General features: G+C 41.4%; 5 protein-coding genes across 10 annotated transcripts; 4 read left to right on the plus strand and 1 right to left on the minus strand.

Annotated features, from left to right (window-relative positions):
• Window positions 1–14,346: 14,346 nt before the first annotated feature.
• On the plus strand, window positions 14,347–19,008 carry rchy1 (ring finger and CHY zinc finger domain containing 1). Its single transcript, XM_055919091.1, has 9 exons — window positions 14,347–14,450; window positions 15,294–15,413; window positions 15,536–15,651; window positions 15,842–15,920; window positions 16,238–16,282; window positions 16,608–16,666; window positions 16,859–16,888; window positions 17,039–17,159; window positions 17,435–19,008. The coding sequence occupies exons 1-9, from the start codon at window positions 14,400–14,402 to the stop codon at window positions 17,636–17,638; spliced, it is 825 nt and encodes a 274-aa protein (XP_055775066.1). The 5' UTR covers window positions 14,347–14,399; the 3' UTR covers window positions 17,639–19,008.
• Window positions 19,009–26,314: 7,306 nt separating this feature from the next.
• On the minus strand, window positions 26,315–35,107 carry lrp13 (low-density lipoprotein receptor related-protein 13). 2 transcript variants are annotated; one of them, XM_055919092.1, is made up of 21 exons: window positions 34,771–35,107; window positions 34,434–34,592; window positions 34,004–34,219; window positions 33,642–33,863; window positions 33,123–33,335; window positions 32,274–32,503; window positions 31,862–31,991; window positions 31,521–31,711; window positions 31,201–31,387; window positions 30,804–31,016; window positions 30,491–30,677; window positions 30,016–30,217; window positions 29,526–29,690; window positions 29,150–29,350; window positions 28,280–28,820; window positions 28,054–28,173; window positions 27,734–27,841; window positions 27,409–27,642; window positions 26,735–27,089; window positions 26,488–26,587; window positions 26,315–26,387 (listed from the first exon to the last, which is right to left on the minus strand). In XM_055919092.1, exons 1-21 carry the CDS (start codon window positions 34,814–34,816, stop codon window positions 26,364–26,366), a joined length of 4,044 nt encoding a protein of 1,347 aa, XP_055775067.1. In that variant the 5' UTR covers window positions 34,817–35,107; the 3' UTR covers window positions 26,315–26,363. The 2 variants fall into 2 exon arrangements, with proteins under 2 accessions (XP_055775067.1, XP_055775068.1); XM_055919093.1 differs by lacking the exons at window positions 26,315–26,387; window positions 26,488–26,587 and having other exon boundaries at window positions 27,005–27,089; window positions 27,347–27,642.
• A 1,560-nt stretch (window positions 35,108–36,667) lies between these two features.
• On the plus strand, window positions 36,668–49,416 carry LOC129853251 (mothers against decapentaplegic homolog 2). Of its 4 annotated transcripts, none has more exons than XM_055919095.1 (11): window positions 36,668–37,057; window positions 38,000–38,400; window positions 40,409–40,498; window positions 40,786–40,979; window positions 41,203–41,337; window positions 41,436–41,510; window positions 41,670–41,723; window positions 42,050–42,262; window positions 42,424–42,561; window positions 46,666–46,810; window positions 47,161–49,416. In XM_055919095.1, exons 2-11 carry the CDS (start codon window positions 38,174–38,176, stop codon window positions 47,282–47,284), a joined length of 1,395 nt encoding a protein of 464 aa, XP_055775070.1. In that variant the 5' UTR covers window positions 36,668–37,057; window positions 38,000–38,173; the 3' UTR covers window positions 47,285–49,416. The 4 variants fall into 4 exon arrangements, with proteins under 4 accessions (XP_055775070.1, XP_055775072.1, XP_055775071.1 ...); XM_055919097.1 differs by having other exon boundaries at window positions 41,436–41,498; XM_055919096.1 differs by having other exon boundaries at window positions 38,114–38,400.
• A 439-nt stretch (window positions 49,417–49,855) lies between these two features.
• LOC129853253 (immediate early response 3-interacting protein 1) lies at window positions 49,856–51,177 on the plus strand. The gene is made up of 3 exons (XM_055919101.1): window positions 49,856–50,010; window positions 50,308–50,409; window positions 50,579–51,177. The coding sequence occupies exons 1-3, from the start codon at window positions 49,920–49,922 to the stop codon at window positions 50,632–50,634; spliced, it is 249 nt and encodes an 82-aa protein (XP_055775076.1). The 5' UTR covers window positions 49,856–49,919; the 3' UTR covers window positions 50,635–51,177.
• A 26-nt stretch (window positions 51,178–51,203) lies between these two features.
• On the plus strand, window positions 51,204–54,264 carry si:ch211-12e13.1 (uncharacterized). Of its 2 annotated transcripts, none has more exons than XM_055919100.1 (5): window positions 51,204–51,315; window positions 51,974–52,137; window positions 52,311–52,553; window positions 52,708–52,917; window positions 53,080–54,264. In XM_055919100.1, exons 1-5 carry the CDS (start codon window positions 51,293–51,295, stop codon window positions 53,280–53,282), a joined length of 843 nt encoding a protein of 280 aa, XP_055775075.1. In that variant the 5' UTR covers window positions 51,204–51,292; the 3' UTR covers window positions 53,283–54,264. The 2 variants fall into 2 exon arrangements, with proteins under 2 accessions (XP_055775075.1, XP_055775074.1); XM_055919099.1 differs by having other exon boundaries at window positions 51,269–51,810.
• Window positions 54,265–60,948: the final 6,684 nt, after the last annotated feature.

Raw genomic sequence — 60,948 nt, forward strand, 5'->3', positions numbered from 1 at the left:
CTTTATTATTTTAGTTAGGTCAGGGTGTGACATGGGGAATGTTTGTGTTTTGTTGGTTTTGGGTGTTTTATGGTAAAGGGGTTGTTGGGTATAGTATATGGGTTTGTGTGGAGTACATGTGTCTAGTGTTGTCTATGTATGTTTAGTTATCTAGGAGAGTCTATGGTTACCTGAATGAGTTCCCAATTAGAGACAGCTGATTTCGGTTGTCTCTGATTGGGAGCCTTATTTAGGGTAGCCATAGGCTCTCATTGGTTGTGAGTAATTGTCTATGTAGAACGTTTGTAGCCTGTGTGTGTATGTGCACAACGTTATTTAGCTTCACGGTCGTTTGTTGTTTTGTATAGTTTGTATTAAGTGTTTCGTGTTTATTTTTCGTCATCTTTTAAAATAAAAGAAGATGGCTTATTTTCCAACTGCTGCGTTTTGGTCCGTCAATCCGCCACACGATCGTGACACCTCGGTGCATTCAGCATGTCATCACTTCTTACGAAAACAAGTAGTGATGAATTCAATCTATCCTTCACTTTGAGCCATGTGTCACGGCTGTCGTCCTCCTCATCTGAGGAGGAGAAGTTTGCAGGATTGGAAGACCAATACGCAGCGTGGTAAGTGTTTGTCATTTTAATGGAAAAAACTGAACACTACAAAACAACAACGAAACAACCGTGAAGCTAAATACCAATCGTGCTGACACAAACACTACACATAGACAATCACCCACAACCCACAATGACAAAACAGGCTACCTAAATATGGTTCCCAATCAGAGACAACGACTAACACCTGTCTCTGATTGAGAACCATATCAGGCCAAACACAGAAACAGACAAACTAGACATACAACATAGAATGCCCACTCAGATCACACCCTGACCAAACAAAACATATAAACAAATAAAGCAAACTATGGTCAGGGCGTGACACCATGAGTGATTTACATGCATATTATTAATGTTAGCTCTCCGTGTACATTTAAGAGCCAGCCGTGCTGCCCTGTTCTGAGCCAATTGTAATTTTCTGAGTTCCCTCTTTGTGGCACCTGACCGCACAACTGAACAGTAGTCCAGGTGCAACAAAACTAGGGCCTGTAGGACCTGCCTTGTTGATAGTATTATTAAAAATAGTTAACGAGGCAGGTCCTACGCTAAGACTCAGGCCGCGTTAGAAGGGAGTGTCACAAAAACCACAATTTGGCCCACATAAGAATATAGTTCAAAGAATATAGCACCCCATTTAATGAGAGTGCAACAGAAGTGGTTTGGTGATCCATTCATGTGATGAGCAACCTTGCCTGAGACCTGAAGACATGTTAGTTTGAGTGATGGGGGTTCTAACATAGGTCTCCTGTGCACCAGACAATGCAACTTTTCAGGTCTCAGACAAGTTACTCATCACATGAGCATGGTCACCCTTTTGGTCTCCTTGAAGAGATCAATCCAAGTCACAGGACCAATGCCTAGGCTTTAGCTCAACAGGCTAACATAGTCTTAACCCAGTCAGACACATATAATGACTAACCTTGCCAGAGACTTGAAACTAACACGTCTATGTGCACATGCGTATGTCTGTGTGTGTCACGTTCTGACCTTAGTTCCTTTTTTATGTCTTTATTTTAGTTTGGTCAGGGCGTGAGTTGGGGTGGGCATTCTATGTTGTTTTTCTATGTTTTGTTCTAGTCGTTATATTTCTATGTGTTTGGCCTAGTATGGTTCTGAATCAGAGGCAGGTGTCGATCGTTGTCTCTGATTGAGAATCATACTTAGGTAGCCTGTTTTCCCACTATGGGTTGTGGGTAGTTATTTTCTGTTTAGTGTTTTTGTTTGCACCTTACAGAACTGTTCGTTTGTTGTTTTTGTTCGGTATTCATTCTTTATTGAATTATTATGAATATGTACCACGCTGCACTTTGGTCCGCTTCTCCTTCCACCAACGACAACTGTTACAGTGTGGAAAGGACATATATAATGTAGGTACTCTAGGGAAGGAAGAAGTGCAGTGCAACTTCACAGTGACCAAGCTCATCAGCAAACTAATCACTGCATCGAATTCCATTGACAGAGTAGCTGAAGGTGTCCCTCCCAAAATCTCCTGATGTGACTTTCAGGCTGCAGGATGGCAAACGCTATCAAAAAGTGTGCTGCAGTCATACTTTTATCCAGACGAACAGAAACTGACAGTTCTGTTTTGAATCAAAACACTTTCCTCTTTTCCCGAGCTGGAATTTCTTTAACGCAAACATCACCACCATGTTGTGGATAATACATGAATAATATGGAGACTCGAATTCCGGACTTCTGCCCCCAAAACACACGTGACCGCCCTCCTGAAGCATTCCAACCCATCGTCCTTTTAAAAAAGGCCTTCTTTAATTTCGCAAGGGGAGACCTTCAGGCTGAGGAGTGAGTTTCACAGATCCCCATCTGCTACACTAATACAAGTCTTCAGGATCCAGGAAGGTTATTCATCAAAAGAGTGTGGTTTGGTGATCCATGCTTATGTGATGAGAACCTTGCCTGAGACCTGAAGACGTGTTAGTTTGACATGTTTTTAGTTTGTGTTAGTTTGACATGTTTTAGTTTGTGTTAGACGTGTTAGTTTGACATGTTTTAGTTTGTGTTAGACGTGTTAGTTTGACATGTTTTAGTTTGTGTTAGTTTGACATGTTTTAGTTTGTGTTAGACGTGTTAGTTTGACATGTTTTAGTTTGTGTTACTTTGACATGTTTTAGTTTGTGTTAGACGTGTTAGTTTGACATGTTTTAGTTTGTGTTAGACGTGTTAGTTTGACATGTTTTAGTTTGTGTTAGTTTGACAGGTTTTAGTTTGTGTTAGACGTGTTAGTTTGACATGTTTTAGTTTGTGTTACTTTGACATGTTTTAGTTTGTGTTAGACGTGTTAGTTTGACATGTTTTAGTTTGTGTTAGACGTGTTAGTTTGACATGTTTTAGTTTGTGTTAGTTTGACATGTTTTAGTTTGTGTTACTTTGACATGTTTTAGTTTGTGTTAGACGTGTTAGTTTGACATGTTTTAGTTTGTGTTAGTTTGACATGTTTTAGTTTGTGTTAGACGTGTTAGTTTGACATGTTTTAGTTTGTGTTAGTTTGACATGTTTTAGTTTGTGTTAGACGTGTTAGTTTGACATGTTTTAGTTTGTGTTAGTTTGACAGGTTTTAGTTTGTGTTAGACGTGTTAGTTTGACATGTTTTAGTTTGTGTTAGACGTGTTAGTTTGACATGTTTTAGTTTGTGTTAGTTTGACATGTTTTAGTTTGTGTTAGACGTGTTAGTTTGACATGTTTTAGTTTGTGTTAGTTTGACATGTTTTAGTTTGTGTTAGACGTGTTAGTTTGACATGTTTTAGTTTGTGTTAGTTTGACATGTTTTAGTTTGTGTTAGACGTGTTAGTTTGACATGTTTTAGTTTGTGTTAGTTTGACATGTTTTAGTTTGTGTTAGACGTGTTAGTTTGACATGTTTTAGTTTGTGTTAGACGTGTTAGTTTCAAGTCTCTGGCAAGAGTAGCTAACATGACTGACTATAAAGTTAACATGACTGGGTTAATCAGGGGGAAGCTGTACTCGTTAAGCAAGCAACGTGTCATCCCTTACATGAACTTCCTGAACTTATCTATATAGGTTTTAGCTAAGTGGGCTAACACATAGAGCAGGGTGATATGGACAAAAATCCATGTTGCAATAAATTGCCTGAATTGATGCGATAACGATAAATAGAACAATAAGTTTATAACATTAATGTGCACCACTGTTTTTTTAAATGATCCTTTAAACTACCACTACTAGTTTGATGGTTGCAGCCATCAATTGTCCCATTAACAGTCAGCCATATTAGCAAAATTATTTAATTTCAAACTTTTCTCTTGTATAGGCTACTTATTGTCATGAACGATATTAGCAAAATGCCTGCTATAAGTATGGTCGGTATAGATCGTTTTCGGTCTATCGTCCCAGCTCTACTACCACAGTCTTGTGACATGCGGGAGACCAGGTTCGAACCCAGCCAGTCACAAGAGCAAGATTAAACAGGGAGTGGAACGGCTATCCTTAGAAGGGCTATGACAGGGCAATTCAACTATATTTTTTATGTGGGCCAAATTGGCATGCTTCCCAGCCGAAACAGTTTGGTAGAGTTTGTGCATATATCATGACGACATTTTGTGATGTTTTTGTTCGTTTTGGACATCGGTAAGTTTTTTGGGGGTGTTCGGGCACATACATTTTTTTCTGGAGGCAAGCCAAAGTTCGGAACCGAAGTCTACGCTCCTTCGTTGGTGATTGGTTAACAGTAGGAATTTGTCAATAAAGTATTTTTTGTCATTCAATGAAAGACAACTCGTTATCATGCAATTTCGTTTATTAAAAAATATTGCACCAAACATCTTAGTTAGATGTAAAATTACGCTACAGATCTCTTCAGTAAAAACATAAAAATTAATGACAGCTTTCTTGAGTTATCTTAGATTTATTCTGACTATTTTGAGGAAATGTATACTGCCTACTGCGTCTCAAAATGGACAAAGTGCTATTGCCGCTGTTTTCTCATTTTTCAAGCGATGGTCTTTTAAGGGAGTATGCAAGCACGCTCGTTTGGTTTGGCTAGCCAAGTTCGGCTAGGTGCCCGCTGGACTGAAGCATACTGATGCCTTAACGCAGCCTCTGATCATCATAGAGGGAAACAGAAGACATGTCCATGTTCCAGAGAGTCTTAGCTTTCAGGAATGGGGTAATAGCTTTTAGCAAAAACGGTTCAAATGCTAGAGCCAAATTCATAGAAAGACAATAATGTCACATTGGCTTTAGAAACCATCAAAAGCTTCTGACCACAGTGAGGGTTTGATTCTATCTGTTCTCATTTACCTTTCCTTGCTGGCAAAGTACCAGGATATTGTTTCTGGTTTTGAATCTGAATTTAGAGAAATTCATCTTAAAACTGAATCTGAGAGTTTGAATATATGAAACTTTGATTAACTTGAAATTATAGTTTGTAAACTTGACAAACAGAAAATGAATGCAATATCTCCAATATTGAAACTGAATATATAAATATTCAATTGGAATATTAAATTAAATAGAAATAAAAAAATTCAACTGAATGCAATATTCAGTCAATTCAATTTCAAATCATGAAATACAAGTTCAATTTATGAATTCAATGATTGAATTTGTACATAAAAAAATCAAAAATATTACATTCAAATTCAAAATCCTAATACAGATTCAAAATTACGTCATTCAAATACAATTTATGTCGGCACTGAAATCCCTCCATACACATGGCTCAGTTTAATAAGGGAAACTCTCTCTCTCACACACACACGCACATATACACACACACACACACTGAGAAAAAATGATATGACGAAGGGAAATACACTAGCTCTTTCCTAAAACCCTGCTGTATAAGTGACCTGAAGTTAACACAGGAATAAAAACCAAAGTCATAATTTGACCATAAGCTGTATTAATGTATTACTAACAACACAGTGGTGATGTTTGCGTTAAAGAAATTCCAGCTCTGGAAAATATCAAAGTGTTTTAAATCAAAACAGCACTCTGTCCATTTCTGTTCGTCTGGATAAAAGTATGACTGCAGCACACTTTTTGATAGCGTTTGCCATCCTGCAGCCTGAAAGTCACATCAGGAGATTTTGGGAGGGACACCTTCAGCTACTCTGTCAATGGAATTCGATGCAGTGATTAGTTTGCTGATGAGCTTGGTCACTGTGAAGTCGCACTGCACCTCTTCCTTCCCTAGAGTACCTACATTATATATGTCCTTTCCACACGGACGAACGGACGTGCACACACACACACAAACATACACACAACCTCACACACAAGAATACAATCACAGATGACACATCAATACTGATAGGAATTGCACATGATTGCGTAGTTTCCAAATCACTAGTTGTCCCTCTCACAGCATGGGCAGCATGCATCTATACATCACTTTGGGAACGAGGAAGAGGAAAGAAAAAAGGCAAAACAGCAACGTACTTTTTCCTTTGGAGAGGAAGAGGGAGGGAGTGATAGAGCAAGTCACTCTGCAGCTGGCTGCATCACGATGTATTTTCCTCACTGTGAAGTTGGCAATCTAAAAAAACAACAAAAAAAAGAAAAGTGTCCACTCTTTGTGCTTCTGTTCTCCTGAGCAGTTGGTCGTTAACCAGAGCAGTCCCACACTGCTTATGCTCCCTGGAACAAGGATGGAACTCAACTCAGAGAGTTCTCAGGCTCTCAGCCAATGAGCTGAGAGAGATACCGCCTCTCAGCCAATCCCACGGCTCCTCCACTACACTACGCTCCAGTCCCTAACCCCTCCTCCCATTTGAAGTTCCCAGCAGGGAAGGAACAGAGAATGAGAGAAGAGGAGGATGTCACAGAAAGAGAGTAGTGTTGGACAGGGGAGGGAAGAGAGTGTAATAGAGGTGTAAAATGAGAAGAGAATTAAAAGTATTTATGAAAATGAGAGGATAGGAGGAGAGGAGAGGAGAGGAGAGGAGAGGAGAGGAGAGGAGAGGAGAGGAGAGAGAGAGAGAGAGAGAGAGAGAGAGAGAGAGAGGGGTAGAAGAGGGGAGTAAAGGAGAGGAGAGGGGAAGGAGAAGGAGAGAGGGGGAGAGGGGAGGGGAGGGGAGGGGAGGAGAGGAGAGGGGAGGGGGAGGAGAGTAGAGGAGAGGACGGAAAGGGGAGGAGAGGGGGAGGTGAGAGAGAAGAGGAGAGGGGAGGGGAGGAAAGGAGAGGAGAGAAGAGGGGGAGGAGAGGAGAAGTGGGAGGTGGGAGGAGAGGAAATGAGAGGAGAGGAAAGGATTGCACTGTATGACACACGTTCTCTTTCACAATTTTTTTGATTAATCTGCTTTGCTGTACCACATACTCATTCACTAGCTACAGCGGTAATACTACCAGTAATACTATATAACATTACAGAGATGGCTGCAGGGTGTAGAAAAGTAAAGCCTGTTGGGGCACTCAAATATTGCTTGTATGTACTGTAGTTACATGTTACTTGTTTATAGCTACAGTGCTAGTTACAGAGATTCACTTTTTTGATTCTATAGGGTCAGTAAATCAGATGATCAATCATCCTTATATTTGACCTTATTAAGCTTCACACGTTTGACCACAAGGGTTTATGGGTACCACATGCTTCATGGATCAGAAGACATGTAGGAAGAGTGAACAGTGTACATATTATCTTAGGTTGTCTGTTTACTTTAGTAACACTGAGTTGAACGCTGCTGCATCCCTCTGATGAACACACATACACACACACACACACACACACACACACACACACACACACACACACACACACACACACACACACACACACACACACACACACACACACACACACACACACACACACACACACACACACACACACACAGCCATATCATCGGCAAGACAACTGACTCTCCCATTCAATTGCTGTATCTTCAGTTGCTGTCATGAATTCAGACCGTCCACACAGCACATACGTGAACTAAATGACAAGCTCATGCTGATTCTTCATTCTCATTATTATACAATAAGATGAAGGCAGGAATGGCATCCTCAACTTGTTCTGCAGAGCAGAGGAGACAGCACAGAGTTGCTTCATTTGGGTAATGCAAAGTCATTGCCTGTCATCGTCACTTAGTGTCTCAGTGTCCTTGCACGTGCGCGAGAGGGACTGGGGCAGTAATGTTCAGTCAAGAGGAACAGTGACCCCACATGTGATGGGAGTCCAACCCAGCAGCAGCCACAGAGGAACAGGAGGAAGGAGTGACAAGTTGATTGCTTTCTTAAACTTTTTCAGCTCGAGACTCGAATGAGAAATGCACCGTCCTCCTGTGACCCAAATTGTATTCAAACTACCCAAATGAAGAAGAAAGAGTGTGATTTTCGATGTATTATCATAACTCTCAAACAACCTCTCACAGGCCCCCTTTGGGTCCTGAAGAAACATTGCTTTAGACTTTACTAAGTGACAACAATTCATGAATTAAAATGTGAAATCAAAACAAGATGTGTAAATGTCAGCGCAGCAATATTTCACTCTAGTGGTGTCATCATACCGTAATACACATGACATTGCCACCAGGAAGACAACTCAATGGTATGGGGTGTGGTGGGTTGGACTGTGCAGTATTGCTGGTAAACATGGTGCATGACTGTATCACTGATTGTCTTTGTCATGCCCTCTCCTGTATGGATGCAATCGCAATCATATTCAGCATGGTAAAATGCTCAACAACAAAAAACAATGATTAGAACAGGGGATATGCCAAGCTGGGAATGTAGTGGTCTCAAACACAAGCAAACAAACATCCAGAGGTGAGAAGAGATTATAAGATATCACACGTTAAACACTTTAAACATTGTCAGTTTTGAGACATAATGTTCCAAGTGGTTGCAATCCCCTAGGGTTTCATAGTACACAAACACAACCACAAACAAAATGCTATCTGAAATCACATACACATTATGTGTCACGTTCCTGACCTGTTTTCTGTTATTTTTGTATGTGTTTAGTTGGTCAAGGCGTGAGTTGGGGTGGGCATTCTATGTTTTGTGTTTCTATGTTTAGGTGGTTTGTAATTAGCCTTATATGGTTCTCAATCAGAGACAGGTGTTTGACTTTTCCTCTGATTGAGAACCATATAAAGGTAGGCTGTTCACACTGTTTGTTTGTGGGTGGTTGTCTTCTGTGTCTGTGTATGTTGCACCACACGGGACTGTTTCGGTTTGTTCGTTGTTTGATGTAGTCTGTTCCTGTTCGTGAGTTCTTCGTGTATTTATGTAAGTTCCATGTTCAGGTCTGTCTACGTAATTTTGTAGTTTGTTGAAGTGTTTTCGGTTTTCGTCTTTACTTTAATAAACTTAATTATGTCTACATTCCACGCTGCGCTTTGGTCCAATCCCTACTCCTCCTCTTCGGATGAAGAAGATGAAAAACGGTTCTCCTATGGCAGTTATTCCCAAACTGGGGTACGCGCAATGCCATCGGAGGTACGCCAAATACAAATGTGATTCACATTTAAAAACATTCCATTAATAATTTCCAAAGGGCCCATACATTTGGGTGAGTTTTTTTTCTCGCCTGAGTAGCCTCGTTTTACTGCCAGAAATAAAATTAAACCATCTAGTGTTCAGCGAAATAACATCACAATGTCAAATACAGGTAGCCTAGTCAAATAATTAACATTCAATCACATTAACCATTACTCTCTTGTGGGAATTCAGCTAACAGTCCGTATGTAGCCAAACGTAGCTGCTGCTCATGTTTGTATCTGTACTGATGGCGCAAAAGCCATGACAGGGAGACATAGTGGAGTGGTAACGCGCGTGCAAGGAGATGCTCCCAACGCCACTTGGGTACACTGCAGCATCCACCAAGAGGCTCTTGCTGCCAAAGGAATTCCTGACAGCTTGAAAGACGTTTTGGACACTACAGTGAAAATGGTTAACTTTGTCAAAGCAAGGCTCGCCCACTGACATCTTATTAAGGAAAACAAGAGTAAAGAGAACGAATTCGGCAGACAGAGTGGGAGGGTCGTCACATAAAAAATATACATATATACAGTACTAGTCAAAAGTTTGGACACACCTACTCATTCAAGGGTTTTCTTTAATATTACTATTTTCTACATTGTAGAAAAATAGTGAAGAGATCAAAACTATGAAATAACAGATATGGAATCATGTAGTAACCAAAAAACTGTTAAACAAATCAATTCTTCAAAGTAGATTGAAGATTCTTCAAAGTAGCCACCCTTGATGACAGCTTTGCACACTCTTGGCATTCTCGTAACCAGCTTCACCTGGAATGCTTTTCCAACAGTCTTGAAGGAATTCCCACATGTGCTGAGCACTTGTTGGTTGCTTTTACTTCACTCTGCGGGCCAACTCATCCAAAACATCTCAATTGGGTTGAGGTCGGGTGATTGTGGAGGCCAGGTCATCTGATGCAGCACTCCATCACTCTCCTTCTTGGTCAAATATCCCTTACACAGCCTGGAGGTGTGTTGGGTCATTGTCCTGTTGAAAAAACAAATGATAGTCCCACTAAACCCAAACCAGATGGGATGGCTTATCGCTGCAGAATGCTGTGGTAGCCTTGCTGGTTAAGTGTGCCTTGAATTTTAAATAAATCACAGACAGTGTCACCAGCAAAGCACCACCACACCATCACACCTCCTCCTCCATGCTTCACGGTGGGAACCACACACGCGCAGATCATCCGTTCACCTACTCTGCATCTCACAAAAACACGGCGGTTGGAACAAAAAATCTCCAATTTGGACTCATCAGACCAAAGGACATTTTCCTCGGTCTAATGTCCATTGCTCGTGTTTCTTGGCCCATTCAAGTCTCTTCTTATTATTGGTGTCCTTTAGTAGTAGTTTCTTTGCAGCAATTCGACCATGAAGGCCTTATTCACAGTTGATGTTGAGATGGGTCTGTCACCTGAACTGTGTGAAGCATTTATTTGGGCTGCAATCTTGCCATAATATTGACTTGGTCTTTTACCAAATAGGGCTATCGTCTGTATACCAACCCTAACTTGTCACAACACAACTTTGGCTCAAACGCATTAAGAAGGAAAGAAATTCCACAAATTAACTTTTAACAAGGCACACATGTTAATTGAAATGCATTCCAGGTGACTACCTCATGAAGCTGGTTGAGAGAATGCCAAGAGTGTGCAAAGCTGTCATCAAGGCAAATGGTGGCTACTTTGAAGAAGTAGCCACCCTCTGTATATATATATATATTATACATAAGAACATATTATACTTAAAGCTGGAATTCGCATTATGGTAAACAGCGCCACTGTTCACCCCCAGCACATTTGTTATTGTTTTTGCTTTGTTAATGAAACAGATGAGATGAACATCCAGCATCGTGACACATTTTTTTGCAATAGATACTGTTCTATCACACATGCAATGATGTGCAATGATTTACAAGGGGATAAAAGATTGTTCATTGTTTAAATTAATGCTTTGTTGTTGTATTATCGCAAACGGGCGTGGCAGTTTCAGCATGACTGAGTTCATCTTTAACCAGTGGTGATGGAAGCAGGGGGCGTGATGTGAGAATGTGCTTTCCCAAGGCTCTGCCTCCCTGATTGGTGATGGTGCCAGTTCCACCATGCATCGTGATGCGGCACAACCAAATTACAGTTTGTCACAGTACCTTGTCGCTATGTAATTATCATCTTGTTTTCTCCCCCTTCGCCTGAAACAAGGCTCCACTTGTGTTCTATTCCTTTTGTCTTCAGTTTCTCTTTAACTTCTCTGGACTTTTCAAAGAAACATATCTGTTTGATCCTTTGTATGAAAGACAGCAAAGCATTGATATCACATTCTCAAAATAATAACACTGTCAACTCGGAACAACCCTAACCACTTAATAAATAGTGTCTTTAACTGAGGAGACACTAGTTACAGCATTATGAATGTGTAATAGACTACTGCACAACTGTACAATTGTGTGTATTGTCTATAAAAACATTGTGGGCCTTACAATAAACAGTGAATGACATATGATGTTCCAGGGCAGGCACGTGTGTGTATGTGTGTGTGTGTGTGTGTGTGTGTGTTTTCTCGTGTGTTTTCATGTGTGTGTTCTCGAGCTGAGTTATACAGATTCATAGTGACCTGCCACTTCACATGTTTAGCCTTATCATGGCCTAGTTAGAGCAGCACCTCAGATAGCCCAGGGTTAGAGCCAGGGTGAGGGCTCCAGAGACAGGCTTCGGGGGAGAGGCTGTTGGAGCACATCATGTAACAGGGAAGGGGGACCATCCATGCCCTCTGAGGCTGTTATGGTTGCGTGGTTCCTAGAACAGAAAGCCTCTACCCTGTCTGCCTCTGCTGTATAGAAACCCCAATACCTTGACCCTACTTGAACTACACTTCCCTTCGTCATGATACACAGCACAATCATGAAGGGAATGCAGCAGTCCTAGCAGCCTGGGAGACAGATGCAGAGCCCACATTCTGTAGTCTGAGGGGAGATTACTTGAACTGAGATCCCTTAAATTCTCTATATTCCCTCCCTTAAACTAAGGTCTTTAAATCTTAAATATACAAAAATCCAGAGTAATAATACATCCACAGACCAATCCATTTGTTTTTGATTAACATGCGGATATTCTTTTGTCCTTCTTCTGTAGTACAGATGATATGCTCAACATCCCAGGGATAGGCCATTATTAGGGCTCCCATTGCAGGCAGTGAGTGTCTGGGTTGGTGGGACATAATTTGGCTTTTGGTGGTGGCTGTGACACTGTATCCTACTCAGAGAGAACATATTGACATCTAATCACTAAGTCAGCATGCTACGCTCTCTCTCTCTCTCTCTCTGTGTGTGTGTGTGTGTGTGTGTGTGTGTGTGTGTGTGTGTGTGTGTGTGTGTGTGTGTGTGTGTGTGTGTGTGTGTGTGTGTGTGTGTGTGTGTGTGTGTGTGTGTGTGTGTGTGTAGGTTTATCAGATATTTTATTTCATTTAAAATATTATGTAAAAGAGACAATTTGTGAATCATGAATTAGTGTTGCGCATCTACACAGAGCTTACATATTTTACATGGCCCATTTCCATTTCAGCAGCTATCTCTGCTATCCCCCAACGCACAGAGAAATTCATTCTCATCTTGATTTGGGTCGTGTTTCTAGCCTGCAGCGGACACACTCTGAACTGTGACAACACATTCAAGTAGCAATGTGCCACAAACAATTAGTAAACAACTGTAATACAGAATGACAGATGAGACATTCTGTACTAACCTCTGGTTAACTCTTAAGAGTACAGTTGACTTGATGCAGAGGGCATGTTTGGGACAAGACATGGAAATATCTATGTTATTTCTTGGTTGTTGGGTAAGAAAAGACAATGTGGAAATTATATTATGATTGATGGTTCCATAGAGGAATGTTTTCTGAGAAAGTGGCCATGGATATGCAGCACTGGGCTGTCAATGGCCCAGTATATGCCTTAGAATTACATTTATATTCTATAATATATTACGTGGTGTTGAAAAGACAGCTCCGACATTCACCCAGTTCTAGAAATCCCACCGATAAAGAGATTTTACCACAATAAGTTATCATCACACTTTGTAAGTAGCCTAGCTGACTAAGAAAGGGACCATGGAGAGTAGTTTATCTCATAGGCCTTCACCAGGAAAACCAGCGGGAATCAACTAAACTACTGCACATTGAAACGTAAATCATTTCTATGATTTGATGTGCATATGATATGTATACTCTTCCAGTCTCTTTTCCCAAAAGAAAATAGCACCGGATTGCAATGTAAATGTCCATATAATCCGTTTGACTGCATATTTCAAGACATGGCATATGAGGATGCAGTGAGATACCCGATGGGTTGGACGATACTTTTCTCGTCAATCCTGTTGAAAAAACATATACTTAAAAAATGGAAATCAACCAATCCTCCATGCTTAACGCAATGGATAGGTCAAATGCTCTATTATCTAAATGTTGAAAGGGTGTGGGTGACGGAGAGAAACAAAATGATGAGAGAGTGATGCGGGTGCTGGAGATGGGGGTGTGAGCAGGTGGGTCTGGGCAGAGGTGATGTTGTGGATATTTGTGTCCATCTGTATGTTGTCGTTTGTATGCGTATGTTTTGTATTGTTTAAAAAAGCATGATGATTTTGAGTATGCGTTATTAGTAATCAACATCACACACTCTTTGAATCCGTAGCACACTGAATGTTGCAGATAGAAATGTCATGTCATTAGAGTTTAGGGACTGTAAAGAGCTAATACAGAATTTAGCTACAACACAACTATATTATTTTGGATCTCCCCTGTTCAGAGGGAAAACCTGGGCCTAATCTTAGCGTTAGCATGTACTATACGGTTGATGTCCCTTGTAGGCCTATGATAATAAGTTAACAGTGCCCCCTTGTGGCAGGACACCGCTACTTTCTGAAGCAAATTGATTTTCTGATACCACAAAACAGCTGGCCAATCAGACGTTAGAAGGGTTAAATTGTTATTTTGTTGGAGGAAAACCTGACTAATTGTGTTGCCTGTACTGAACAGTTGGGTTGCCTGCACCAAGTTATTTTCATGAGGGTTGCAACCAGAACGGTTGCAGGGTCATAGCTAGAAGGGATTTTGTAAAATGAACATCAAAAGTTGATTTTTGTATTTTCTTTTTAGCTATCCCTAACCTTAACCTGCATAAATTCTCCTAACTTGCTACGAAAAGTCAAATCTGACGTTAATTTGATCCGGTTTGCAGCCAGCGTTGCAGATAGTTGCACCATGAGTGCCCTCCAGCGCGTTAGGTGGCAGTAATGCGCTCACGAGCTGCTCATACGAGAAAATAAAGAAGAAACAGTCGTAAATGGGAAAATGGCTGCTCCTGTTGGATGTGATCACTACGTACGCAGCTGTTTTTTGAAAGTGAGAAGTTGTTTTTATTTCGACGAGATATTAAGACTGTTATTGATTGTCTTATTCGTGTTTCCTGCTTTATAATACCTAACGTGGTTTGCACAGTCATACCAGACCTATATAGCTAGCTACTAGCAAGCTAGCGCGTTAGGTTGCTGGCTAAATTGCTAACGTTAGCTGTCTGAAGAGGACATTGAAATATGTTAGGTCATGAATCAGGAATTGTATAGTTGTAAATATTGTTTTTGCATTTTACATTAATGTAACATTAGTTTGCTAGCCATGCTAACTATCTGAATAACGTTAGCTAGCGATCGGCTTGTCATGGTCTTAAATCAATGGTTTGTCAGCTAACGTTACTGTAAATTCATGTATGCACAAGACCAGAATGTTTAACAGCATAGAAGTATAATTCCTTGTAATTGTAGGGTTAACATCTATCATCATGAAGAGGAGGCAACCCTGAGGTTGCTGTCACAGGGTTGCGACTACCAAGTACCATGATCACCAACAACTGTCAGTCAAATGAATGTAATAATAAATAACATTTGTAAAGCGCTTATGATTATACAAGAATAATGTCAAAGTGCATAAAATAAAAGTTAATAAATAAATAAAATTTAAAAAAATATATATATCATAAAAGCAACAATCAAAGTATTGGAGGAAGGGTAGACCAGCTGATAAAGAAGAATCTTAAGGCCTGCTTTAAAAGAGCCAACAGTCTGAACAGCTCTGAGATTGTCAGGAAGGAGTTCCAAAGGTGTGGTGCGTGGAAGGAAAAGGCACGGTCCCCCATGGAATGTGTTGGTTTGTTTTTCAAGCCCTGCCCAAACTTGTTTATGTCCCCAGGCTCCATGTTGTGGTAAAGCGTATGTTTGTCGCCTGTGTCATGATGCTGAAGAGGACCATCAAATGGACCGCTTCCTGGTCAAAGAGGTGCAGTGCTCAGTCTGCAACACAGTACAGCAGGTAATTCTGTTAGAGGGGAACTGTTGTCAGTCTCTGAGTCCCATCTATACTGTTCATTCAACATATCAATATGGTCCCATTGTTTGTCCCATTTAATTTCTTACATCTGGTTCTTCTTTCAGACACAAAAAACCTGCCAGGAGTGTAATGTTACATTTGGGGACTATTACTGTGATATCTGTCACCTGTTTGATAAAGACAAGAAGCAGTATCACTGTCAGCCCTGTGGAATATGCAGGTGAGTAACTGTCCTGTTGTTTGACATATACATTTCCATATATAATTCACCCAAGTTCATCATCTGATATATCTGACCAGCTTCTGACCTCCAGCATATTTTAGATTTCCATTTTATTTGCGAATATTGGTGTCTTAAAACACTTGAATAGCATATCAAATATGTACGGTCATGTTATGTACTCCTGCAGGATTGGACCAAGGGAGAAATACTTCCACTGTCAGAAGTGCAATCTCTGTTTAGCCAGTGATCTACGAGGAAATCACAAGGTGATTGTCAACCTCCGCTATGACCCTTATTATATCTGTCACTGGTCTGTAAATTGTCAATTCCATGGTAATGGTATTACGCTGAGTCTCAGATTTTTCACTTTCAAATATATACCAAACACAATATTGATTTCAAAGTTTAGCAAACTGTACAACTCTAAAATCAATGGTTTTTGTTTGGCATATATATTTATGTGAAAATTCTGAGTCTCAGCATAATTACGTTACCATGGAATTGCCCCAATACAATACTGCTAATGCCATGGCTCTTGTCTTTCACTTGATTTGTCTGTTCAAGACTGTTTTCCTTGTTTCAGTGTGTTGAAAATGTTTCAAGACAGAACTGCCCAGTGTGTATGGAGGTAAGTTAACAAGAGGTCTTGTGATTGCTGTGCATTTCACTTTTATTATGTTGTTTAGTATACACTGATTGTACAAAACATTAAGAACACCTGCTCTTCCATGACAGACTGACCAGGTGAATCCAGGTGAAAGCTATGATCCCTTATTGATGTCACTTGTCAAATCCGCTAAATATTAGGAAGGTTTTCCTAATGTTTGGTATACTCAGTGTACAATATTGTTTTTTATAGGAATTCACAACCTGTATTTGACAATTTCATAAGTACTTTTCCTCATACAGTTTATAATCAATACATACATAATGTTTTGTCCTCTCTAACTAAGGATATGCACACATCAAGAATAGGAGCTCACGTTCTTCCGTGTGGCCATCTTCTACACAAGTATGACATTTTCTTCATAACACTCTCAAAACCATTGTCATTAGCCTATATGACACACCTCCCCAAAAAATTGCATTTATGCCACTGTTAATCTGATGGCTGATACAGCAGGTGCAATAGTGGAGTCTTACTCTTGTCTTCTGGTCTATGGAACGATTTTTAGAATGTTCACTGGTTTTCTTTGTTTTTCAGAACTTGCTTTGATGACATGGTCCGAACTGGGTAATGTCCCTATTCCTTTTCAAATATTGTGCTACTAATCATATATGAATCCTAATTACTTTCAATAACTTATAAATCATATCATCTGCATGACTTTCATATAAGCAGGGATTTGTGTGACCAGGAATATTGCCTCTATTTCCTCTACAGTGCATATCGCTGCCCACTCTGTATGCACTCGGCCTGGAATATGGAGGACTACTGGGAGCAGATGGACAAAGATATGGCTCAGTCACCCATGCCCACTGAATACCAGGATGCCACTGTGAAGGTATGACACACATGTATTCACTTTGAATCTGAAATGGAACTTTACAACAAATAAAGAAACATGCTGACCTCTTGTGGTCCCTTGTGTTCTGGGATACTGTGACCACCCTGAGCTGGTGTAGATTTACATTGGTTTATTTAATGTGAGTCACTTCAAGCTTGTATATTCGGATATGAGGGATATTTAAACTTCCCTTTTGAAGTTTCAGTAGTGAGCACTACTTCTGCCTCTTCTGGTTTGCTCAGCCTTTCCTTTCTCCTTTTCCCTAACTGTAGATCATATGTAATGACTGCCAAACCCACTGTACAGTGCCTTTTCATGTTCTGGGAATGAAGTGCAGTGGCTGTGGGTCCTACAACACAGCGCAGGATGGGGGACTGATACAGCAGCTCCAGGAGCCACAGCCCCAGGAGCCACAGCCCCAGGAGCCACAGCAAGAGCCAGAGCATAAGCCCCAGTCCCCAGTGCCAGAACCATAGAATTAGAATATCTATAATTATAATTCTATGGAGAAAACATTAGGAGTCCACCCCATAGTTATCTCTCTACTCCACCTTACTTCCCCAGTCTACACAGACTTAACTATACTATCCACATCTTTCCCAACGTTGCTCTGCCAAGAGTACAGTTAGTCATGCCTAGGTTCCAGAACCTGGTTCCAGGTACTTGGGGTCCTAAACTTTTATCCACAGTCTAGTGTGTTGTACAGCAGTTTTGGGATTGAATTTCAGTTATTACATACCCATTAAAAAGCCATTGCTATTGAACTATTTGTTCCTCAGATAAAAAGCCAGCAGAAGAGAATTGTGAATGAAAAATTAATTCTCTTATAGATTCTCCGGTACCTTTTAGCCAGTAGTTCTGAAATTAGAACTCGCTAGCCAAAAGTGGTCCCCGAAAATTGCGCACTGCGTGACGTGCAGATATGTGCACCACATCATTGCTCTCTGCTGTGTTTGGTGAGCCGTTGGGCCCGCCCTGCAACCTCATTGGATAACGCTGGGCAGACCTCTTGTTGGCTGTCACTCAAATGTGAGGGGCTGAAGCTTATTGACTAGAACTGAAATTGCTAGGCTTGGCCCATTTGGGGAGAAACGGAGTGGAACAGCTTCAAGAAAACAGTTGCTTTCAAACTAGGGATTTTGTGGCTAATTAAGGTAAGACAGTAATTCTGCTCATAGATTATGCATGTATGAACTATACATTGACACATCCAGTCCAAAGCGGGAGGTTTAAAAAATAATTTTTTAGTCGCTAAAGTACCGGAGCATGTCTTTAATGTGGAAATCAGATGCCTATAATATCTAATATAGTCAGCCACACAATTTATTTCCCCATTTTGTCCCAAGTTGGAATGGATTCATATTTGTCAATAATGCTTTCACAAAATGTGTATATATATATATATATATATATTTGTATATGTTTTGTGAGGAGTTTGCCAATGTTTGAGCGGCTTTGCATATTTTACAATAGTAATGGGATATAATGTTTATTTGTAAAACTCAGGTAATTAAAAAAATATTTTATATACTGTGTAACATCAAATTGTGTTCATTCCATGTATGAGCTGAATATACATTTTACTTAGTCCTGTGGATTATCATGAATAACACATGTATGTAAATTATTGAATAAATACTGCAGTTAGACAATGGCTGTTAGCAACTATATCTCACTCCATGCTTAACTCATATTGTTGGTACTGTTGCTCAAACAAAGGAGAGAAGTGGAGTATGAAAATATTGCATCTGTATTGCCATTGGTGTCATTCATTGATGCGGGTGTTGGGATTCAGTGACATTTTAACGTAACTAATAATAAATACCCATGATTGTGACGAAAATAATTTCAGATTTGCGTCAGTTATTCCAAAATAAATAGTGAATAGTGGTGGTAACGTGTTCTTTATAAAAAACAAATGCAATTAACATTCTGTGAAATGTATAGAAAGCCCAACAAATTATACAAATTTACAGACTGGAAACATGGGGGAAAAATAATTATTGCCTGCTTTTGTATAAGCTTTAAATGTTCTCTCTGGTAGGAACTAGCTGAGGGCTGGTTATGTATACAGTAAAGCAAACTGGCACTGCAGATGTGATGCCGTCAGTGGTTCCCAATAGAACTGGCTGCTGAGTTAGTACTGTGGTCCCGTGTGGCTCAGTTGGTAGAGCATGGCGCTTGCAACGCCAGGATTGTGGGTTCAATTCCCACGGGGGGACCAGGGTTCAATTCCCACGGGGGGACCAGGATGAATATGTATGAACTTTCCAATTTGTAAGTCGCTCTGGATAAGAGTGTCTGCTAAATGACTTAAATGTTAAATGTTAAATGTACTGAAGAGACTTGGGGAGGAGATGGCCCAATGATGTGTGGGGCTGGGGGAGGAGTTGTGCCCACATGGAATTCTTGGAACGTGACTATGTCAGTGACTGATGGCAGAGCTGTTGTGCCACCATCAGAAGTCAGACTAGGAGAATCAGTCACTGCAATGATGACTGGGTGTTGTGAAGAATACTCATTTTCTGGGCCTTTTATTGAATCCGCTGATTCATGAATGATCCATGAAAGATGGCGCCGGAAAGGATGCCTGCCGTTTTACTGGCTCTTAATCAACCGTGCTATTTTGTTTCGTTTTTTTGCATTGTTTGTACATAATGTTTTGTTTGTACATAATGTTGCTGCTACCGTCTATGACCGAAAAGAGATTCTGACGTCAGAACAGTGATTACTCACCTTGAATTGGACAAAAAAATATATATTTTAATGAGTTTGACGGTAAGGATATACTCAACACCCGAACAGGCCCTCATCCCAGTCATTCGCTGGAGAAAGAAAATGAGATTTCACGGAAAGAGATCAGGGTGCCGTGTGAGGATCAGGCGACGAGTGGCAAATCTCCCTTTGCCATCCGAACTGTTAGCCAACGTTCAATCGCTGGAAAATAAGTGGGACGAACTGAAAGCACGTACACTACCGTTAAAAGTTTGGGGTCACTTAAATGTCCTTGTTTTTTAAAGAAAAGCACATTTTTGTCAATTTAAAATAACATAAAATTGATCAGAAATGTTGTAAATGAGTATTGTGGCTGGAAACGGCAGATCATTTTTTTAAATGGATATCTACATTGATGTAAAGAGGCCCATTATCAGCAACCATCACTCCTGTGTTCCAATGGCATGTTGTGTTAGCTAATCCAAGTTTATCATTTGAAAAGGCTAATTAATCATTAGAAAACCCTTTTTCAATTATGTTAGCACAGTTAAAAACTGTTGTGCTGATTTAAAGAAGCAATAAAACTGGCCTTTAGACTAGTTGAGTATCTGGAGCATCAGCATTTGTGGGTTTGATTACAGGCTCAAAAGGGCCACAAACAAAGACCTTTCTTCTGAAACTCATCAGTCTATTCTTGTTCTGAGAAATTAAGGCTATTCCATGCGAGAAATTGCCAAGAAACTGGGGTTTGCCGTCGGGGGTACGCCAAATAGACGCCTCACAAGTCCTCAACTGTCAGCTCATTAAATAGTACCCGCAAAACACCAGTCTCAACGTCAACAGTGAAGAGGCGACTCCGGGATGCTGTCCAGTGTCTGTTCTTTTGCCCATCTTAATCTTTTCTTTTTATTGGCCAGTCTGAGTTATAGCTTTTTCTTTGAGATGCTGGCCTTCTAGTCAGATTTGCACAGTCGCCTCTTCATTGTTGACATTGAGACTGGTGATTTGCGGGTACTATTTAATGAAGCTGCCAGTTGAGGACTTGTGAGGCGTCTATTTGGCATACCCCCGACGGCAAACCCCAGTTTGGGTATACCTGCTGTAGACCAAACTATCTACCTACAGAGTTATCTGTATTTTTCGTAGCTGTCTACATACCACCACAGACCGATGCTGGCACTAAAACCGCACTCCATGAGCTGTATACCACCATAAGGAAACAAGAAAACGCTCATCCAGAGGCGGCGCTCTTAGTGGCCGGGAACTTTAATGCCGGGAAACTTAAATCAGTTTTACCTCATTTTTATCAACATGGTAAATGTGCAACCAGAGGGAGAAAAAATCTAGATCACCTGTACTCCACACACAGAGACATGTACTAAGCTCTCCCTTGCCCTCCATTTGGTGAATTTGATCATAATTATATCCTCCTTATTCCTCCTTATAAGCAAAAATTTAAGCAGGAAGCACCAATTACTTGGTCTTTAAAAAAGTGGTCTGATGAAGCAGATACTAAACTACAGGACTGTTTTGCTAGCACAGAATGGAGTACACCACCACAGTCACTGCCTTCATCAATAAGTGCACTGACGAACATACCCCAACCAGAAGCCATGGATTACAGGCAACATTCGCACTGAGCTAAAGGGTAGAGCTGCCGCTTTCAAAGAGCGGAACTCTAACCCGGAAGCTTATAATAAATCCCACTATGCCCTCCGACGAACCATCAAACCTGCAAAGCCTCAATACAGGACTAAGATTGAATCGTACTACACCGGCTCTGACGCTCGTCGAATGTGGCAGGTCTTGCAAACAATTGCAGACTACAAAGGGAAGCACAGCCGAGAGCTGCCCTTTGACACGAGCCTACCAGACGAGCTAAATAACTTCTATGCTCGCTTCGAGGAGGCAAGTGTCACTGAAATATGCATGGGAGCATCAGCTGTTCCGGACGACTGTGATCACACTCTCCGCAGCCGATGTGAGTAAGACTTTTAAACAGGTCAACATTCACAAGGCCACAGGGCCAGACGGATTACCAGGACGTGTGCTCCGGGCATACGCTGACCAACTGGCAAGTGTCGACACTGACATTTTCAACCTCTCCCTGTTTGAGTCTGTAATATCAACATGTTTCAAGCAGACCACCATCGTCCCTGTGCCCAAGAACACTAAGGTAACCTGCCTAAATGACTTCCGACCGGTAGCACTCATGTCTGTAGCCATGAAATACTTTGAAAGGCTGGTCATGACTCACATCAACACCATTATCCCAGAAACCCTAGACCCACTCCAATTTGCATAACGCCCCAACAGATCCACAGATGATGCCATCTCTATTGCACTCCACACTGCCCTTTCATACCTGGACAAAAGGAACACCTATGTGAGAATGCTATTAATTGAACGCTGAGCTGTAGTCAACACCATATTGCCCTCAAAGCCCATCACTAAGCTAAGGACCCTGGGACTAAACACCTCCCTCTGCAACTGGATCCTGGACTTCCTGACGGGCCGCCCCCAGGTGGTAAGGGTAGGTAACAACGCATCCACTACGCTGATCCTCAACACGGGGGCGCGTGCTCAGTCCCCTCCTGTACTCCCTGTTCACTCATGACTGCACGGCCAGGCCAGGCACGACTCCAACACCATCATTAAGTTTGCCGAGGACACAACAGTGTCAGTGCCTGATCACCGACAACGATGAGACAGACTATAGGGAGGACCATGTGTTTCAAGGACAACAACCTCACCCTCAATGAGATCAAGACAAAGGAGATGATTGTGGACTACAGGAAAAGGAGGGCCGAGCATGCCCCCATTCTCATCGACGGGGCTGTAGTGGAGCAGGTTAAGAGCTTCAAGGTCCTTGGCGTCCACATCACCAACAAACTAACATGGTCCAAGCACACCAAGACAGTTGTGAAGAGGGCACGACAAAACCTATTCCCCCTCAGGAGACTGAAAAGATTTGGCATGGGTCCTGAGATCCTCAAAAGGTTTTACAGCTGCAACATCGAGAGCATCCTGACTGGTTGCATCACTGCCTAGTATGGCATCTGCTTGGCCTCCGACCGCAAGGCACTAGAGGGTAGTGCGTGTGGCCCAGTACATCACTGGGGCCAAGCTTCCTGCCATCCAGGACCTCTATACCAGGCAGTGTCAGAGGAAGGCCCAAAAATTGTCCAAGACTCCAGCCACCCTAGCCGGAGCACCATGTCTAGGTCCAAGATGCTTCTAAACAGCTTCTACTCCCAAGCCATAAGACTCATGAACATCTGATCAAATGGCTACCCAGACTATTTACAATTTCCCCCCCTCTTCTACACTGCGGCTACTCACTTATCTATGCATAGTCACTTTAATAACTACATGTACATATTACCTCGACACCAGTGCCCCCGCACATTGACTCTGAATAGGTACTCCCTGTATATTGCCCTGCTATTGTTATTTTACTGCTGCGCTTGAATTATTTTACTTTTTTTTTAGGTATTTTCTTAACTGCATTGTTGGTTGAGCTTGTAACTAAGTAAGCATTTCACTAAGTTCTGCACCTGTTGTATTCAGTGCACGTGACATGATTTGAGTTGTAAGTTTGAAGGGAGGTTTGTGTAGCTTCAACCTCTGAGGAAGATTGTGAGGCTGGGTTAGGGTTAAAACTGTCTGGTAGGTCTGTCTCCTTCCAGGTGTCTGGTATTGCGGTCTCAGCGACTGTTGGCTGAAGGGTTGTCTATGGTGGACCAATGACCTCTGAGGATGACTCGAAAGACTTAGTTCTAAAATAGAACCTGTGCCGAATTACCCATTTTCACAAATATAAATCATATTTTGGTGTAGAGACAAACACAGCACACCTTTTACACTCTCACTATGTAATCTTGGACAGTATGGTGCAATAGATTTATTAGATGACAATTATAAAAGGGACACTAACTCACTGGTTTGGAAGATATTACCTTCACCATAAAGAAAGCATAAAGGGTGGTCCTTAGAATCTCCACTATGTTCCTTCATTTGTCAAAGAGTAAAATAAATGTAAGTAAAAATGTAGTTCATTTTCAGTTGGACCCTCAACAGTACTATGTGAAAAGACAAGTAGTAAAGCTGCTACACTAATCACGATCTTGATTAGTTGGAGTGTCCTCTTCAGCATTAACAGGAGTTTACAGACCAAATGAATACAAATTGAAAGCTGATGTTCCTACTGCATATCCTGTGCAGATAAGACTAGAATCAAATAGGACATTATGGACAGATGTTTGAATGGGGCATGTTTATATGCAAGACAAGATGAAGTGGGTGGGATCAGTAATTCATTTGACTAATTTCCATGGCAATATAAACTTCTTCCATTTAAGAATGATGGAGGCCACTGTTTTCTCGGGGACCTTCAATGTTGCAGAACTTTTTTGGTTCCCTTCCCCAGATCTGTGCCTTGACATAATCCTGTCTCTGCGCTCTACAGACAATTCCTTCAACCTCAAGGCTTGATTTTTTGCTGCCATGCACTGTCGACTGTGGGACCTTATATAGACAGGTGTTTGCCTTTCCAAATCATGTCCAATCAATTGAATTTACCACAGGTGGACTCCAATCAAGTTGTAGAAACAGCAAGGATGATCAATAGAAACAGGATGCACCTGATCTCAATTTCAAGTCTCATAGCAAAGGGTCTGAATACATGTTCTATTTATTAGTTTTTACAATTTTGTTCTCGCTTTGTCATTATGGGGTATTGTGTGTAGATTGATGAGGAACATTTAATCAATTTTAGAATAAGGCTGTAACGTAACATGTGGAAATAATCAAGGGGTCTGTATATTTTCCAAATGCACTGTAGATAAAATATTTCACCACAGGAATGTATTTCCACCACAGGAATGTTCAATTTCAATATGTGGTTACCAAATCCAGAGACTAGATGAGAAATTAGTAACTGAAGCGTCGATTGGCACATTAAATAGAAAAGACTGTCAAATACACATGCCCTCTCACGCAATCCAGGCCATGTCGCTCAAGGCTACATAAACTAATTTCAGAATCATAAGCCTTTAAAATTACAAACCAAGTAGTTTGGGTCCTGGTTGCAGGTTAGCTGAAACAGAATTTCAGCCGTGTGTTTGCAAGAAAAATGTATACCCCTTGACTTATTCCACATTACAGCCCTTACTCAAAATAGATTCTCACCCATCTACACAACACCTGATGAAAGTGATTTGAAATTTAAGAGTGTATTTGCATAAATATTCATTACTTTGTAGGCGATTACAGCAGCGAATCTTTCCAGGTACGTCTAAGAGCTTTCCACACCTTGATTGTGAAACATTTTCCCATTCCTCAAGCGCCTTCACAGGTTGATCATTGCAAGACAACCATTTTCAGGTCTTGCATTAACTTAAATCTACGTGAACTTTACTCTGCCACTCAGGAACAGTCTTCTTGGTAAGCAACTCATGTAGATTTGGCCTCGTTTTTGGTCATCGTCCTTCTGAAAGGACAAGTCATCTCCCAGTGTCTGGTAGAAAGCAGACCAGGTTTTCCCCATAGGATTATGCCTGTGCTTAGCACCATTTTTTCCCAGCCTGAAACTCCCATCATTAACACATTACAAGCATACCCATGATGCAGTCACCACTATAGTTGAATATGTAGAGTGGTACTTAATGTATTTACACAACACTAAAGACAAAAAGTTAATTGCTTTGGTCAATGTTCAGCAGTATTACTTGTTGCCTTGTTGCAAACAAGATGCATGTTTAGGAATTTTGTTCCATATAGGCTTCCTTGCCACTGAATTTGGTTAGTATTGTGGAGTAACTGCAATGTTCATCCATCAGTTCTCCCATCACAGCCATTTAACTCAACACTGGCCTCATGGCCATATCCCCAAGCGGTTTCCTTCCTCTCAGGCAACGACTTTAGGAAGAACGCCTATCTTAGTGACGGTGTATTGATACACCATCGAAAATGTAATGAACTTCACTATGCTTAAGGGATATTCAAGGTCTGCTTTTTATTTATACCAATAGGTGCCCTTTGCGAGGCATTGGAAAAACTCCCTGGTCTTTGTGGTTTAATCCGTGTTTGAAATTCACTGCACAACTGAGGGACCTTATAGATAATTTGACATGTTGGGTAGAGATGTGTTTAACATGATTTTTGAATGACTCCTTATTGCTCACATGCACTAGGTTGGTAACCAGTTTATAATAGTAAAAGGACACGGTGTTTGTGGTATATGGTCACTCTTCGCGGCAAGCCGCGCCACGACAGAAATATTGAGAGCTTTGACTTCATTACTAAAACCAATAAAGCATGAGTCATATCTTCTCAATTGTCAAATCTAGCCTTCTTTTTAAAGAACTCACAACTACCCTTCTGTAGAAATACTCAAAATGTTGATTTGCAATTGTGTAGATAAAGACAAACAGAACTGTAGAAAAAGAAACTTTATTGAATAGAAAGAGGCTGCTGATAAATTAGTTAATCCACAGACGACACCACTTCCTGTGAAATAAAAGCAAACGTATGAAGCAAAACATCCACTTGTATGATGTTTTCAATCACCTGCTTTAATAAAAAAAAACAGTATAACAGCATACTGTACCTCTGCAAAGTCACTGTTGGGTGAAGGTTGTGTAGAAGGAGCTTCTTCACCTTTCTCTAACTCAGTCATACTAGTCTGCTTTGCCACATGGTTGGCTCTCCTGGGAATGGAAAAGGTGAATATAATCTCAATCTTGACAAACTGGCTAAACGTCAGAAAGAATTCTGAAACACCATGAGAATAGATTGATATTGTGGAGACATTAAGGGGGAAGCCCTACAGTATCAAGCAGCTTGGTATGGTGTACCTTGTGTTTGCAGTCTTCCTCTTAACCAACGCAGCGAGGACACTGATAACAACAATACCAGCACAGAGGCCAACGGCCCCATAGATGAGTGGGCCTTGCATAGTCTTGGTGAGCTGGTCTTGGCAGGAGTCTCCACTGTAGCCTAAACCACAGGCACAGGAGACGCCCCCATTGGTCTCCACACACTCCCCATTCCCATTGCAGCGCTTTTCACTACACTGCTGGGCATCCAGGTTTCTCACCAGCCAACTGTTGTCCAGAGAGGTGGAGCCAGGATCTGCAGATATAGGAAAGCTGGGACTGGGAAGCTGGGTTGGGGCTTTGGCCTTGACAGAGTTCCCTTTGAGATGGACACCTGAGACAGAGGAAAACATAAGACCAGTTTGTATTCAAATTAGTTTAAGTTATGACAGAGTACAAGAGCTGCACATTTGTTTTTTCCTTAGCGCCACAGATTTAAATAATGATGCGTAAACACTTGTGGTCACCAAGACCAGGATTGAAGAATGCAGAGTTATTACATTTACATTTAAGTCATTTAGCAGACGCTCTTATCCAGAGCGACTTACAAAGTTATGATAGCTAAAATATTTGTAATTGAACTGTGATAACCTTTTCTTCAGCTCATAACAATGGGAAAGGGAGATTGAAACATTGATAATGGAAAGACTCGCAGTTCTCATCTGAAGTGTCAGAGCAGTCAGGATGTCCGTCACAGAACTTCTCCAGGGGGAAGCATGTGTGCCCGTCCAGACAGGGTCTACTTCCAGCTGGGCAGTGGTGGTCTGCGGCACAGTGTGTGACATTGACTGGCCAATGGTCATGGGCACACCTACAGGTCCTACCACCAGGAAGAGCCAGACACAAGTGACTGCAGTCTCCATTCCCATCTGAGCAGAGGTTGGAGCCTGGAAATGGATGAGAAAGAGTAAAGGTTGAAAGGTCACATATCAGTAAATGATAGAGGAGTGGGTTGTGTGCAAATGCGTCCTTTCTTACCCATCTGGCTGGACTTGCTGTACGCCTTCAAACTGACAATTTCAGTGTTTACCTCAAACCAAAGCTTCTTAGTCAGTGGATCATCTCTATACCAAACTTTGGTTGTGTCTGAAACATTTGATAGGAACATGTACATGATAAACTCAACATCAATGATAATCCAAAACCATGGTGAAAGGACTTTGGGTTCAAGATCAACCATTATCCTTGTTAGTTTTACTTTGGTTAATGACTAAACAGAGCCATCTACTAACCACAGTAAGACATAACATAGCACTAAGTTCGGGTGGAAGCAGCCGTTTAAAAATAATCCACATTACCACTGTCTGTCACCCAGAGGAGCATGCCGTTGCTGAGTGCAAATGCAGTCAGGCCATCCCCAGTCTTAAACTCCTTGTATCCAGTACCATCAACTCTGACAGAGCCGATCACCCCATAACCTAGAACGCAATAGACTTGTTGATAGAAAATAAAGTATTACCTCACCACTACTATAGATACAGTACAAACTTTTTTTTTTTAATCTATTAACATTGAGTTCCTCACCGATGTCAGCCCAGTAGATTTCATTGCCCTTGTTGGAGAAAGTCAGGGAGGTGGGCTGAAGAGCATCCTTCCACACTGGAGCACGCTTCACCCCATCCATGTAAGCACACTCCACCTGAGCGCCTTCCCCCTGCTTGGCCAGGTTGGTAAAACAGAGTCTTCCACTGAGTGGGTGAAGCGCTATGGACTCCAGACTTCCAATATCCTGAATTAACACAGCAGTGTGTTCCCCACTGGAAGAGGTGACCTGCAGCCGTGGCTGCTTGGTGCTACTCCAGTATACGCTGAGGGTTATCCAGTCTAGAGCCAGGGCTGTAACTGTGTCCCCTTTGAGTTGCAGGAACTGGCCGCGAGGCACCAAGCCGGTCTCCTTCAGCTTGAAGAGGACTACAGACGATTGGCCAGAGTCAGCTAGGTACAGAGTCTGATCTTGCAGGGTGTAATCCAACATCGCTGCCTCGTTGACATTGGGGAGAGGTAGGGCGAGGTGCTCCGGCCAGCTCTTCAGACCCACAGCACTGTGCATGGTCTGCAGGTAGATCTAAAAAAAAAAAAAATACATACAATATATACATATATAAAAATAAGTGTAGAATTACAAGGTGGAGAATCTTTGTGTTTATTCCTGAATTGCACACAAATGGCAAGGAAAGTCAACAGGGCTTCCACAGCCTTTCAAAGCCCAGGTTATTACTGACAGCTTTTGTGAAGGTAACCAAGCATTCCTAAACTCTTTAAGCTGCCATAAACTGAAATAAAACTCAATTCAAATTAGAAGACAGACTATTATTTCACACAATATGTACCTAGTGGCATTGAATATAGTGCAGTACCAAGTGAAATGGGTAAACCTGCAGTGGCCAGTCATACCTGTGTGACAACAGTTGGCGAGAGCACCAAGAGGAAGGGAGAGTTGACCAGGTTGGTGCAGGTGAGGCCATCCTCAGCTAGGAGCAGACCAGAGGGACACTTGCAGACCCCTTTGGGGCCTGGGCCCAACACACACAGGTGAGAGCAACGAAGGTTCTCACAGGGACTCTCATTGCTTGTCTGCAGAAGTGGATGAATGATCTGCATCCCAGAACGACACCCAAATCATTAAGCTTACATCGTCAAAAAAGGAAGAGCGATTGTGTAATTACAGCAAACCCATTCAATTCTGCAATCTTATTTAGGTGAAATGAACATAATGGTTTACATAATGCATGCATTAATATGCATTTGAATTGGGGGCTAGTATACTTGCTTTCAGTCCAAAAGGTTGTCCAGGTCGTTTGAGTAGAACTTCGCGGTTCTTTCCAGTGATTTTATGAGCCCTTTGAATAGTTCTCCTCCTGGTGTCTGACCAGTAGAGCAGGTCATTGTAAACTGTGACAGAGAACGGGTTGGTGGTCTCCATCATCTGCAGAAGCTTCAGGAGTGAAAGGAACAGAAATGTTACAATATGCCTTTATCAAGGCCTGGGGTACTTAACTAACCCTATGAGGTCCAGAACCTGCTGCTTTAGTGTTCTATCTGATCATTAATTGCACGCACACACCTGGTGTCCCACGTCTAAACCAGTCCGATTAGAGCAGAACAATGAGAAAAGCAGTGTAACTGGCTTCAAGATCCAGAGTTGAGTTTGAGGGATCTAGGGTATCCAACCCATGTGGATTTAATTTCATGCACCTTGGCATACAGCAACACGCACTACAAGTCTGATCTAGTCATACGCAAACCCATTTTTGTAGTACCTCAATGTCCCCGCCATCCAGGTTGGCTGAGCCGATGCACCGGAGCTTCTCATCCGTCCAGTAGATCCTCTCCCCTAGTGTGTCCACAGCCAGACCGCCTGGCCAGCTGAGGCTATGACTGACCACTACTCTCCTCTCAGACCCATCCATTCCTGCCCGCTCAATCTTCGCCTCGTTACCAATCTCTGACCAGAACATGATCCTGCAGTTAACCAAATCAATGGTATTTTATTATTGATTACTGACAGTAATGCATAAGCCATCAAAGAACATGATCCTATCATAGGACAGTAGTTAGACATCTCTAGGTGGATACCAATTCAATAAGCAGGAGCCTGCCCCTGATCAACACGGTTTAGCCACATGTATTAGTTTAGTCAACATCACCTTTCTCCAAATGTATACAAAATCACTAGAATAAAAGACTGTTTGAGTGGGTGTCGTTTGTGTTACACCTAGAAAAGAAAATACTTACCCCTTCTGTGGCAGGAGTGCCAGTGAGCGAGGTTGTTCGAAGTCCTCATCGAGGATGACTGTCTGATCCAGAGAGTTTATGATGGTTGAGTTTAATCCAACAGCAATAATCCGACCACCTCCAATGCCATCAATCCAGTACAGGTTTCTCCCTACCCAGTCAACAGCAATGCAATCAGATTTGATGCCTGTAGCGAGATTAAAAGGATTACGATTATGTTCGTTTTAGTTAACACTGACCTGTGCTTTTTATAAGATGTGCCATTTTTACAGTCGCAACCAGTTTTACAGATTCTCAGTTTAACCACACTAACCTTTGACAAGAGTTCCTCTCTTTTTCTGGTCTAGAGAGGACCATTTTATACTCTCTGAATCCAGGCTGACCCAGAACACTTTCTGATCCCTCCAGTCATAGTCCAGGGACAGGATGGCTTTCTTAGCAGAGGACACCAGGACATCCAGACTGCTGCTTCTCAGCCCAAACAGGAACAGCTCAGTCTGCACAGAGGCCAGTAGGTAGGGCTCACCTGTGGGAAAACACAAGTGGGTTGTTATAGGCCTATGTTGAATGAATAGGAGAGTACTTTCTCCAGGCAATACTCTGCATTCACAAAGTCTCCCTTAATTAAAAATATATATTTAAAGACGCCATCCAGCAGAGGGAATTTCCATGATTTGTCACTAAATCTGGATTATTTTATTAATAATTACCTGCGATTTTGCAGCGGCGGCCATCAGATTCCAGCAGGTAACCAAGGTAGCAGTGACACTGGAAGGAGCCCTGGGTGTTGACACATAGGTGGCTGCAAACACCTGGTCTACCACCTTCACACTCATCAATATCAACACAGGACACTGTGTCCTCTTGGAGTCGGTAACCAACCTTACAGCCACACCTCTACATCGGAGAAAAATGAAATCGTTAGAAGGGGTCACTCAGAAATCTAAAACATGACAAAGCTGTACTTCAAGAAGCTTTGTAATAGTAGTTGAAGCAAACTGCACAAGCCCCCCCCCCCCATATTACTCACTGTTCCCTGTGGTGTGCTGTAACAGTTATGGGCACATTGGGTTTTGTCTGGACACTTGGCTTGGCAGTTGCCACCCTCGTCAGAACCATTAGCACAGTTCCTGACCGTGTTACACACCACGGCTGTGTCCAAACACTCCCATGTACTACCACACTGGAACTGGTGAGAAGGGCATGTTGCTACCTGACCACCTGGGAAACAAACACACAATACCCAACTTAATCGATTTCTAATACTATCTCAGTTAAAGGCTTTTTTATTTACTGTTACAGATTGTCACCACATACTAATCCAGTAATTAACAAATCATACATAGATGAAATAACTTTAGAGATACTCACATCCTGCCTCATCACTTTCATCAGCACAGTCCTTTGTTCCATCACATCTCCATGCTTTGGGAACACACTGGCTCTTAGATGTACAGGCCCACTGGAAATCACCACACTTCAATTGGACCATCTTGCAATTCTTAAAGAGAAGTCAATATACTGTGTATTAGATCTAAGTTTTGATTTGTATCACGAGGCAAAAGCACATTAGTTTCCAACGACATCATTCAAAATCAATTGGGAGTCAAATGCATTTAGCTGTCTAGTCACGTCTACATCCTCCAAACGCAGAAATCTCAAATATTACCTAGCATGGGTGCCAATGTGTTCCTGCTCACTTGCCAACTCCTAATACATATGTCTTGCCAAACAAGGAGTTGGCAAGAGCAGAAACAATTGCACCCAGCCTAAATATTCCCACCTTTTCATCAGAGCCATCTTTACAGTCCTGCTCACTATCACAGACCCACTCCTCCAGCAGGCACTCCTGGCTTTGTGGGCACCGGAGCTTGGTGGTGCACTGGGGGGGCTTGGTGCAGCTCTCCTCGTCAGAGCGATCCCGACAGTCAGGATGCCCGTCACAGCGCATGCTTACGGATAAACACTGACCACTGGTGCAACGGAACTCACCACTATTGCAGCTATCATCAGCTATGGGTCAAAGGGGACATTTGAGTTTAACTTAGTTTGGGTCAGTGAAAGTAAAACGGTGGGAAACCCTGTGGTGTTTGTGCCACTGTTGGAGTATTAACCATCATTTCTTTCAGCGAGCAAATCACATTTTATTGGTCACACACGTGTTTAGCAGATGTAGCCAAACGCTTGCGCTTCTAGTTCCAAAAGCGCAGAAATATCCAACAATTTCACAACATACCCACAAATCTAAGTAAAGGAATTAAAAATAAATAAATATTTGGACAAGCAATGTCACAGCTGCTTAGACTAAGACACAGTAGAAAAATATGGAATGCAGTACGTACATATGAGATGTGTAATGCAAAATAACTAAACATTGTAATAGTGACATTAAAGTGGCCAATGATTTCAAGTCTGTATATAGGCAGCAGCCTCTGCTAGTGACAGCTATTTAACAGTCTCATGGCCTTGAGATAACAGCTGTTTTAGTCACTTGGTCCCCGCTTTGATGCACCTGTACAGACCACGATCCAATATTGTGCCAGGTCAGCTTAAGTTTCCCCCCCACCTTCACATTTTAGGACTTAAGGTCAACATAGCCCCAGTTCAGTAGTTCATTGGAAGTGAAACTTACCACAGTTGGCCTCATCAGTGCCATCCAGGCAGTCCCTCTCTCCGTCACAGAGGAAGGTGTCTGGGAGGCAGCGGGTGTTGTCACAGTGGTGAGTACAGCCCTCCAGGGGCTTCAGGCAGGCCATCTCATCAGAGCGGTCCTGACACTGGGCCACACCGTCACACACCTGCCTCTGGTCAATGCATTTCTTCCCATGTGCACACTGAAACTGGCCTGAATATACAGTACCATTTAAGTGCAATCAATAACACTGATAAATGGTGACCTGTGAGGACCATTTCAAAGACAGATCACTAAACATGCATACCATGCAGTGGTCTACGCAACCATGTTCTGTGTGCATGTGAGTAAATTACAGTATGCTAGTTAGTACAAAGGTTGTTACTTTAAGCATCTTACACTAAAGAGCAGTATTGTCATGATGTATTGTACAATGAAACCAAGGGCAGGAATATTATTTTCAAAACTTCAAACTACTGTTAATATATGTTTTTTAATTATCACTGGCGATTTTCTTACCACGTTCACATTCTAATATACACTCTTCCTCATCCGAGCCATCCTTACAGTCCGCCTCTCCATCACACACATGGTTGTAAAGAACACACTCAATCCTGTCCCGGCATGGTTTAGTGCCAAAAGGACACTTGGGGGGTACTGGTGCAGACATTGTGTTATTCCCATTGTTGCCATCCTCAGCAACATTGTGATGTTTTTTAAGATAATCAGTAGAGTCTGAATCTAGGGATAGGGTGAAATACTGACCTTACTACCAGAAGGAAGGCAAAAATAAACATCTCACAACTTCTGTAAGCTTTAAATAAGGATGGATCATGGTTTCAAAATTCAACTAAAGGCAAGTGACACTGAGGGGGCATTACCGCAGTTGAATTCATCAGTGCCATCCAGGCAGTCCCACTCTCCATCACAGAGGAAGGTGTCTGGGAGGCAGCGGGTCTTGTTGTCACAGTGGTGAACACAGCCCTCCATGGGATTCAGGCAGTCCAACTCATCAGAGCGGTCCTGACACTGGGCCACACCATCACACACCTGCTGCTGGTCAATGCATTTCTTCCCATGGGCACACAGAAACTGGCCTAGTGGATGATATAACACTTCAAGTGTTATGCACGGACAGATTGAAAGTGTGCATTTTTTGACTCAATAGATCTTGGATAACTACTGTGAATACTTTAAAATAGACCCTTTCCTGATTTAACGCAGTAAAATTGATGAAAGAAATTGAGTAGAAACCTTTTCTTCATAGATTGGAATGGATGCATTTGAAGAGGTACTCAAACAGGGACCTACCATTATTGCATGCGACAGTGCAGTCCTCCTCATCAGAACCATCCCTACAGTCGGCTTCTCCATCACACACATGTTGGTGGAGTACACACTCAGATCCATCCTTGCAAGGTTTGGTGCCCAGGTTGCAGTTCAATGGGATCTGCGCTGTTGCACTCAATACTGTTGGGAAGAAGTAGGGCACAACAAATCATACATTCGGTCTATAGGTTTAAGATGTAAATATGAGATGGTCTGAACGACGACACTCAAGGGAATTCAAGATAATCTTTCAGTAAATACAGCAATGTGAACTATGGAGGGGTGATTATTCACATCCATTTTGGTACAACTAGCTCACCTGTGATTTCCAAAATTTCTATACAAAGAAGCAAACAGAAAGCCATGCCTGATTAATGCAAGTGGACCAAATAACACAAGAGAACAGGTCAAGGATTTTATAATGATGCCAGGCGATACCAATTGAACCATCAGTGAGGGGGGAGGAGCAGTAGGCCAATTTGTAGTGTGGGACCATTTCAATCTCATTGCATACTCCTCACATCCTCTCTCTTTGCCTCCTTATCAAAACTCATTGGATGAGAAAGCCAGAGGTCCATCCCCTCTGGACTTCTCCTCCAATGGCATTTCGGGAAAGAGATGAGGCGAGAGGACGCAAGGAGTATGCTATTGAGATTGTCCCCCTAATATTCGTCTCTGAGGGAGTTCTTTATGCTGGCCCCTGTTGAACCAAGCAAAGGCCCGTCACGTCATCGGACGAAAGCGGGGAGGGAGGTGCTTTCATGACAACTGGGAACTCGAGAGAAAAAAAAACTAGGTCAAATCATGACATCAGTGATATTCAGGTCGGAAAGTCGGAGGTCTAGAAAGAGAACCGTGTTCTCGAATGGGAATTTGGATGACCGTTCAGTTTTTACATTCGGAGCTAATTTCTGACTTGCTGATTCGTTAAAAGCGGCATGTGTATAAATATAACCAGTTAGCCAGTCGAACATTTCAGAGTTTCCTAATTTCAACTAGCACGTGAACGCGGCATCAGATCTGGAATTCCGAGTTGGATAACCTTTCAAAATAATTTTTCCCAGTCGGAGCTCGTTTTTTTACGAGTTCCCAGTTGTCTTGAACCCACTGAAGTCGGAGAGTTCTGAGTTCCCAGTTTTTTTGAATGCCCGGGAGGCAGCCAAGTTCCAAATTGAATGCTATCAACTTTCAGCCGGTGTAAAACACGCCTACGTGGGGGGCAGGGTGGAATTTATCGAACCGCCTCATTGGTTTCCTTTCCTTTTCTCCTGCCTATCAACAGAGATACTGGATATAATGACGAGATGCTTGTGTCTCCGCCCTAACAATGGGATTCGTTGTCACACGGCAGGCTGTCAAGCTCCCGCCTATTCCTCTCTTTGGATTGGTTCGATGAGGGGTGTTGACGTCAACCACATGTATTCAATGGAGTGTGAGAATCACTGTGTTATGGAACGCCGTTTGGGTCTATGCTATCCTCATGGATATGCAGAGATAGGCCTACGCCGTCTCCAATTTCAATAGTGACAACTACAAAGTGTCACGTGCATCACACATATCAGTACATTCGTAATAAACTAAGCATTACGATACTTCTATTAGATCACGTATCAAAATAGCAATGGGTTTTATCTTGACTAAATTCGACACTCCCATTGCCCCCTATACAAAAATCCTCACTTGCTTAATACTTGAGACAGATTTTAAGCGGAAGAAACCAGCTCGCATCGCCTCTTCCTCTCTGCTATCACTATCAGACAGGAATTCTGCTTCTGCAGGAAAGCCTCGAGTTATGTTGACTCTGTCGCCGTGTCGGAATATTTTTTTAATTGCATCCTTTCTTCACCGATGTGGTTACTGACATATGCTGTATTAGGAATAGTTTTGAAACGTGCTTTAATTTGCCCAGATGTGTTAGATTGGTGATTATTTCAAGTGAGGAATGAAATATACATCGGCCTCGGTTGCTACTGTGAAACAAAAACATAACATAAATTATCTCATCAACCTTGTTGTGAAAAAGTAGCCTCGCCTGGATTTTTACATGGAATCGTATCTTTGTTCCTGTGGGCCCAATTGTGCATAATTTCTTAACAAATTAGAGGATACCACTTCCTGTTATAGTTCACCCAATATGTCTTTCTTCACCTCTAGTCTTTGTGGATTATGAGAAAGGATTAACGGCTATAACAAATTCTACAAAAAATAACAATGGAGTGCTAGTTCCTCCCCGACAATGACAGATTGTAAAACAAACCATGCTGTCAAATAAACAATACAGATTGACATTGCTGGCGACCAATCCGGTCTACGAAAGTAATATGATTGTCTTGTTTTATCCAATCAGGTGATAAGAGGAGGGATTAAGATTCTGAATGCAGCTAGCCAGCTAGGGTGTGTTTCTTGTTCAGGTCTTGATAGCTTGTGAAGCTAAACAGCTAGCTAGTTATCAGATTTGAAAAAAGGCAACAATCTTTTCGTCGAGATAGCGGCTACATTTATCGTTTTTTTTAAGAAAAGGTATCCCTTTGTTTTTGAGGAGTTTCCCACTTTGTCTTTTGCACATATCTTTACACAGAGAAGAGCTCGTGAGCTTCATCATCAGGGTAATGCAATGCTTTTAATTTTCCCTCGACTTTGATGTTGTTAGCTAACGACAGCTAGCAAGCTAACGTTAGCCAGTTTTTTTAATTTGGGCTAGCTAGCTAACGTTAGTTGGCTTATTTATCACTTCTAGTGTTAACATAAAATAAACACGATTGTTATTGTAGCTGGCAATGATGGCGCTGTATGTCTCAATCAAACCATTGTTTCGTTGTAAGTTATTTAACCAGTCATTTAGCTGTATTGAAAGCCTGAGTTAGGTGGCTAACGTTAGTTAGCTACAGTAATTGTTGTTTTCACAACAAAGGTATTGGCGATAACGTAATCCCACCATACGAGTCATGTACTCAATCATTTCTGCAGCCTTTCGTGGCTTGCTACCTTTATGAGTAAATATTTGCTAACTTAACTAACTAAAATTAGTAGATTTGTACTGCTGATAAAATGCCTATTATCAACCAACCGGCCTGAAAGTATTAGCTAGCTATGGGGCTAACTAGCCCCTTAGCCGAGGTAGCTAGCTTGGTACTAGCTGCAAAATATAAACTAACCAACAAAGGAGGTTATCAATTGAACAGTATATCACGGTAGATAACTAATCACCTTTATAATGATGTGGTGTTATACAGCATCCACCAACACTGGTATGAAATGTTTGTTTTGTGGCTAAATGTCTATTCGCAAACAATGGTATGTTATGTTTAATTGCTGCTTGTGATTCAGTCCACTGAGTGCTCAAGTCGCCTCTATTATTAGATATATTATGTAACTACAGTTGTTGCTAATGAAATTGTGATGGTTGGATTTATCTAACAAGTTTTTCAAGACCACCTATTAAATTTCAAATGCACCCATAACACAATTGAATGCACTCACTCGTCATCACAATTTTTTTTATTCAGACATTGATTACTAAATTCCTGTGTTTGATTTTACCTCCTCAGGTGTCTCATCTCTTTTGCACATATCCAGTTCCATCTCACTCCAGCCCTGTGATTCCTCACGAAACAGAGGGACCACACCAGAGAAAGGGCTAAACTGTGCATCCCTTCCTCCAGGTCCCCTCTGCCTCAGTGTGTGTTTGAGTTCTCGCAAGACTCCTCCTCGCTACAACCAAAATGTCCTCCATCTTGCCTTTCACCCCTCCGGTAGTTAAGAGGCTCCTGGGGTGGAAGAAGTCGGCCAGTGGCGCCGGGGGAGGAGAGCAGAACGGCCAGGAGGAGAAGTGGTGTGAGAAGGCTGTCAAGAGCCTGGTGAAGAAGCTGAAGAAGACTGGACAGCTGGACGAGCTGGAGAAGGCAATCACCACCCAGAACTGCAACACCAAGTGTGTCACCATCCCCAGGTAAGTAACCATAGCCCCATGCCAGGTAACACAGAGCTAGGGTTTGCCTACAGTCATTGTATGGTTCTGTGGAATTAACAGTTGACCATTCATCAGAAACCTACAGGTAACTGCCAAATTAAAGGAAACGCCATCATTATGGCTACATTTACAAAGGCAACCCAATTCCACCAACATTATGGCTGCATTTGCAAAGGCAGCCCAATTCTGTTTCACTAATTGGTCTTTTGACCAATAACATCAGATCTTTTTCAGAGCTGATCTGATTGTTCAAAAGACCAGTTAGTGAAATAAATATCAGAATTGGGCTGCCTGTGTAAACGCAGACAAACTGTCTTAATATGGGGCGTTCGGCCATCACGAGCCGCCAGAACAGCTGCAGTGCACTTTGGCGTAGGTTCTACAAGTGTCTGGAACTCTATTGGAGGGATACGACACAATTCTTCCATGAGAAATTCCGTAATTTGGTGTTTTATTGGTGGTGGAAAACCCTGTCTCAGGTTGCACTCCAGAATTTCCCATAAGTGTTCAATTGGGGTGAGATCTGGTGACTGACACACACCCACCCTTTAAACACCCTATGCTCCTTTGAGACCCCTCTTTCAAAGTCACAGATGTGTTCTAGCAATGGTATCCCAAATAATGCGCAACAGGGCACTTTTATACATGACCCTGAGCATGATGGGATGTTACTTGCATAATTCATTCAGGAACCACACCTGTGTGGAAGCCCCTGCTTTCAATATACTTTTTATCCCTCATTTATGCAAATGTTTCCTTTATTTTGGCAGTTTCCTCTATGTTTTCTGGAGATGATTATTTAGTATCGGGTAACCCTCTTGTCGCCTCATCTTTCCTTAAACAGCATGTAACATACAAGGTCCCAATACATAGAGGTCTTAGCAACTCCCAAATTCTTTCACATTTTATAGGCTGCTACTTTCTGTCTAACATTGACTCTCAGAAATGGCGCAACAGTTTGTTTTGTAAACACTGACTTAGCCTCCCGCTATGTACTTGTATCACATTTGTCTAAGGGTGTAGGGTGAGAACATTCCTTATCGGCCAGTTAACCTTGATGTCCTAGAGTAGAACATGTTCTCTGGGAAATGTTGTGTGCTGTAAAATACCTATTTGTTCAATGATGACCAGCTAAGAACAGTTCAGATGTCTAGTATGTTTATTAGACACTGACTAAATTTGTATAGAGCTTTTTGACAGATGGAATACATATATTGTGTAGGCCTATAATTGATGGTCTTGCAAAGAAATTAAAGTTTAATGCAATTTACCAATCTACATGTCATGCGTATATATTTAGAATGAAGTTTAGAACCTATTTCAGCTTTTAGAACACAAAATATATAGGCCTAGCCAATAGTTTAGATTCAGTCCCACTTCAGAGGTAGGCTATATTAGCTCTGAATTCTAAGTCAGGATATTGTATGAGCAGCAACTATCACATCATATTTCCCCATTTCATTTTTATTTGATTTCCAGAGTTGTTTATTTTTATCATTCCTTTCTACGTGTCCATTACAATCACAAAGTGAAATATAGAGGGTGGTTAATTGGAAATTTACTTTTTTCCAAGATTGCTCCCTCCTTTCCTTTTAGTCCCATTTTGTGTCTTCGGTGTTTACTTAAATGTTCAAGATAAGTCAATTGCTTGCGACCTACACAGCTGTGGTGGAAATGTTTCAGTTATTCCGAAAATTTGATATACCACAGCAGAAATGTTTTCTTTTTGTCTCGTATGATGTTTTTTTGTGTATACTACTGTACTCCCATCTTATGCTGTTGTTTTTCTTTATTCTGTCAAAAGGCTTCTCTTATTTGACGGTTATTTTTTTTCAGTTCCAGACTGAAAGAATTAAATACCTAATTGAAAATGACTCTAATAAAAGATGCCTTTTAATGTTTACATTACCCATACTGGTATTTCTGAATGACTCATGCCCCATGTTTATCATTTTGTTTTTGTTTTGTTTGGTTTTTCTGTGCACAGCAATTGCTCTGAAATATGGGGACTGAGTACACCAAATACGATAGAACAGTGGGATACATCAGGCCTATACAGCTACCCTGACCAAACCAGGTGACTATCCTCAACTGTCCTATGCTACATACTGTTGTACAACCTTGATGTGGGAAGTAATCATTCCAGGGGGGTGAGGGACATTGAGAGCACAAATTCCATTCATCCCTCTATCATTCTCATCTCACTTCATCATACCCCACCCCACCTCCCCTCTCCACACCCCCACCTTTTGTTTTGCTGGCCACATGCATCTCCTTCTCTTCCTCCTATCGATTCCTCCCCCTTTTCTTCCTTTCCCCGCACTCACTTTTCACACCTTTTTCCTCCATTGCCTGTCCTGTCAGATCCCTGGATGGGCGCCTGCAGGTCTCGCACAGAAAGGGTCTTCCTCATGTCATCTACTGCCGCTTGTGGCGATGGCCCGACCTGCACAGCCACCATGAGCTGCGTGCCATTGAGGCCTGCGAGTACGCCTTCCACCTCAAGAAGGATGAGGTCTGCATCAACCCCTACCACTACCAGAGGGTGGAGACCCCAGGTAGGTTGTCATTTGAACCACTAGTGTGTGTGCTGACTTGTATGTGCCATCAAAGCCCATGTTGACAGCTAGTTGTGATATTCTTATTTCTGCACATGAAAAAAGATTTGTATGAGAGGCTAAAAGGGGTGTTAGCATAATCTTCAATAATGTTTTGGTAAAGAAGTCACTTCTTTTGAATTTTGTTTGGCATTGAAGAATCTTTTCTCCAACTTTCCTCTAGTTCTGCCACCTGTCCTTGTGCCAAGACACTCAGAAATTCTGACAGAACTGCCCCCATTGGATGACTACACTCATTCCATACCTGAGAACACAAACTTTCCTGCAGGGATCGAGCCTCCAAATAACTACATACCAGGTTTGTGTATCTATCATGAGTTGATATGCAAATGGTATTCATGATAACGAGGTATCCATTTCAGCTCATCAGTATTTTTCCCTCCCCTGTTACTATAGAAACGCCACCACCTGGATACATAAGTGAGGATGGGGAAGCCAGTGATCAACCGATGAATCAAAGTATGGACACAGGTATATTCCACTTACCTCAAATAAGAAGTTCTAACATAAAATAATAAAAGACAAATGGTTGCCAAGTTTAAATTTGTTGATTTAAATATCTTAGTAGATTCTTTGCACAAATAAATCTGACTATGCAACTTTATAATTGCCTGTTTTCTCCCATGTTAGGTTCTCCTGCTGATTTGTCCCCTGGCACCCTCTCACCTGTCAATCATAGCATGGGTAAGAACAATTGTCTTTTTAGACCTGCTCGACGTCTGAAGGACCAGTAATTGATCATCTGAACAAATTTGACTAAACTCATTGGCTGCATTTACACAGGCATCCCAGTTCTAATATTTTTTGTTTTGTTAATAATTGGTCTTTTGACCAATGAGACCACCTCTGAAAAAGACATGATGAAAAAAGTATCAGAATTTGGGGTGCCTGTGTAAACATCCATTGAGTACAATTTAAATAGCCCAGTGCCCACTCTGGAGATCATTGGTCTATGCCTGTCAACCTGTGTAGTTGTCTTTCATCATGACATCTCACTTTTTTCATCCCAGACTTGCAGCCGGTGACCTACTCTGAGCCTGCGTTCTGGTGCTCTATAGCTTACTATGAGCTGAACCAGCGTGTTGGAGAGACCTTCCACGCCTCGCAGCCCTCTCTGACCGTGGACGGTTTTACAGACCCTTCCAACTCAGAGCGTTTCTGTCTTGGCTTGCTCTCCAACGTCAACAGGAACGCCACTGTTGAGATGACCAGGAGGCATATAGGTACAACAGGGGCTATGTCACAAACAGCACACTATTTCCTATGTAGTGCACAACCTTTGAAGGCTATGGCTAAAATGAATAGGGTGCCAATTCAGATTTGCCTGGGAACAGAGATGTTTTGTAGCAGAAATACTCATGATAATTTTCTATTATTTCCACAGGACGAGGAGTCAGGCTGTATTATATTGGTGGTGAGGTGTTTGCTGAGTGTCTCAGTGATAGCGCCATCTTTGTTCAAAGTCCAAACTGCAACCAGCGGTATGGGTGGCACCCAGCAACCGTGTGCAAAATTCCTCCAGGTAATTCAGCCAAACACAATTTCTTTAATATTCAGTGTGTTCCTATAATCATTACTTAGTACTAAATGTTTTTCACGTGTTTATATTCCATATTTAGTCAGTCTAACTACTTGTTTCTACAGGCAATATAAAACTGATTGCATGTTGGTTCTGCAGGCTTTACCTGTTATGATTTTTCTTTTAAAGTCCATACAAGATGCCCAGTAGGAATGGGCATGGTTATTCGAATATCCGAACGGACGTTAGTGTTCAAATACTTGAGAGTGGTGAGGAGGAGCTCCGCGGACCCTTAGTGTCCGGAAGTAATTTAGCCATTTATTGTAGTCATAGCGATATGTAGAGTTGCTATTTTCTAAAGTTTTCTCGCTAATTAACTTGTGATATTCCTGGATTACTCATTATACACTATATATACAAAATGATGTGGACACTCCTTCAAATGACTGGATTTGAAGTCTGACGGATGAATCTGGGGTTGGCGGATGCCAGGAGAATGCTACCTGTCCCAATGCATAGTGCCAACTGTAAAGGCTGGTGGAGGAGGAATAATGCTCTGGGGCTGTTTTTCAATAAAAGTCATTTTTTTTAAATCAATTAAAGTCACACGATAAAATACCTACAGAGGCTAAATACAGGCGGTACCAGTACTGAGTCAAATGTGCAGGGGTACAGGTTAGTTGACGTAATTTGTACAGTCTATGACTTGGGTGATGGGAGTCTGACAATTTTTGGGCCTTCCTCTGACACGTGTAGGTCCTGGATGTCAGTAAGCTTGGCCCCAGTGATATACTGGGCCATACGCCCTACCCTCTGTAGCGCCTTACGGTCAGATGCCGAGCAATTGCCATACCAGGCGGTGATGAACCGGTTAGGATGGTGCAGCTGTAGAACTTTTTGAGGATCTGGGAACCCAGGTCAAATCTTTTCAGTCTCCTGAGGGTATAGGACTTTGTCGTGCCCTATTCACAACTTTCTTGGTGTGTTTGGACCATGATTGTTTGTGATGTGTACACCAAGGAACTTGAAATTCTCGACCTGCTCCACTACAGCCCCCTCGATGTGAATGAGGGCATCTTCAGCCCTCTTTTTCCTATAGTCTATGTCCACGATCACTCCTTTGTCTGGCTCACGTTGAGGGAGAGGTTGTTGTCCTGGAACCACACTGTCAGTTCTCAGCCTATAGGGAGGAGGTCAGTCTCATCGTTGTCGATCAGGCCTACCACTGTTGTGTCATCAGCAAACTTAATGATGGTGTTGGATCGTTGTCAATCAGGCCTACTACCGTTGCATCGTCAGCAAACTTAATGATGGTGTTGAAGTCATGCTTGGCCACGCAGTCATGGGGGAACAGGGAGTACAGGAGGGGCAGTAAGCACCCTCCCCAGAGAGGCCCCCGTGTTGAGGATCAGCGTGGCAGATGTTGTTGCCTGCCATTTCCACCTGGGGGCGTCGGGAACTCCAGGATCCAGTTGCAGATGGAGGTGATTAGTCCCAGGATCCTTAGCATAGTCATGAGTTTTGTGGGCACTATGGAGTTGAGTGCTGAGCTGTAGTCAATGAACAGCATTCTCACATGGTGTTTCTTTTGTTCAGGTGGGAAAGGGCAGTGTGGAGTGCAATTTGCGATTGCGTCATCTATGGATCTATTGGGGCGGTATGCCAATTGGAGTGGGTCTAGGGTTTCCGGGATGATGGTGTTGATGTGAGCCATGACCAGCCTTTCAAAGCACTTCATGGCTACCGACGTGCTACGGGGTGGTAGTCATTTAGGCAGGTTACCTTCGCTTCTTGGGCACAGGGACTATGGGGGTCTGCTTGAAACATGTTGGTATTACAGAATCGGTCAGGGAGAGGTTGAAAATGTCAGTGAAGACACTTGCCAGTTGTTCCGTGCATGCTCTGAGTACACATCCCGGTAATCCATCTGGCCCCGCGGCCTTGTGAATATTGACCTGTTTAAAGATCTTGCTCACATCAGCTACGGAGTGTGTGATCACACAGGCGTCCGGAACAGCTGGTGCTCTCATGCGTGCTTCAGTGTTGCTTGCTTCAACACGCTTAAAAGCCTCTGGTAGGCTTCCATCACTGGGCAGCCCACGGCCAGGTTTCCCTTTGTAGTCCATAATAGTTTGCAAGCCCTGCCACATCCGACGAGCGTTGAAGCCGGAGTACTCTGTAACTGTTTTAAAGTCACCATTGTTCTCATGGTGAAGTCCCTGGGCGGCTTCCTTCCCCTCCTGCAACTAAGTTAGGAAAGACACCTGTATCTTTGTAGTGGCTGGGTGTATTGATACAACATCCAAAGTGTAATGACTTCACCATGCTCAAAGGGATATTGAATATCGGATTTTGTTTTTTTTACCTCACTGGTCTTTGTGATTGAATCTGTGTTTGAGATTCACTGCTGGACTAAGGGACCTTTACAATTATCTGTATGTGTGGAGTACAGAGACGAGGTAGTCATAAAAAACATGTTAAACACTTATTGCACACAGTGAGTCCATGCAACTTATTATGTGACTTGTTAAGCTAATTCTTACTCCTGAACTTATTCAGGCTTGTCATAACAAAGGGGTTGAATACTTAATGACTCAAGACGTTTCAGATTTAAATTTTTTATTAATTTGTAAGATTTTCGAAAGCACTTCCACTTTGACATTATGGGGTATTATGTGTAGGCCAGTGACAAACAAATCTAAATTGAATCCATTTTAAATTCCACTACAAAATGTGGAAAAGTAAAGGTGTGTGAATACTTTCTGAAGGCACTGTACAATCCCGAAATCAGCTGTAACTGTCAATAGTAAAACAAAGCTTGAAATTATGCTAGAGTGAACCTGAATTGTAGAGTGATGAGGAGTCTACTGTGTCCAGAAGAGTTCACCATTAATTTTCTGTATTCAGTGTTCACTCAAACATTGTTTTAAAGCTTTGTCTCCCTCCCTCCCATATCAAACTCACTGGCCCCTTCACTGCTGCACGCATGCCGAGCGGCACCTCTCTCCCAAGTCGCGCAGCAAGCCAGTTCCCAAGTTTAAACTTTTTTTTTTAAATAGTCAAAATAAATATCTGGATATCTGAACAAAATGTATTATTTGCAGTGATGGAAAAAGTACCCAATTGTCATAATTGAGTAAAAATATAGAGTAAAAGTCACCCGGTAAAATACTACTTGAGTAAAAGTAAGTATTTGGTTCTAAATATACTTAAGTATCAAAAGTAAAAAATTATTAAAAATGTAAAATGTTGTATGAACTTCTTTTGACTCATTCATCTCTTCACTCTTGAAACACATTTGCTTTCTGGAAGCTGTTTGGTGCTCAGTAAAGGATAAAAGGTCCACCATAAAACAGTGGTCAACCAAAAAAAGTGATTTATTTTTTTAGCTAAATGTTACAGAAACTTGGCAGTATTCTAAATTCCTTCTATCAAGCAAAGCAGGCGGCATTTTAAAATGTGTAGATAGACAGGGGCACATTCCAACACTCAGATATCATTTACAAAAAAAAAAACATTTTTTATTTACTGTTTTATTTAACTAGGCAAGTCAGTTAAGAACAAATTCTTATTTACAATGACGGCCTACACCAGCTAAACCCGGACGACGCTGGGCTAATTTTGCGCCGCCCAATTGACTCCCAATCACAGCCGGTTGTGATACAGCCTGGATTCAAACCAGGGTGTCTTTAGTGATGCCTCGAGCACTGAGATGCAGTGCCTTAGACCGCTGCGCCAGTCGGGAACCCATAGAAAAGATGCATTTGTGTTTAGTGAGTCCGCCAGATCAGAGGCAGAAGGGATGACCATGTGTTGGGTTGGTAAGTGCTTGAATTGGACCATTTTCCTGTCCTGCTAAGCATTCAAAATATAACGAGTACTTTTGGGCGTAAGGTAAAATGTATGGAGTAAAAAGTACATTATTTTCTTTAGAAATGTAGTGAAGTAAAAGTTGTGAAAAATATAAGTAGTAAAGTACAGATACCCCCAAAACTACTTAAGTAGTACTTTAAAGTATTTTTACTTAAGTACTTTACACCACTGCTTATTTGACTAGGGCATTATAAATCATTTCACAACTGACCCTCTCCTTCCACTGCCCCTCAGGTTGTAACCTGAAGATCTTCAACAACCAGGAGTTTGCTGCTCTGCTGGCCCAGTCTGTGAACCAGGGCTTTGAGGCTGTGTACCAGCTCACCAGAATGTGCACCATCCGCATGAGTTTTGTCAAAGGCTGGGGGGCTGAATACAGGCAAGCATGATGACCGACTTGTTACTTTTTATTCTTTCAGTTGTACACAATGGCATAGTTAGTAGAAGATGAATAGTCGGAGGAAGACAGTAATATTAATGTAATCATTGGCATACATTAAAAAAAAACATTGTAGCCTGCTAATGATCCTTTTTTCTGTATTTGTAGAAACTTTGGAATGTTTAAGGAGTTGGGATGGGTATTCAAATGTGATTTGTCCCTCTTAAACAATACTTCTGTTATGGAAGAAGTCAGAGAGGTTCAGGCTATTTTTGTTTTTTGGTGACATTACTGTGCTTGCATGCCGAGTGATTTCACCAATTTGTCATTGTTGTCTTCTTGTCTACTAGACGGCAGACTGTCACAAGCACTCCCTGCTGGATTGAACTGCATTTGAATGGACCTCTGCAATGGCTGGACAAAGTGTTGACTCAGATGGGTTCCCCTTCTGTACGCTGCTCCAGTATGTCATAATGCTAGAAAACGACCCAAAACGTCGCCCACTCAAAGATCATCAAATTCTAACTTGCAAGTCCTATCGTGAAAAGAAGCTGCAGAAATAATTTCTGCTATTAACATACTTCATAGTATTTGTGGCCTAGCTCCACGTCCCTGTAAACACACACACACACACACACACACACACACACACACACACACACACACACACAGCAAGACACTTTTCAGAATAGAATTAGGCACTTTGTTACCCATCTTTGTCATCTTTGTTAAATTGCTTTTCCCCAAATCCTTAATATTAGATATATTTGTGGTGCAAATAAAATGTATATTGATTTTTAAAGTCCAGGTATGAATTATTGGAGGCAGTGGAAATACCAAAAAATATTCTACAAATAGTTTCTCAGTATTGGAGAATGCTTGTATAAGTAACACAAGTGTGAATGCTAAATGAATTTTGGTTTAACTCGTCCATCCATCTTTTAGGCCATGAGGTAACTTCTCTCTGGGAAACATGGACCCATCTTTTTTTGTCTGGGGAGTTAGCGTGGTTAAGAGATGAAGATGGCATTTGTCGCTTTCTCCTCGAAGGGAAATGCTCAATTATGTTTTTAAAATGTAATTGTTTAATTTACCTAATTAACTCTTTACCCTTTTGTCAATGTCTTTTTTTTAAATTCCAGATGTGTCGTTGTAAGACACCTCTTAATGGACATATAGGAATGTTTAGCAAAAAAACTAAACAAGCTGCGAAATCAATCCGACTGTAGTTGACATACATTTTTAGCTCTGTCAGTATATGACACCTCCAATGTTATTATAGGTAGCCCATGTTTCATTTGGACCACACACCGCCTCAGATGCAGGCTAGTGAATTCTAGGCTCTGTTAGGTTTGGATGCACCGGGCAAGGACCAGAGAATATCAGCTGTAAAATCTTTTTTTGATGTCTCACTGGGTGTCCAGGTCTCTCGAGGTGAATTATTAAAAAGTTATTTCACTTGGAGAATGGAAGGTATCAATGAATTTAATTCTATATTGTTTTTAGCCTATATCCCCTTTCTTTTGCTACTTTTTTGTATTCTCATGTATTTTTATATATAAATATAATTAAACTTTCTTCTGTCGTTCACTTTTTATTAAAGTTAATATTTTCAAGACTGTCTCTTTTTAAGTGACATGGAGAGCATGGATCATTAGTGTTTTTTTTTGTTTTTTTTTTAAGGTTCAACTTGAATCCAATTTAAGCCCTTGCCTTGGTAAGAAAAATACAGCCCCATGTTATGTAGACAGTTTCTGTCTCTTTAAAATAATCAACTTGGTGCATCAGAAGTACACAAATCAAAGCATAAATGCCTGTAACATGATATCTGCTTTCCTGCAATGTATGGATGGGTTATGTGACTGAGGAATGTTGTATGAACTTCTTTTGACTCATTCATCTCTTCACTCTTGAAACACATTTGCTTTCTGGAAGCTGTTTGGTGCTCAGTAAAGGATAAAAGGTCCACCATAAAACAGTGGTCAACCAAAAAAAGTGATTTATTTTTTAGCTAAATGTTACAGAAACTTGGCAGTATTTTATGTTCTTACATCACAAAAGGGAGAGAGAAATGAAACTGCACACTGGGACATATTTTCTGTATTAGTGTGCATTGTATTTGTTCTTGTCTATAAAATACAGTATGTACAACAAGACTGAGCTTGCAGTCTGACATTGTCATTTTGTGGCTATTGCAAGATTTCTTTTAACATCTATTTTCTCCCATCTCCTTTATTGATGTTATTCATCTATTAACCTTACGGCACTAGTGATTGTACTTTGTAAGTGCAACTAGTGAGTTTGGATTTGGGGAACTGAACCATGTGTTAGGGTCCAGTGTTGAATCCTTGTACCATTGGCCTACAATATATGAATGTGAAGAGAGTACATAACAAATCTGAAGTGGACCAGACGTACATTATACAGTAGTGTGTATTTAACAGTTAAATATTTGCAAAACAGTCAGTACAGTAGTTCTCTCAGTTTTACCAGTAGAGGGCGTTATTGATAGAGCAGGTTTTTTTTCTGACCATAAGCTTCTCAGGCGTGTGGCATATTATGCAGACTTCATAAAACACTAATAAAGATTTTTATTCTCATGATGACCATGTGTTTCTTTCCATCTTTATTAACAGGAATGTTTTCCACTGATCTCAGTGGTTTACAGTGGTGTACTCGTGTTTACCTTTTCTCATCTACAGAAATTTAACTTCTGGCAATATGCCTTTACCTTTCTAGTAAATCAAGTGCAAATGAAGGAGATATTGAGGTGTTATTAACGGAGATAGCCATCCAGTGGTGTGTCTGGCTAGATACACCCATAACCTCGCAGGAATGTTAGCTAGTTCTACTGCAACGTTTTCAAGCACTTACACCATTAAATCAATAGTCACAAAATGCTACCCCTTTGGACATGAATATGGATTATTATTATACAGTATTGGTATTACATTGGCCATTTACTGTTGGGCACCCACTTTTTTATTCAGTCAAGAAAGTCACGCTTTCGAACTGCTCGTTCAATTTGTTCTTCTCATGATGCCATACATTTAGGCAACGTCATAAGGAAATACTTGAAGCTGCTAACGTCATCTAACACGTTACAGATATGGCGTTTACATTATATTCCCTTATTCAAGCGGTGATTTTGTGTGTAAATGCTGTCGCCGTATTGCACGAAGAAAGATTTTTAAGTAAAAGTAAGTGGCCGTCTACACATTTTGTTTAACATTACTTTCAACAATGATTTGCTTGCTTGCTAGTCGGCTGAAATGGGTTGGTGATAGATAACTACTTACCTAGACAGGGAAGCAAGAAAGTAACGTTATTTGGTTGATATGAGTCATTTTAGCATAATTTGGCGTTACTGCTAAACTAGCTAGCTAACTACACCAGTATAATGAGTTGGAAAAGCTTACAGGTACGTTAATCTGCCTCTTATGGCCAGGGCCATTTTAGTTTGCATTAATGTAATTGTTTTGTTCCTTCTAACTTAGTTGGCTGGGGTGTGGACCAAAGTATTGGGGGATTTGGTGATGAACCGGGCATTAAAGTGCAGCTAATGAACCTTGTCCGCTCTGTGAGGACAGTAATGAGAGGTACGACTGAAAAATCAATACCATTTATAAATATCAAATCGTTCTGCATGCATAATATTTTTTTTTAAATAAATTATTATTGTTTTCTTCAAACAATGTTATGATGTTGACCTAACTGAACTGAGACTGGTTTGTGGCATTATTCATCATATTTTCTCTCATCTTGCAGTGCCCTTGATTGCTGTCAATTCGGTCTGCATTGTGTTGTTGCTGCTGTTTGGCTGAAGCGAAGACTGGACTGAATTTGGATGTTGAACTAAGAGAAGACATTTTCAGGGCTCAGGGGGATGTCTCCATGATTCCCGAAGGAGAAACCATACATGCACAACAAAGAAGATTACACACACTTGTTGCTGTATCACAAAGAATCAGCATTACATTTGATTTCCTTTTTATTTATTCCCACTTTACATGGTCAGACTGAGTAACAGTTCAGATGCAGGAACAGTCAGTGTTTACTCCTTTATGCCATTCAGTTTCTTTCAAAGACACCTGTTAGTCAATGATGTTTATATAAAGCAGTCCAAAGCATGTTGCTGCGTCAGTGCTGATTATGGCATGCATGTTGCTGTTAACATATTGTAATCTTATGTTGTTACGAAAAGTTTTTTTTTCTTCACACCTTCCTGGACAAAATGTTAAATATACATAATTTGAACAGACATAAACGCCATAAATCGGGATATATCATATTTTATGTATTACTTTTTTTTGCAGTAACTTTCAATCAATTACTTGAAAAAAATAAAGATGTTTTAAATAACAACACATTTTGAGTTTGTTTATATCAATAACTGATATTACCCAACGACATTACATGTTGACGTTATATTTTTTTGTCCCATAACGCACTCCGTACTTCAACACAACTTTCGTTTTGATCATGGTTGAAAGTGTCAAAGTGCAGTAAGGAGGCCAAAGTGACTTGATTAGAAATATTTGTTAAATGCAAAATGGTGTGCACGTTGGCGATGTTTTTTTTATTTTAATTGCCGTGTATGAATGGCATGGCAGTGTACTCTCGAACTAGCTGCAAACTTCAGCACTAGCACTCGTTCTCCCGAGGAGGCCTTCTTATAACAGTATAGTACATATTAGTGACCAAGTACAATAGAGTCGGTGGATGCTTCTCATGTATTACTTGAAAATGGAAAATATTATGACCATTGTTTTCATTGCTGGGCTCCCAGCGTGTGCCATATATTTTCTTTACGCCAACATTTATTGCTCTTATAAACTACTGAAAGCTAATGTGGTGTTTGACAGTCGTCAGAGGATTCCAAGTTTAGCCTACATTTTTCTCAGATATGTATTCAGAGCTCTTATCAAAAGACAGGGGCATTTGTACTTTTGCGATAGCGATGTCAAAGGTGAAGTTGCCTTCACCATTTTTAACTGCAGGTAAACTGATTGCGCTTGACAATGTAGCAGTCCAATTTGTTTTAGGGCTATGGTTTGATTTCATTATAATCATTTCAAACAACACACTGCCTTACAAAGATGGTTGTTTATTTGTTCACGTTTGGACCAATTATCTCCTATGTGCTGTACTTTTTTCTCTAAGGTTCAACAAGAATCTACTGAGGAGGTTCTGTAGTGCAGCTGGATATGGCTGGGACTACCCAGACATTGAGTTCAGGGATATCCCTCTGTGTTACCCAGAGACCCTCTGTCTGCGGATGCTTGACATATTAATATCTGCTGAGAAGTTCAGATTGAGCCCTGCGGGTAAGTAACACATCCTCTGCTGGCTGGGTAGTGCATGTATGTGAAGGCCATCCAAATGTCAACACTCAAGATACTCAGTTTTCTTCCTACATTTCTGTAGAATATATTAATTCAATTCAGCCAGATGTGTAGTTCATACAAAATCCACCCACTTCAATGCATTGTTTCCTTAGGTCTAGTCCGGGTACGTCAGAGTTTGAGAACATGGCAGCCAATAGATGAGCTGAAGAAGGGACCCTTCAAGTTGCAGGCTCGTGTGTTAGAGTACAGGGTCGTTGAAGATGGGGTGGAGGTTGACATTTCTCTAACTGCCATTTCACGCACTGACCAGCCAGTATGGGAGAGTGTTTTGACAATGCTCTCCCAGGACAGAGGCCGAACACCAAACACTCAACCTAAACCTGAGTGGTATGATGGTGAGTAGACCAATACTTAAGTTAATTCATTCTAAATTTTGCCACCAGTCAACAAACCTGAGGAAGTTGAATGAAATTGTTCTATTCAAGTTTGAATAGCACAGAACAACTGGACCCACATCTTAAACCAATATATTTTCTTACACTTTGACAGGTCACATGGACACATCAGAGCCAGATGACATGAAGGCGGTGGATATCAATGTTCCCTGGACTACAGGACTGAAGTTTGTGTGGGCTTTCTCTGACTACTCTCCACATTGTCTCCTAACTCTTCCTGCTAAACTATTGGGCTACAGATGTACCCCAACTCCTAGTCTATGGATGCTGTCTAAATGCTTGGCTGAAATTGAAAAGCACAAAGGTAAAGTAATTTTTTATTCTAGTGATTCTACCTCAATACTGAATTATTTATAAGCAAAATGATGGTGGCTCAAACAGTATTTTTTTTGTTGCTGTCCATACTTTATTTATCCTCAATCTATCACCTTGATTGATATTTTCCAAACATCCATTGATTCCACAGGAGTTGATGCCATTAGAGCCCCCATCTCTGTCACCACCCAGTTCAAGGAACCATTGTTCATACCAGGAAAAGTGACCATCAAATTTTGTGAGAGTGCGGGAGTGCAGTCCAAATGTGTTAGATTCCAAATGGAGCAATACGAGAGGAAGATACCTCACATCACGGGACAAATCTGCAGGACTACTGTAGAGGATGTGAATTAAAGATGAAAACGGCACCAATGGCCACCCCAGCACTGTTGTTATTGTTTTTGTTGCTGAGATGAGCATCACGTAGCATGGTAAAAAAAAAATGCAGTACTCTTATGTGTTAAATGTCAGAGTTGAAAAAACTGTTTGTTTGCAGTAATTTCTTTGTTGTAATATTGCAAATGGTTGTGGCTGTTTCACCAATAAGGATTCCAGCTTTAAGATTATCAGTTATGACATGACATTGTATAAATATCAGGTAGATGAAAGTCGTAATAATAAGGGATGATTGTGTAATTATTAGTGGAATGACATCTCATCTTTGCCGTTATGTGGCATCCTAGTCAGTAGTCTTCATGGTAGGCATAGGCTTCATGGTCCAGCAGGGGATTTACACAAATGTATCTTCAATCCAACGTACCCCAATACTGCTACCCTCTAGAATAGATATTTACATCAAACAAGAACCGTGGTGTTAAGGTATTTTCTGTGTCCTCTACAACTCTCTAATGTTACTATGTCCACAGAAGCACCATAAGCTACAGTACCAGGTGTATGCTGATGCAGACAAGGTCCCTACAGGGAATGGAGACTTGAATATTTGATCTGTTTGATATTCTTGTTCCCTGCTTTCATGTATATGAAAGTCTTTTCTCTTGTTTTACTCATTGTAAAACTGTAGACAGGAAATTTGTAGAGGAACATAAACAGTATTGTTCACTGAAATGCTTTGTAGAGATCCATGACTTAAACTATACCATATGTTTAATGTCAGTATCTACATATTTCTGCCAAACTTCAGAGTGGTGATTAGATTCTGCCTAGGAGTAAAATGTTAAATAAATATTACTAAAATGTAGTTTCAGTTCATGTGGTGAAACAATTATCTTTATTGTGAGTGGATTAAATGAAGTAATATTATATTGTTTGCATGCCCATAGAGATGTATGTAATTCTGAAGTTGTAGAGTTGGAAATTAAATTTGATGTAACCTTAAGTCATGTGCTCAGAAGCCTGGATCTCTTCGGCCTTACTGTATACGGTTGTTGTGTAATCAAACGAGCATCCTGTGACTGCCTCTCATTGCACAGAGAGTATATGTATTTTTTCCCCGTGTTTGAGGTTAGGAGAGGGGGTGGGGTTGTGAAGAAAAGCATCTCCGTTAGTAGACCATGTCACTGGATAACTGAACAGCACCTGACAATATTTAGTCTGACCGCCTACTGATGAAATCCTTCCAATACGTCCCACATGTGACGTGATTTACATTACTGTAACCCCCTAACATTTTGAATAAGGAAGACTGCACAACAGAGGACTACACAACTTTTGGTAAAACATTTTTGTTTTATTAAGTTTGCCTGCAGCTCTTGCACATGCTGGAAACATTGCTCTGTGATTGTTGTTGAATATGACCGAGGATCAGAAAATCAAACATAACTTTATGGTAGTGAACTTAAAGGCATGTTTCGTCTTACTACATCTTAGTATGCTGTGTAGCAAAGCTTTGAATGAATCATACTTTTTTTGTTGTTATATATCACACCTAATTTCCTTGTTCCTCACTCAGTGACCACAAAGCAGCATTTACACCTCTCTTCCATCGTCGTGCAGACAGATGAATGGATTCTTGAACTATTCAAGGACATATGAACATGACTATCCAGTATTTTAAAAGGTACAGTGTATTCAGACACCTTGACTTTTTTCACATTTTGTTATGTTACAGCATTATTCTCAAATTGATTAAATTGTTTTTCCCCTCATCAGAGCAAAAACAGTTTTAGAAATGTTTGCAAATGTAAAAAAAGAAACAGAGATATCACATTTACATAAGTATTCAGACCCTTTACGCAGTACTTTGTTGAAGAACCTTTTGCAGCGATTACAGCCTGGAGACTTCTTGGGTATGACGCTACAAGCTTGGCACTCCTGTATTTGGGGAGTTTCTCCCATTCTTCTCTGCAGATCCTCTCAAGCTCTGTCAGGTTGGATGGGGAGTGTGTCGCTGCATGGCCACTCAAGGACATTCGGAGACTTGTCTTGAAGCCACTCCTGTATTGTCTTGGCTGTGTGCTTAGGGTCGTTGTCCTGTTAGAAGGTGTACCTTCTCCCCAGTGTGAGTTCCTGAGTGCTCTGGAGTAGGTTTTCATCAAGGATCTCTCTGTTCTTTACTCTGTTCATTTTTCCCTCAATCCTGACTAGTCTCCCAGTCCATGCCACTGAAAAACATTGCCACAGCATGATGCTTCCACCACCGTGGGGATGGTGCTAGGTTTCCTCCAGATGTGACGTTTGGCATTCAGGCCAAAGATTTCAATCTTTGTTTCATCAGACCAGAGAATCTTGTTTCTTATGGTCTGAGAGTCTTTAGGTGCTTTTTGGTAAAACTCCAAGCAGATTGTCGTACCTTTTCAAAATATATTTTATTTAACTAGGCAAGTCCGTTAAAACCTGCTGAGGACAAAGGGCGCTGTTTTCACTTTGGGAGAAAATCGTGCCCAATTTAAACGGCTTCGTACTCAATTCTTGCTCGTACAATATGCATATTATTATTACTATTGGATAGAAAACACTCTCTAGTTTCTAAAACCGTTTGAATTATATCTGTGAGTAAAACAGAACCCCTTTTGCAGCAAACTTCCTGACAGGAAGTGGAAAATCTGAAATCGATGCACTGTTCTAGGGCCTGCCTATTAATGTCCTTGATATTTATTAGTATAGATGCACTTCATACGTCTTCCACTAGATGTCGACAGGCAGTGAGAGAAGAAATGGAGTGTGTAACTTGATCTGGGGTCGAATAATAGCTCTCGGCATGACGTGTCACCAGTTTCCTGTTTTCTGGAGAGCGCGTGAAGGGACCTGGATTTGCCTTCTGATAAGCTGTCGTTATGGACGACTAATATCTCCGGCTTTGATTTTATTTGATACATATGACAATATCATCGTAAAGTATGTTTTTTTCAATATAGTTTTATTAGATTATTGAAATTTATTCGGGACTTTAGGCGTGTTGCGTTGTGTGCCTTTGTTCAGGAAGGAGAGCTTAGCGCCACTTTGCTAGCTTTCCGTGCTAATTGACTGGAGAAGAGGACATTCTAAATCCAAACAACGATTGTTCCCGACAAAGGACCCCTTGTACAACATTCTGATGAAAGATCATCAAAAGTAAGACCCATTTTATGATGCTATTTCATATATCTGTCGAACATGTTGTACTAGTCATTTGCGCCCAGATTTTGGGTACTCTCTCGCTATACCTAAGCTGGATGTCGTAATGAAGTTATTTTTTAGAATTCTAACACGGCGATTGCATTAAGAACTAGTGTATCTATAATTTCCTATACAACATGTATTTTCTAGTAACGTTTATGAATAGTTATTTGGTCAGAATATGTGTGTCAGAAAAAGTGTCAGAAAATTATCCGCACATTCTGGGAAAAAGATGCTACGTTAGCACAATGTATAACCATTGATTTCAGCTCTAAATATGCACATTTTCGAACAAAACATAAGTGTATGTATAACCTGATGTTATAGGACTGTCATCTGATGAAGGTTTATGAAGGTTAGTGAAAAGTAATATCTTTTGCTGGTTTATTCCCTATCGCTAACGTGCCTTGATGAATGAATGCGGTAGTGTGGTAGGCTATTGTAGTAAGCTAATATAATGCTATATTGTGTTTTCGCTGTAAAACACTTTAAAAAATCTGAAATATTGGCTGGATTCACAAGATGTTTGTCTTTAATTTGCTGTACACCATCGATTTTTCAGAAATGTTTTATGATGAGTATTTAGGTATTTGATGTTGGTGTCTGTAATTACTCTGGCTGCTTCGGTTCTATTTCTGACGGTAGCTGTGATGGTAGCTGCAATGTAAAACTGATTTACACCTCAAATATGCACATTTTTTGAACAAAACAGATTTATTGTATAACATGTTATAAGACTGTCATCTGATGAAGTTGTTTCTTGGTTAGTTTGGTTGCTTCGTGGTTAGTTAGGTTGGCTTTGTGCTTGCTACCTGTGCTGTGAAAAATGTCTGTCCTTTTTTGTATTTGGTGGTGAGCTAACATATGTGGTGTTTTCGCTGTAAAACATTTTAAAAATTGGACATGTTGACTGGATTCACAAGATGTGTGAGATCTTGTATCTCATTTGCTGTATTGGACTTGTTAATGTGTGAAAGTTAAATATTTCTAAAAAACATATTTTGAATTTCGCGCTCTGCCTTTTCAGTGGAATGTGGGAGGAGTTCCGCTAGCGGAACGCCGGAGCCAGACAGGTTTTAAGAACCAATTCTTATTTACTATTACGCCCTACTAAAAGGCCTGCAGGGATGAGGGCTGGAATTCAAAATAAAACATATACAAATATAGGGCAAAACACATATCACGACAAGAGACACCACAACACTACATAAAGAGAGACCTAAGACAACATAGCATGGCAGCAACACATGACAACACGGCATAGTATCAACACAACATGGCAGCAGCACAAAACATGGTACAAACATTATTGGACACAGACAACCGCACAAAGGCAAGAAGGTAGAGACAACAATACATCGGGCGAAGTACCACAACTGTCAGTAAGAGTGTCCATGACTGAGTCTTTGCATGAAGATAACGGTCCAGTTTGAGTGTTTCTTTGCAGCTCGTTCCAGTCGCTAGATCCAGCGAACTGAAAAGAGGAGCGACCAAGCGATGTGTGTGCTTTGGGGACCTTTAACAGAATGTGACTGGTGGAATGGGTGTTGTATGTGGAGGATGAGGGCTGCAGTAGATCTCAGATGGGGGGAGTGAAGCCTAAGAGGTTTTTATAAATAAGCATCAACCAGTGGGTCTTGCGACGGGTATACAGAGATGACCAGTTATACAGGAGTGCTGTGATGTGTCCTATAAGGAGCATTAGTGGCAAATCTGATGGCCAAATGGTAAAGAACATTAACCGCTCGAGAGCACCCTTACCTGCCGATCTATAAATTACATCTCCTTAATCTAGCGTAGGTAGGATGGTCATCTGAGTCAGGGTTAGTTTGGCAGCTGGGGTGAAAGAGGAGCGATTTGTATAGAGGAAACCAAGTCTAGATTTAACCTTAGCCTGCAGCTTTGATATGTGCTGAGAAGGACAGTCTAGCCATATGCCCAAGTACTTGTATGAGGTGACTACCTTAAGCTCTAAACCCTCAGAGGTAGTAATCACACCGGTAGGGAGAGGGGCATTTTCTTACCAAACCACATGACCTTTGTTTTGGAGGTGTTCAGAACAAGGTTAAGGGCAGAGAAAGCTTGTTGGACACTGAGAAAGATTTGTTGTAGACCGTTTAACACAAAATCCTGGGAGGGGCCAGCTGAGTATAAGACTGTATTATCTTCTTATAAATGGATGAGAGAGCTTCCTACTGCCTGAGCTACAGTATGTTGTTGATGTAAATTGAGAAGAGCATGGGGCCTAGGATTGAGCCTTGGGGTACTCCCTTGGTGACAGGCAGTGGCTGAGACATGTTCTGAATTTATACACTGCGCTCTTTGAGAGAGGTAGTTAGCAAACCAGGCCAAAGACCTCAGAGACACCAATACTCCTTAGTCGGCCCACAAGAATGGAATGGTCTACCGTATCAAAAGCTTTGGCCAAATCAATAAAAATAGCAGCACAACATTGCTTAGAATCAAGGGCAATGGTGACATCATTTAGGACCTTTTAGGTTGCAGTGACACGTCCATAACCTGAGCGGAAACCAGATTGCATACCCGAGAGAATACTATAGACATCAAGAAAGCCAGTCAGTTGATTATTGACAAGTTTTTCCAACACTTTTGATAAACAGGGCAAAATAGAAATTGGCCTATAAGTTAGGATCAGCTTGATCTCCCCCTTTAAATAAAGGATGCACTGTTGCTGCCTACCAAGTGTGGCAAACCTCTTCAAGGTTATAAGCGTTTGTCACAAATTAAGTGGGAAACTGTCACCAAATTACCCCAGAATGAGAGTTCTTTCGAACAGGACAGTACCTGTGTGTTTGTTTCTCCGTCATGGTCCACCCAGGTCGTAGGCAAGGTCAAGGATAGCAGGGTTCGGTACACGAATCGGGTTCTCGGTATGTCCAGGTCCAAACGCCAACAGGTAAGTCCAAAACAGTCCAGCTCATACACGGTAAATCCAACCAATATCTATTGTCTCTTTCTCTACGGTTCATAGATCCTTCCACCCCTCTCTTCCTCTTCCTGGTTTTCCTTGACCCTTTATCTGTGTGTCGGCTCCACCTTCTGTGGGTTCCCCTTGCTTCTGGGACTTGTAGTTTTGCCATTTTAGTGATCGGGCAGAGCCCGTTTATTAGTTCTGCTCTCACATATCTGCCATTTATCACTCGACCCCCTTCTTTGCCACACAAGCAATAGGAACCTCCCCAGAGAGGAGAGACAGGTTAAAAAGGTCAGAGATAGGCTTGACGATGATAGGGGCAGCAACCTTAAAGAAAGGGTCTAAACCATCTGAACCAGATGTTTTTTTGGTCAAGTTTAAGGATCTCCTTTAGCACCTCGGACTCAGTGACCGAATGCAGGGGAATACTTTGTAGTGGGGCAGGTGTGGGAAATGAGGGAAATGTGTGGGTAATGAGGAAATGTTGGATGGGCGATGAGGCATGGTAGAGTCAAATAGGAATCCTGACTTAATGAGGTGGTGATTAAAAAGCTCAGCCATGTGCTCCTTGTCTGTTACTAGCTGTTACGAACCCCTTTGGCCCTGCAGTCTAGATGGAAACAAGACCCGTAACATATCTCATATTGGGTATTGAAAACCCATTTCAATACCCTGAACTAACACACTGGAACCCCAGTAGGTATTGTCGGATAAGGGCAACACATCAGACAATTTAAACGACTGCGCCGCACCAGTATCTCTAAGGATTTTAACCGGGCAAATGCTTCGTCATTCGTTAGGGAAACAAACCCCTCAAACGAACGGTTCATAACTGTGGTCGGGGCCTGGGACTTTCAAACTACATTTACCCTGAGGCACCTGTTTCGTTTCAGACCTCACAACCTTACGAATTAGACCAACACCTGTTGGCGGCTTGGCACGAAGAGGCATCCCTTGTTTGCGTTTTACCAGGAAGCAATCATTAATCATATGTCCCATCTTATGACAATAGAAACAGGGACGCTCATTTTTCTGGTGTGCTTGATGTACTGCTGGCCGACTAGGACTAATCATAGGCAATTCAGTGGCTCTACTCTCAGTATGAGCCGAAAACACGCTCTTGTGCTTCAACACAAACTCGTCTGCCAACACAGACGCTTCTGACAGGGAGGATACTTTCTGTTCGTTTAGGTAAACTACAATGCGTTCAGGTAAGCAATTTTTTAACTCTTCCAACAATATTAACTCCCGGAGAGAGTTGAAATCAGTTACCTTGCTAGCAGCATGCCATTTATCAAACAGATTTCCCTTGTCTCTAGCAAATTCCACATAAGTCTTACTAGAAGACTTTCTATGAGACCTAAATCTCTGTCGGTATGCCTCAGGCACAAGCTCATAGGCGCGAAGAACAGTAGCTTTGACCACTTCATAATTCAAACTGTCTTCAAGAGGTAGCGCTGACAAAACCTCTTGGGCTTTACCAGTTAATTTACACTGAAGTAATAGGCACCATACCTCTTCAGGCCATTT

This window comes from Salvelinus fontinalis, chromosome 4 (assembly GCF_029448725.1).
Source record: "Salvelinus fontinalis isolate EN_2023a chromosome 4, ASM2944872v1, whole genome shotgun sequence".
In the NCBI taxonomy this organism is placed as follows: domain Eukaryota; kingdom Metazoa; phylum Chordata; class Actinopteri; order Salmoniformes; family Salmonidae; genus Salvelinus; species Salvelinus fontinalis.

Bases quoted from the DNA above. Each gene is read 5' to 3' on its own strand.
- rchy1 (XM_055919091.1), top strand. From the start codon at position 14,400: ATGGCTGCTCCTGTTGGATGTGATCACTACGTACGCAGCTGTTTTTTG. The intron at 16,667-16,858 runs GTATGACATTTT...TTTGTTTTTCAG, and splicing joins TGTGGCCATCTTCTACACAA to AACTTGCTTTGATGACATGG. The intron at 17,160-17,434 runs GTATGACACACA...CCCTAACTGTAG, and splicing joins ACCAGGATGCCACTGTGAAG to ATCATATGTAATGACTGCCA.
- lrp13 (XM_055919092.1), bottom strand. From the start codon at position 34,816: ATGGCTTTCTGTTTGCTTCTTTGTATAGAAATTTTGGAAATCACAG. The intron at 33,336-33,641 runs GTAAGAAAATCG...CTGTATATTCAG, and splicing joins TATATTAGAATGTGAACGTG to GCCAGTTTCAGTGTGCACAT. The intron at 31,992-32,273 runs GTGGGAATATTT...CTTCTCTTTAAG, and splicing joins AAGATGGCTCTGATGAAAAG to AATTGCAAGATGGTCCAATT.
- LOC129853251 (XM_055919095.1), top strand. From the start codon at position 38,174: ATGTCCTCCATCTTGCCTTTCACCCCTCCGGTAGTTAAGAGGCTCCTG. The intron at 40,499-40,785 runs GTGACTATCCTC...CTGTCCTGTCAG, and splicing joins AGCTACCCTGACCAAACCAG to ATCCCTGGATGGGCGCCTGC. The intron at 41,511-41,669 runs GTATATTCCACT...CTCCCATGTTAG, and splicing joins GAATCAAAGTATGGACACAG to GTTCTCCTGCTGATTTGTCC.
- LOC129853253 (XM_055919101.1), top strand. From the start codon at position 49,920: ATGGCGTTTACATTATATTCCCTTATTCAAGCGGTGATTTTGTGTGTA. The intron at 50,011-50,307 runs GTAAGTGGCCGT...CTTCTAACTTAG, and splicing joins AGAAAGATTTTTAAGTAAAA to TTGGCTGGGGTGTGGACCAA. The intron at 50,410-50,578 runs GTACGACTGAAA...CTCATCTTGCAG, and splicing joins TGTGAGGACAGTAATGAGAG to TGCCCTTGATTGCTGTCAAT.
- si:ch211-12e13.1 (XM_055919099.1), top strand. From the start codon at position 51,533: ATGCTTCTCATGTATTACTTGAAAATGGAAAATATTATGACCATTGTT. The intron at 52,138-52,310 runs GTAAGTAACACA...TTGTTTCCTTAG, and splicing joins GTTCAGATTGAGCCCTGCGG to GTCTAGTCCGGGTACGTCAG. The intron at 52,554-52,707 runs GTGAGTAGACCA...ACACTTTGACAG, and splicing joins TAAACCTGAGTGGTATGATG to GTCACATGGACACATCAGAG.